This window comes from Cyclopterus lumpus, chromosome 15 (genome assembly GCF_009769545.1).
Source record: "Cyclopterus lumpus isolate fCycLum1 chromosome 15, fCycLum1.pri, whole genome shotgun sequence".
Lineage (NCBI taxonomy): Eukaryota > Metazoa > Chordata > Actinopteri > Perciformes > Cyclopteridae > Cyclopterus > Cyclopterus lumpus.
Window position 1 is genome coordinate 19950102 of NC_046980.1, and position 72089 is coordinate 20022190.

General features: G+C 41.4%; 3 protein-coding genes across 3 annotated transcripts; 2 read left to right on the top strand and 1 right to left on the bottom strand.

Annotated features, from left to right (window-relative positions):
• Window positions 1-8516: 8516 nt before the first annotated feature.
• opn3 (opsin 3) lies at window positions 8517-15155 on the top strand. The gene is made up of 4 exons (XM_034552079.1): window positions 8517-8835; window positions 10766-11085; window positions 13957-14208; window positions 14880-15155. The coding sequence occupies exons 1-4, from the start codon at window positions 8517-8519 to the stop codon at window positions 15153-15155; spliced, it is 1167 nt and encodes a 388-aa protein (XP_034407970.1).
• A 2096-nt stretch (window positions 15156-17251) lies between these two features.
• LOC117744025 (kynurenine 3-monooxygenase) lies at window positions 17252-29978 on the bottom strand. The gene is made up of 15 exons (XM_034552080.1): window positions 29878-29978; window positions 29521-29590; window positions 28922-29019; window positions 28198-28287; window positions 27600-27648; window positions 26298-26385; window positions 24842-25007; window positions 24655-24726; window positions 21770-21891; window positions 21213-21360; window positions 21076-21133; window positions 20822-20904; window positions 20291-20392; window positions 20142-20201; window positions 17252-17398 (listed from the first exon to the last, which is right to left on the bottom strand). Exons 1-15 carry the CDS (start codon window positions 29935-29937, stop codon window positions 17252-17254), a joined length of 1413 nt encoding a protein of 470 aa, XP_034407971.1. The 5' UTR covers window positions 29938-29978.
• A 1608-nt stretch (window positions 29979-31586) lies between these two features.
• ide (insulin-degrading enzyme) lies at window positions 31587-59774 on the top strand. The gene is made up of 25 exons (XM_034551711.1): window positions 31587-31819; window positions 33200-33384; window positions 35016-35223; window positions 36409-36578; window positions 36907-37029; window positions 40089-40201; window positions 40498-40660; window positions 41260-41352; window positions 41548-41639; window positions 42977-43057; window positions 43560-43663; window positions 48025-48127; window positions 48268-48390; window positions 49689-49771; window positions 50560-50704; window positions 51736-51846; window positions 52061-52181; window positions 52305-52396; window positions 54634-54745; window positions 55094-55261; window positions 55470-55742; window positions 56561-56622; window positions 57753-57825; window positions 57911-57978; window positions 58864-59774. Exons 1-25 carry the CDS (start codon window positions 31734-31736, stop codon window positions 58957-58959), a joined length of 3048 nt encoding a protein of 1015 aa, XP_034407602.1. The 5' UTR covers window positions 31587-31733; the 3' UTR covers window positions 58960-59774.
• The last annotated feature ends 12315 nt before the right edge of the window (window positions 59775-72089 follow it).

A 72089-nucleotide genomic window follows, 5' to 3' on the forward strand; every position in this document is an offset into this window, starting at 1 on the left:
AGTGAATGAAACTATTTGGTATTTACTGCAGCACGTAAACACAGGGTTCTCGCTCCGCAATCAAAGACATGCAAAAGTAATCGGACAAAGATAACTATACATTTCATCATGATCGTATTTACTTCAGTTTTGTATTTGTTTGATAAAGTGTATCAAGTCGAGTCTTGTCCTTCTTCTGTAAGTTTAATTCAGCATTTCTATTACATTGCAAAGTATAAATGCAATTGAGGCAAATGCTCGGCCACATAGACTGGGCTTGGGTGGGGATTCAGGTTCATTTAACTTCTTTCTCTTCTTTCATTGTGCACAAATGTGCTTCTATGGCACAGAGCACCCATGGGTGAAATTAAAACCATCATTAATTAAGAAAATAGGAATTGCATTGCTTCTATTTAAAAAAGTATTGCCTCCCCATAAAGAGAGACGCTTTAAAGCATAACTTTACTCTGCTGGGTTGTCTCACAACCAAAAACAGAGCAGAGGCCAAAGCTGGACGAAGAGGCTGTTGAGGAACGGCAGGAAGAAAAATGTGAAAATGTGGAGGCAAAGTTTGACAAAGCTCTTTGATATGGTAGAGTCGTTGCTTTTTATCCACACAGGCAAACAAAAAGTCCAGACGTCGCTGTTTTTATATGTTTCATTCAGTCACTAGCGCTGCCAACCGACAGTCATGTGCAACGATTCATTTATCAAGCTAACTGATCAGCAATAGCTACTGCATCTAAGTTGACTGCCACCGGCCTCCTCATTGACACCATATTTATGGGTGATATATGTTAAAGCCGGCGTCGGCTGATATTGGAGACACTGGCAAGAGTTACTAGATTTTTAAAAACATCCAATTGTAAACGAGCCCAGTGTTGCCAACTGTTTTCCAATGAAAGCAGCCAGCAGCATTAGCTCTAAAATCATCGCTGTCAGGCTGGAAAGAGAATTTCAACACATTTAACAAAGTATGTTTCTAAAATATATTATCCACCCTAGCTTTAATATTTTTATTTTTTTTGGGGACCGACATGTGCCTCAAAATGAACTCCCTCTTAGAGACCTTGGCTAGATGAGTCCAAAAAACACAGGTCTGTCAACCAAGACACCAGTGTTTGACACCACGTTGTGGTTTTGTTGCCTAAACCCACAGTTTTTCTAAACCTAATTATGTGGTTTTTATAAGAATCTGGTTACTTCCTTAGTTCCAGAATGTCGTGAGTGTATATACAGTAGCTGCTGATAATATATCCGGCTAAAACTCCTTGTGTTATTGGAGTAGAGCAACTATAAACCAGCATTTTAAACTTAAGACTTGTACCAAAGCAATTCTAAGCTAATGGACCAATAACTTTTTTTTTATGTATATGTTGCTGTGTCTGTAAATAGAGTAAAGTTCTGTATGTTACCTTGAGCAGGATACTTCAGCCCATCAGGACAGGAAGCAATTCAGAATGACAGTAATTATGCAAATCAATCGTGAAATGGCAATGAATAGATTTTAAATGGCCTCCACCATTTCTCAGGGGGGCCTCTTCCAAACTCCCCCGACACAGTTTACATTTCTGGCCTGTGCTAAAACCACCCCACCTCCAACTCTTTTATTGTAAATGAAGTCTTTAAGAGATGTTAATTATAATAGTGTGCGGACATCGATCCATTTAATGCGATAGGGAGGACCACTGGTCGTTCATGAATCAGCACTTCTCACTGTGACGGCAAAGGACATTCAAGATGACACTGACAGTTGCTTGCAATGCATTTTTCCGACTGAGGTCATCTTGAGGTCATTGTTAGGACATCGTCCACAAAGCTGGCAGTTAGTTAGCCAGAGTTAAATACAAACACTCTGATTCTAATGGCGGATTTAGAAAGCAGCCCGTGACTGGCATGAGATCACCCAGCGGGGAGCTGAGGAGAGAGAAAGCAGACAGTTGAGGGTGTGGCGGATGCTTTTAATGTCCACAGGCCATCTGAAAAGGCCACCAATAGCAAAGATGAGGCTTACTCCACGGCATGCCCCGGTGCAGGAAGAGGTGTGTGTTGGGTTTTTGTATTGATTTCGAACCCGTTTCCTTGTGCAGGGCCAGTGGTCAGAAAAAAAAAGACCACAGCAAAAGCAAGTGCACAGGCATGAGAGCTGCAACCTGTCTGTGAAGAGAGAGGAGTCTGACACTGTGTGTGAAAAAAACATGTAAAATATATTCACTTTGAAGAGGTATCTCAAGGCCAATGAAGACACACAGTGCGAGGCTAGGAAATAGAGCTGGGGACGTGTGCACAGATACTGTCAACAACATAAACATTTGTGAACAAACCAGCAACCAACTAGCATGCAGTACTGCATAGGGAAATGGTACAATTTTACATTATTGATTATGATTTTAAATAATGTACCATGCTTAGGTTATAAATGTGTGTTTTATTCTAAATAAAGGAGAAAAAGTTGTCTGATTGTGCCTAACCCTAACCCTAACTTTAATGGAAGATTTTAATTTTACAGTAGATGGGAGGAGCCTTATTGTTTTTTTCTCTTTTATTTTCTCCATAGATGAGATAAGATAAGAAGATAAGATATTACTTTATTCATCCAACAGGGAGAAGTTTCTTGAAGCAGCAGCAAACATGTTTACATATATACAATACAATTAAATTAAATTAAATAGCAGGGCAGGACATATTTAATTTAAGAATTTAAATAATAAATGAAATGAAAATGTAAAAATAAAAATGAAAGTATACAGTGTATCTAAACTATAAAGTGAAAGCGGTGCAAGGTTTATTGATGTTCAATTTGAGGAGGATCTAGCGAGAGGTGATTTATTCTACAGACTAATAGCAGTTAGATAGAAGGTGGTATAGACAAATAATGTACACTTTTTATAGATGAACTTCTGAATATAGCTTTTTTTGTTTTACAAATGAAAGCTGCATTCATTGATTTTCTGGCAACTTGGGTCGCAGCAGAACAAACAAACACAGCATTGACATGTTACCTGAGTTATTATGGCTAATGTGATTAGACAATTGCCTAGTTATACTTTGAGGAACATTAGAATCAATTAGGATTTCATTTTGTTGGCCTACAGATGAACCAGGTCCAACATGCATTCTCATTTTAGCTCCGCTGTGACAGAAAACAATGTTGATGAGAACAATATTTTTTGGGGGGCTCTGCATCAAAGTTCTCTGTGGGATTAATTTTTACAAGCCTCAAAAAACATCGGGAGCAACAGCAGACAGCAGCCTGGCAACCAAACTTTTTTGGATCCGGACAATAGATCTGAAGCATCCAGGAATACCTTTTAATATTCCTCTGTGGCTCAGTGTTAATGATTAGGGAGTAAATGATGAGGGTAACTATGGCATGTTATTACATGTTCTATTTTATATGTGTTCTCTGTGATGGAAAGCTTATTTTCACACACACACACACACACACACAGGTCCATCTTACTGCCAGAGCAAGATATGGTATATGATCAATTATTCAAAACTCAATAATTCAATTCAATTCAGTTTATTTTGTATGGCCCAAAATCACAAATTACAAGTTTGTCTCAGAGGGCTTTACAATCTGTACAAATACATCCCTGTCCCAGGACTTCACATCAGAAAAACTCCCCAAAAAAACATTTAAAAAACTTTCACAGGGGAAAAAGGGAAGAAACCTTCAATAAAGATACAGCCCAGAGCTTAGCGTTAGTCGAGAGTCTGCCCCTCTGAATCCCTTTGAAAGATTACTTCTTGAGTTCAGGTGACATCATCGCACGTAGTAATTAAGTTGCTTTTGGGCAGAATTAGGCCACCAATCTGTGACTCGCTGTGATTAGAATTTAATTCCGTCTGCCCTTGTAATTGCACATGTAATTTGACTCGGGAAACATTGGAACAGCGTGATTAAGCTCTTTTGGAGGGAAGCTCCCGACATCGTTATTCCAACCATGCACATGCGAGCGTCGTTCGCATGCACCAATATTCATCGCTATTCCTCATTATAGGACATTTTGAAATTAGAGTTTGCATTCCCGTTGAGCTTTTAGCAGATTTAGCTTTTATATATATTTTATCTCACCTTGGAATAACTTCCAAGGTGTCTTTCCCATCCCATGTCCAAGACACACAAAAGAACACTACAAGATCCACACATTCTTTCTTCCTCAGACAGACAGTGGAGCTCCTTTTGCAAATAATCAATGACACTTTTCAATGTCAGTAAGGAGGAAGGATGATATGCAGTGAGATTTCTACATTGCTGAATGCCAAGTGGGATAATGTCAGCGGCAATCACTGTCCAGAGAGAGAAATGTGCTCTTACATTAACTGCTTAGTTCCATCAGAGTAAACAGCTTATGTCCAAAGGAGAGAGTAGGCATGCACAAGCACTTTAGCTGCTAGAAATGGATGAAAACAGATGTGCAGAGCTAAAAGCACACTCTCTGTCTGCACCATCGCCTGTCCTCAACTCCCAAGTTCATATTCTCCTCTCTGATAATCCCTCGGTGGGAGCAGGGGATGATGAGGCACACGGGCTTTTGAGAGAACCTTCGTGCCGCTACAGCAATACATGTGGTTTAAAATATAAGTCAGGACTCTCCTAAGGTGCTTCTTCAGGTGTGACTGCTCGCTGAAATTAGTCAGGACCTGTCAAGGTCTTTTGAAACAACTCATCATGGGTCATCACTGCCAGAAAGTCTGGACCTGAGTCATTATTTGGGATATTTGACAAGTAAAGGACAGCGATGTCGTATGTGTACAGATTGTAGGCAAATTCGTAATTTGTGATATTATAATTATTGAGTTTTGAATAATTGACAGTCGACAGCCAGAGCCAGATAATTAAATGAGCACAAAGAAAATTAAACACATTTAAATACATCTTTAAATACTTTTAAAAAAGTACCCTAAAAACAAGAGATAGGAGTTTGTTTTAAATATTTCTAAATTCTATAAATGAAAGGCAGTTTTGAAGCAATGAGCACTAACAGTTTGATGTTGTGGGAAATATATTATAGAGTTAGATCAATACCAGATCAATATCGCTACCATCAAAGTATGAAGCTGGAGCTCTAGCAGGCAGTAAACTCAGTTCAGCATGAAGAATGTAAACCAGGAGAAACCGCTAGCCTCACTCTGTCCAAAGAAAAAAAGATTCACAAATGACCTTGATCATATCTCATTAATCTGATGTCATGTCCAGGAAAAGTTTTGTGCCTTGTGTCCATGTTTGGCACAGGACAAAGGGAGACGCAGACAATATATACACAGGGTGAGGGCACAGGTGGAAACAATCAGGAGCGAGGCAGACAATCAGACCAGAGGGGAAACACACAGGGGAAGGAACAAGTTGCCTGAAACAAGAAGAGAGTTGACCGTCAAAATAAAAACAGGAAATCACAAGACAACATGGACACAAGACACAAAACTTTTCCTGGACATGACATCTGACGTGTACGAACAGACGGTTGCACTTGTTGTTTCTAGATTTATTTTTATTTTTGGGACAGATGAAGAAGAAATTAGATATATTGTTTTAACTGGTGAACTTTAGAGGTGCAGGTATGCCAATTATGTTCCCTTTGCAGAGGCCACGTCAAGCTAGCCCTGTTTCTAAAGAGCTCATCTGCTATCTCCTGCCAGTTGGCAATCAGCTATGCGAGGTGTTACAAATTGATCACACTGACTGTGGATTTGATGGTGTTGTTTTCAGATTTTTTATTTAAAAATTGGTACAATGGACACATTTCAGTTGAGATTAGTTCATTGAAAATGACATTTGTTGTCTAATTCAGCTTCAGCGGAAGATCGGTCAGGAAGACTCTCTCTACACTCCTTTTCATTCATATTCTCTCAGTCTCTTCTACTTGGATTACTCTGTCCCGATTATCCTACTTCAGTATGGAGTCCAATCGCCAAACATTTTGCACTATTACAAAATGATGCATATGTAATAAATTATTGTTCAATTCTAATGACGTCTCTCCTGATTGAAATAATTACAGTTGCAGTGACCTGTGTCCTCTTCATTATCATCTAAACAGAGCAGGTGAAAGCAGTTTGGCATTTGAGAATTTGAAGGGAAATTCTGTTAATAGGACTGTAATACATTAGTATAGTACAGTAACAGTTATGAATAACTTGGGATTCACTAGAAGTGTCAAAAGTTCAGTTGTGTTATGTGCAGGCACAAACTGTTCAGGCTACAGAAAACTAGCCACCCATGCATCCTCTGTTTCCAGTCATTATGGTAAGCTAAGCTAACTGTTGGCTGTCTGGAGCTTCCTATTTAACATACATAATACATACAGACATGAGAGGGGTATATCCATTTTCTTTTATCCAACTCTGTTTTCACAAATGCCTTTGAACCCCTCTTCACTGATCTCTAGGAGAGCTCGGTAATGATTCACTTCCTTGTTCTGGCTTTTTATGTCTGATGAAGGACTTTTTACTTTCTTCATGTGAGATGAGTATGTTGATTCGTGATTGAGATGATATGTGGGAGTGGTGGGAGAACCAGAAGCCACACATTTTCGTTGTAAACCCCAATTCACAGTACAGTGAGTGTACAGTAATTGCATCTCTATTCAATTCAATTCAGTTTATTTTGTATAGCTCAAAATCACAAATTACAAATTTACAATCTCTACACATATGACATCCCTGTCCCAGGACCTCACATCGGATCAGGAAAAACTCCCAAAAAACCCAGATAGAACCCTTTCACAGGGAAAAAAGTGAAGAAACCTTCAGGAGAGCAACAGAGGAGGATCCCTCTCCCCAGATGGACAGAAGCAATAGACGTCATGTGTACAAAATGAACAGCGTTCAATGAATATGAAGGAAATGTATTAATAATTAGTAGGCATGGACCACAATTGGAGATTATGTCAGCACCAAAGGCTCTATATAGAGAAACGCCGACAGAGAACATACAGTGTAAAGGAGCCCTTTTCAAAATCTCACATTCACAACACCATTTTTGAAGTTGTTATTCCCAATGAAGCCTGAGCGCCGTTTTGAAGTGTGGCTATCATCAACATCACATGTATGGATCACGACTGACACAACTGCTTTGCAATGAAGCTCACGGCAGCCAGCACTTTTACAATGCCCTTGGATGTAGCGGACACATTTCTAAGTGCCAGTCTAAATCCTGCAGCAGCTGTGATTACGTCATGTCAAACGCCTTCAAAGTCTTGTGAATGAATGGGCATGATTACCTGCAGCACAATTCAAACGAGAGAGTTCTGCTGATTCAACCTGTAGGCGCCAAGAAATGAGGTCAGACAAATTATGTCTCTGCAGGAGATCCACATCTCAAATAGTAAACCACTCAAAGAGCTTTAACACTACTTGTCATCATTCACCCATTCAAACACTGATGGGACTAACTAACATTCATACACACATTTATACACCGTAGGCACAGCTACAGGACCAATTTGGGGTAAAATGTCGATATGGGCTATAGTGGAGCCAGGGATCGAACCGCCAATCCTCTGATTGAAGGAAGACCCTGAGCCACAGTCGCCCGCAACAGGGTGACATGTCTGTGTGGACACAAGACAAGACAACTGGAGGAAGAGGAGCACCTCGAAATGTCACAGCAGGTGCAGATGACGCACAGCAAAAAACTAAAAGTCAGCAGAGTTGTTGACTTGCAGGCAATTTGATGACTCTGGTTCGTCGGGGAGTGTCCACTTCCAGGCCTTCCCATAATGATGACATTTTACTTTTGTGGCACTTTGGATTATGTCATATATGGGAAAAAATAGATTCACCCATGGGGTTCCAGTGAACTGCAGGGGGCACACTCTGTCACCTGCAGGAGACTGTGAATAAAAACACTTGCTCAGTGGTTAGTTCAGTGTTTTCTGCAAAGTTGATACTTGTTTGTGTGGTAATCCATCTGCTGATAATGAAATTATAGCCTCTAAGTGTCCATAATAAACCCCTCTCTCTCTCTCTCGCTCTCTCTCGAGGTGTATTTGTATATATGTAATATATATTTATATATATCATTAATAAATAATTAAGAAACAGTCACATTCGACGCCTTTGTCAAATTGAATACCTCATCAATCGGATTTTGGTTTCAAAATAAAGGTTTGAAATATCAAAGTGTATACAATATGAAATGCAGGTAAAATAGGCTACTGCGTCATCTGGACATTAGATTGTGGTTATGTCAGAGGACCCTCTGATATAAAATGGCTTAAATGCTCCTTCTATGTATTTATTTCAAACTCAGTTTAGTAATTTTGTTCCGTGCTCGTCGTCAAACATGTTGGTCAAAAACGAGATGAAACCAGAGCCGGAAGTGCAACGTTTGCTATCTGTCCGGTGTGACAGTCGCACACTGACCCAGATCCAGCGAAACAGCAGTCTCAGGTTGGGTTTTTGAACTGGCGGCGCGGGGAGAGCGTGGAGGAGCGCGGCGTGGACACCAACGGTGTCTCGTGTACAGGACGCGCGTCTCAGCACACCGCGCGCAGCAACATGCTGGGCACCAAGTTCGCCTCCACGCAATGAATCCAGCCAACGAAACCGTAGCGGAGAGAGCTGCGGAACATGATGTATTTGCACTCGGCACCTACAAACTTCTCGCCTTTGCCATCGGGACCATTGGAGTGTTCGGCTTTTGCAACAACGTGGTTGTCATCATACTCTACTGCAAATTCAAGAGGCTGAGGACGCCCACCAATTTGTTACTGGTCAACATAAGTTTGAGTGATCTGCTGGTTTCGGTCATCGGAATAAACTTTACCTTTGCTTCGTGCGTCAACGGCGGCTGGACTTGGAGCCGGGCGACATGCATCTGGGACGGCTTCAGCAACAGCTTATTTGGTGAGAGAGATATGACACACATTCATCAATATTGTCAGATAAACATTTGACTAAAATAGTTCAAATGTATCAAACTGTCTATCCATATCTCGTTCCTTACTCATGGCACATATTAATATTAAATAAATAATATTCTGACACAATTCAGTAAATGAGCAAACGCAGTCTGATATCATGTTATTAGTTGGGAGGCAGAGATGAGCTCATCCACAGTACAGATCAATATGTAAATCATGAAATAATTCTATAAAACGTGTTAATATAAGGAACAGATAAACACCATTTTTAAATGGGAACACCTTTTTTTCTCTCTCAGCTTATGGACGGTTAAAATACAGTTTACTGACCCTTTAGTCAGTGGTGAGCTGCAGTAAAATCAAACGACCCTGAATCCGCTCCAATCAAATACTAAATGTTCTCTGACTGTATGTGATGTTTTTATGTAAAATGAGCACATTGTGCAGCATTGCGCTTTTACAGCTTCCACTTCACTGTGATGTGATTGTCCATTTATTAGCAGCACAGCCGTGTTCAGCAGGGAAGTGAGAAGGGTCACCGTCCAGGTCCCTCCCCTGTAGGGATCCAGGGGAGGATGGCTGTGCGCTAATGAGCTCATTAGAGCGACAAACGCTCAAGCTTTTGCCTGCTCATCAACAAACCGAGCACAGAGATGTGGTGGACGGTCGCCCTCTCCATCAGTTGTCCTGTTGTTCTCTAATTGACATTGGCTTCTTTTTGCACATGTTCTGAAGCACACGTCTGCCCCCCTCTGTCATTCCGCCACAGCAGGCTGGCTTCAGCTTCAGCACCAACTCTGTTGGTTCTGCTTCATGCAAATATGCCACTGGTGATATTTTCACATCAAAAAGTGTGTGAAGTAGGTGTTTACTTCCGCTAAAAGTTGATGTCTGTGTTGAGGACGTGGGGATGTCTCCCTTCATCATGGAAACGACAATGAGCAGAAAGGATGTGGCGTCTTGTGTGCTGCTTTGGCCCAGAAGGTGATGGAGATTTAAATCAGACAGTGACCCCACATCGGTAGAACTCCCCTGCTCCTCCATTCACAGCACAGAAGTTGCCCATATGTACCGAGTGACATTTTTTTACACGTGAAACCCCAAGGTCATGTAGTCAGCCAATGGCGCGAACATCACAAGTTTGGGGAAAAAGACGAATTTGTCAGCAACCTTAGGCATAACACTTCACCCCAAAATTGCTCCCATAGCTGTGCCTACGGTTTGTGTGAATCTGTGTGAATATTAGTAAGTCCTGACGTGCAAGTGGCTCCTCCCATCAGTGTATGAATGGGTGTGAATGGGTGAATGATGTCATGTAGTGTTAAAGCGCTTTGAGTGGTCAGAAGACTATTTACCATTTACACAAAGCTGCGACTGTGGCTCAATCAGAGGATCGGCAGTTCGATCCCCAGCTCTGCCAGCCCATGTCGATGTGTCCTTAGGCATAACACTTAACCCCAAAACACACAGGGGCCACAACAATAAACCCTGGCAGCTCTGTCAATGCTCGTCCGTCCTGCTCTCTGAAACTCTAGCTGGGTAGCTGGGGCTCAAGCTGAGTGCACAATCTGAAACAAGTCACCGAATACAGTGTGTGTTTGTACTTTTTGACATTGATGCTTTCCCTCTGTTCCTCCCATTAATCAGGAGATGACATTACAGACAGAGGCTAAAAAGGACATTGGAGTATGTAATTGTATAGATATCATGGGTGTGAGTTTTCAAGGATTCATAAAAGAACACTTGAATGTGTTGTTCAGCACCAAGATGCTCGGACATCTGTGTGCACAGAGCAATGAAACTCATTCCGTCCAAGGAGACGCTGAGTATCCACTGACCCAGATCCTGCAGCGAGCATTCTGCATTACTCAGCACGGGTGTCTCTCCCACCCCCCCTCTCCTTCTCCTGCCAGGCATCGTCTCCATCATGACTCTGGCGGCCCTGTCCTATGAGCGCTACATCCGGGTGGTCCACGCCCAGGTTGTGGACTTCCCCTGGGCGTGGCGGGCCATTGGCCATATTTGGCTGTACTCCCTGGCCTGGACGGGCGCTCCTCTGCTCGGGTGGAACCGCTACACACTGGAGATCCACCGGCTGGGCTGCTCCCTGGACTGGGCATCAAAGGACCCGAACGACGCCTCCTTCATCCTCCTCTTCCTCCTGGCCTGTTTCTTTGTGCCCGTGGGCATCATGATCTACTGCTATGGGAACATCCTCTACACGGTGCAAATGGTAGGTCATGCTTTTGAGTTGTTTGCATATTTTATAAATAATGTATAAGATAGAATAAACAAAGTGAATTAATTGTAAATGGTGGATCGCTGATCCAAAACCTTCAACCAAAATCTGTGAAGGAAACATTAAAGATTACTGTAGAAAGTGACGATTGTGCTCCTCCTCCACTAATAGTTATGACTAGGGTTGCAAAAGGGCGGAAAGTTTCCGGTAAATTTCCGGAAAGTTTCCATGGGAATTTTGAAGAAAAAAAAAGTTTTTTTGCAAAAACATATAACAGGGAACTTAAATGTAGTTGAGAACAAGACTATGCACGCCTAGCTCAGCTCGACCCTGAATGCAGCTGGTTGGGAACATTGTCTGCCAGAAACATAAACGTAAACATAAAACGTTCTGTTGTTTTTGAACGTCTTTGTCATCAGTGTTGCGTCTGAACGTTTCAGCCCTATGCCTGGCAAGTGTGAGAGCGCCGAGTGGCGTAGAGGCCAAGAGCGGTATTGCAGACAGATAGAGATTTCAATTATAGCTCGCAACATATTGAAAAAAATAACTGAACTAGTTCATTTTTTGGAGCTGTGAACTTAGTTCAACATTTTGAATTATGAATTATGAACTGAACTAGTTCATTTTTAAATTTGTGAACTATGAACTAAACTAGTTCATGTAGAAAGTGAACTTTCCCAACACTGTTTGTCATTACCTAGCATATTGATTACTTGGTAAAACTGAAGCCATGTTCATTTTAATACCAGGTTTATTTGTATACAGTAGACTAACTTTTTACAACAGTGAGGAGGACGCATTTACACCTGAAAGGATTCAGGGAAAAAAATGTTGGGTTGGGGGGTGGTGATCATAGGGAATACACCTTATTTATTCAACGTGTGTTTTTGTTGTTAGATGAAAGAATAAAGTTTTACTCACAAAATGTTTACAATGTCATTTTTAAAAGTTGTATTATAAATGTGTGCATGCATGTCTGCTTATGACAAGGTAAATACAGTTAAATTACCCCCAAATTCCCTGTTAATTCTCGTTTATTCCCATTAATTCCCGTGGAAAGTTTCCAACTTTGAATATTCCCGGAATTTTGCAACCCTAGTTATGACTCCATCTGGGTCCTTTTGAGTTGCTTGTCATTACATATGCAGCCTGTGTTTAAAAGGGTTATATTTATGATCAAATCATTAATGATTGTTATTCTCCAACAACTTTCAGATCCACATGTACTGTCTTCAGAGCCTCCATTTCAGTCGAACTTTCCTTCACCACATAGCTACATGCCAACAGACATTTCACATGCTTTCATCTTTTCTCTTTTACCGACAATTCAACTGCTTTCAGTGGACCACATCAACTGATGTTTCAAATGCCAGAATTATTTTGCTTTTCTGTGGACAGCTGCTTTCATCTCTTCGGCCCTGATCACAGCGAGACGCTATCTAGTTAGCGGTTCAACTGCTCACCACTGAGCCACAGAGCCCTGTAGAAAGTGTGGCCCTGTAGAAATTGTGTGTTCCGTAGAAATTGGGAAGCCCCAAGATTCTCTAATCCGTTCGTGCCCATATCATCTTCAACTGTGAGTACCTTCGATCAGATTGCCACAAACACATTTGAACAGGATAGTAAGTATGGAAACATGTAAATGAAAAAAACATTCTCAATTTGTATCAAATGACCCAGATGTCCTACTGCATCAACGCTTGGTACAGTCGCTATCTTCCCTTCCTTTCATATTCACAACTTTGGAGGTGTGACTCCCTGGACACCTCAGAGGCCTGGCAGGACACATTGCACATCACAGCGTTTTTGGGAGATGCTCTGAAAATCCTCAAAGAGAAGTGATCTGAACCTGACAGAGTATTTTTGGCTTCATATATAGCAGTTGGCCTGCTCTGTCAAAGCCAGAAAATCTCACTCCAGGCATCTGAAAAGCTGGAAAACTGTAGAACAAGAACCATTAACAGGAGGAACATAAATAACTGCAGACCTTTTGAATTCATGAATAGAAATAGACGCTCGCAGTGATTCCATTAGAGGTCTTGAGGGAGTCTAGAAACTGCTCACCACTTTAACTGTATGGTGTCATCAGACACAGGTCTATTTATTGAGGCATTGCAATGTCACCAAGTATGGTAATCATGAGTTATAGAGAAGACGATAAAGCAGTTTTATGCTCTTCAATAGAAACATTCTCCATGCCAGGTGTCTCTGTTTTGCTAAAGCTGCTTTTTATGAAGGATTTAAAGTGACACTATGTATTGTTACTTCCACCCACATGCAAAGAGAGGAGACAGAGTCTCTCTGATTTCTGTTGTGGTTCGATAATGTGCACATTTCAAAGATAACAAGGACATTTGTTCTAGTTCCTGTTCAGTAGTATTGTCTGTTTAGGGTGCTTCACAGAAGTGACAAAAACAAAACTGCACTTCCTCAAATTCAGGCCACCTGAGGATGAGTCCAAAAGCAAGGCAAACCCCAACTTTACTGCAGAAATAAACGTGTTTATAGCCTGCTATGTTTTTTTGTTCCAACTCACAGTGCAAAATTCACAATTTGGCCGCAGTAAAAAAAACTTTTGAAAGAAAAGTAGCATAGGACCCAAATGCATTGAAGGTCATCTAAGTCAGTTGTTCCCAACGGAAGGGGTCACAAGATAAATCGGAGGTGTCACAAGATCATTAACAGGACAGGAAAGAAGATGAGAAAACATCTATCCTACCAAAATAATGTTAGCAATGGAGGGCCTACCTGTCTCCCACCCTTCCTCATTTTCCCAGCAACCATCTGGTCACAAAACCACCTGTCCAATTGTTAGACCAACACCCCCGCTCATGAAAGCATCTTATTCTCCCCCGTTTCTTGTAGCTGTGCTCCATCCAGGACCTCCAGACGGTTCATATCATCAAGATCTTGCGGTACGAGAAGAAGTTGTCCGTCATGTTTTTACTGATGATCTCCTGCTTCTTGTTGTGTTGGACGCCCTACGCCGTGGTGTCCATGTTGGAGGCCTTTGGCAGGAAGAACATGGTCTCTCCCACAGTGGCCATCATCCCCTCGTTCTTTGCCAAGTCCAGCACGGCCTACAACCCCCTCATCTACGTTTTCATGAGCAGAAAGGTTGGTAGTCCTGAATCTCTGTGAATAATATATATTTACAATAACTATTTATATCTATTCAAGGTCAATTTAAAGACCTGCAAACGATGGAACATCCGTAAACTGTGCTCCCATTCTTGCTCTGTGTCGCTTGTGAAGGTGAGGTGAGGGAAAAGGTTCAACCGTCAATGTTTTCCCGGCGTCTGGAATAGAATACGTCTGCTGGAGCGTTTCTGATTGGCCACTTCCTGTGTGTTTAGTCGATCGTTTTCCCCAACAGTGACCACAGCTGGACTCAGTATTATAGGGGAAATCAATGATGGGTGGTTCTTCTCTTGTGATGCTCCAGTTTGCGGTTTGAGTAGAATAAACCAGGATTATATTTGTATATATATATATTTTTAGGAGCATTTATTGGGGTTTTTTAAACAAAATAATTCTGAATATTTCGTTTTTTAGACATAGCAAAAAAAAAAAAAAAGCTTCATTTCAAAATGAGAATAAGATCTGCCTCATAGTATCATAGGTTTCCTCTAAGTGTCCCAAGATTGAATATGTGCTGTGTGAATGAGATGATCTCTTATTCTCTTCTTAGTTTTGCTGGCGTCCTTAGAGGCTAAGTTTGTTTGACCGGGCGTTATTTCATCCTCTTACTCATCCCTGTGCTTCTCTTCCAACTCGCCCTGTCACAGTTCCGGCGCTGTCTGCTGCAGCTGCTCTGCTCACGGCTCTCCTGGCTGCAGTGCAGCCTCAAAGAGCGCCCCCTGGCTCCTGTCCAGTGCCCCATCCGACCGATCGTGGTGTCCAGGGCGACGTGCGGTGGCAGAAACCGGCCCAAGAAGAGGGTGACTTTCAGCTCCTCCTCCATCGTCTTCATCATCACCAGCAATGACTTCCACCACATGGACGTGACCTCCAAGGCCCGAGAGTCCTCAGAGGTCAACGTCTTTCAAGTGAGGCCGTTGTGAGCCACAAGGGGCGGACTTCTCAGCCCCACTGCTCAGTATGCCTTAGGACCTAACATGCCAAACCAAACCAAAATAATCTTGTCTGAAGCTCCCGGGACATTTCTGTGTCTACACACAGTTAACTGGTACAACTAGTTCCAACCATCAGCCCAAGACCTCAGCTAAACCTATTTCCTGAGAGTATTTTATCTCAGCAGATCGTGTGAAAGCACGACATCGTCATCGACATTAGATGTGTTGCGATAAAGATGTAGTCAACAACTAGTTATATGTTAGTTACAGAATTCAATTCAGTTTATTTTGTATAGGGCAAAATCACAAATTACCAATTTCCCTCCGAGGGCTTTACAATCTGTACACATACGACATCCCTGTCCCAGGACCTCACATCGGATCAGGAAAAACTCCCCCAAAAAAACTGACAAAACCCTTTCACACTTATTCGTCAAACATGCCACAACTGCGGAACTGTGTGGAGTTTTTTTAGAAGCCGGTTGTGGACCCAATTTTGGATCGACATGTGTCGATTCAAAATTCATTCATGTGTCGATCCATTGATCGCAGATGTCTTTTTTTCGGTACCAAACTGCAAAAGGTGTAACATGGAAAACAAGCCTTAGCGCCTTAGCCATAAACCATAATACATTGTTGTGTATGGATTCAATAAAGATATCCTATTTTAAGCTACCTAGCTTGTGTACCTTATCTCACTTCAATAGAAAATCTCTAGCGTGACGAGAGCAGTCACCGTGAAATGACGTTTGGTGGATTTATATGTTTCGGGACTACAGGAGTGTAATTAGATAAGAGGAGATGAGAGTGTGACCTCGGTGTGCTGCAGTGACACGCTCCTTTCATAACCACCTCGGCTGTCGGCTATGAATAGACTTGATGAATGGATGTCCGTAGCTGATAAAACCTTTAATCAGTGTGACTGAGGGACTGAGTGGTCTTGGTTTTTAAACTGTTTAGATAAATGGGACATTATGTGATGGGAAAAAAACTCTTGTTCGGTTACTTGCTGTTCTTCAAAGTAAATATAAAAAATGGGAGTTTGTCAGAACCACAGAAATATGCGTTATTAAAGAGATACTGCACAATTAAACAGGTTTTTAGAGCTGTCAACCGAATGCTGTGACCGTAATGAAACGCATCAACGCTGGTGTCCTTATTTCCCTACAAATGTATACAAATCTGGTTTTCATGGGTTAAAAATAGCTTGACGCAACATGTACTGTTTAAAGTCTGCCTCTATTAAATTCAATTCTGTTTATTTTGTATAGCCCAAAATCACAAATTACAAATTTGCCTCAGAGGGCTTTACAATCTACACATACAACATCCCTGACCTTTGACCTCACATCGGACCAGGAAAAACTCCCAAAAAAACATTAAAAAACCTTTCACGGGGAAAAAAGGGAAGAAACCTTCAGGAGAGCAACAGAGGAGGATGCCTTAAACCAAGGCCAATGCTGACAGAGTCGACCTGGCGGGACTTATCTATGAAGTGTATCTAAAAATAGAACGTTAACGCCCACTGAGCCATTCCTGCCTCACACATGTCATGCCAAATTTAGATTATTTTAAAAAACTGGCTTTCAAAATCGATGACAAAGTAATCAATATTCTCTGCTCTGAACTGCTGAATGCTCTGAAACCATGCCCAGTACAGTTACAGTATATACGACATGTTGGCCATCTCACTGCCGGGTTAGCCCCGATGCTAACTTGAATCGGCCTAAGATTATTTAATCGTGCCGGCTCTTCCAGACTTTTTAGAATGTTTTTGGACCGAGTTGATGAAATTCTGAAAGTGATCTGAGCATGTTGGTGATCATGTGTCGCAGACCCAGAGGTGTTAAATAAATGTGCAGAATTTCTTCCATCATCTTTTATTCAACATGTATCTCTATGGTGCACAGTTGAGCCGCAAGAGGGAGTCTGAGTTTCGGTATTGTTTTGATAATTGTAACCAATTTATATTGAAAGGCTAGCGTACATTCTGTTTGTTAAACTGATAGCAGGAATTTTTTGAATGAATAAAAATGTGGATCTTCTCAGTTCTAGCAACGCTTTGCCGCAGTCAGAGCCAGTGCTCAGGGGGTCCGGAGGGCCACAAGCCAGTCCCACATTTTCTCAGCCGGGACGATGAGCTTGCTGATATTGGGAGGGTTTTTGATGAGCAGGTAGGAGCCTCCCAAAAGAGCTCCTGTGGCAGTGAACAGCAGGCCACGGTTTATCACCTGTAAAAATACAAAACAAAACATACATAAAAACAATAATTCTGTGGTATGCATGCAAACCTTTTTTTAAAAATCCTCACACCTTCACATTGTGGATTCATTTTCAAGAACCTCACAACTGCAAAGAAAAGACCATGTCATGCTTTGCTTTAGGTTTATGTTTTATTTCATGGGTCCCATTGTTTTTAGATCATTTGGGTAAAAGGAACCGACTTGTTACTGTATAATCATGAGATTCCCGAAAGGAGGCATTTTAATTTGCTACTAATTGTAGTGAAATTGAGGTGTTATATTTTTACACCTCCAGGTAGTGAATCTTAATTAGATGCTGGTGTAACGTAGACAATGTTTTATCAGTTGAACATGTATGTCTACAAATTATATATTTATACAAGACAATGCATACAAATCAACAAAGGTTGAGAATAAAGTTTCCAAATATGTACTTAGGTTTGATGAGTCTTTTTTTTATTTATTTAAGATTTGAGCAGTTCTTTCAGAACTATTCTCAAATAACTCACGTAACATGAAGTCCGGGTGTGTTTTTTTAAGCTAAATTGCATTGACATAACAACGTGTGGACAATTCACTCAAGATTGACTTTAACTGGCCAGATGGATGAAAAGTGATGACAATTCATCCCCAGGGGAACATGAACATCTCATCCAAATTTCCCGGCAATGCGTCCAGTCGGCTAGTTGTTGAGACATTTTAATCAAAACAACAAAAGTCAACCATATGGTTGCGCTAGGGGGAGTCAAGGGATCGCCACAGTCTCTGAACGTTTGTTCAATATGTCAATGCAGTCTTTCCTGTAGTGGTTGAGATGTGACCATCCATAGACCCACACCAGTAGTGTGGCTAAAAATCTGAACATAAGAAGTTAAATCGCAAATATCTGACTTGTATATATGATATTAAGATAAGATAAGATAAGATAAGATAATCCTTTATTTATTGTGGGGTGATGTCACATATTTACATCTTCTCTTTGTTTATAAATTAGTATAATAAGCTCAGCTGGGACACAAACCATCCTGAAGACTCAATATCTCACTAATTATTTTGCTACCAATCATGTATGCCGCTACTGTTTTCTTCCCCCCAACACAGAGGTTATGTTGTCCTTTTGGCATCCCGACGGGTTTTTAACAAACTACAAAGGAGGCTGTGAAATCCCCACTGTGCTTCTGACCATTAATGCAGAAGCCATCGGGACACATATCAGTTGTGTGACTTTCTACATCATAATAGTTTATTTGAGGAGTTTCAGTCAGGATTTAGAAAACACCACAGCACAGAGACAGCACTGGTGAAAATTACAAATGACCTCCTAATTGCACCAGATAAAGGACTCATCTCTGTACTTGTTTTGTTAGACCTTAGTGCTGCGTTCGACACCATTGACCATGACATCCTATTGATGATACTCAATTATATCTATCGATCAAACCAGAGGAGACCAACCAGCTCGCTAAAATTCAGACATAAAAACTTGGATGACCTGCAACTTCCTGATGTTAAACTCAGACAAAACTGAAGTTATTTTACTGGGCCCTGAACACTTCAGAGATCAATTATCTGGTGATGGCATTGCCCTGGCATCCAACACCACTGTAAAGAATCTCTGCGTTATCTTTGACCGGGACTTGTCCTTTTACTCTCATGTGAAGCAAATCTCAAGGACTGCATTTTTTCATCTACGTAACATTTAAAAAATCAGGCACATCTTGTCTCAAAAAGATGCAGATTACTGCAGCTCCTTATTATCAGGCTGCTCTAATAAGTCTCTTAAGTCCCTCCAGTTAATCCAGAATGCTGCAGCTCGTGTACTCACAAAAACTAAGAAAAGAGATCACATTACTCCTGTATTAGCTGCTCTGCACTGGCTCCCTGTAGAATCACATTTAAAATTATTCTCCTCACAAAGCCTTGACTGGATGCACCATCATATCTTAAGGAGCTTGTAGTACCATATTGCCCCACTAGAGAGCTACACTCACTAAATGTGGGGCTACTTGTTGTTCCTAGAGTCTTCAAAATTAGGATGAGAGCCAGAGCATAGGGTCTCATAGGGTCCAATGGACCTGGCTATGTCTGATGCCTCCTGCCTGTGAGCCGGCCTCCTGCATGCCCCTGCTGATGCGCCCCACCCCCCCTTCTCTCTACCTCCTTCTGTTTAATGGATTGTGGAGGTCTGGATCATGGTCCATGCCTACTACGAATTATTCATACATTCTGTCATATACATTGAATGTGTTTATGTAACTCTGTGATGCTGTTCATTCTGTACACATGACATCTATTGCTTCTGTCCATCTGGGGAGAGGGATCCTCCTCTGTTGATCTCCGGAAGGTTTCTTCCCTTTTTTCCCTATGAAAGGTTTTTTTCTATTTCTTGGGAGTTTTTCCTGGGATAGGGATGTCGTATGTGAGCAGATTGTAAAGCCCTCTGAGGGAAATTCAGAATTTGTGATATTGGGCTTTATAAAATAAACTGAATTGAATTGAATTGAACACATCATTACAGCCAAACGTGAGGCACAGGAAGGAAACAGTTCTTTGTGCAACAAAGCCATGAAAGCCAACACATTTCATGCCTGGTGCTGCTAAAGGAAGGAGACACGAATTACAAAATTAAAATGTAAGGTTTGAAATGTCCCCTCAAAAAGTGAATTGTACACAGAGAAGATGAAATGAAAGAGTCCAAAAATAAGACGCATTTTCCTCAAAAGGGTCTTACTTTGTCTTGCCAATGCCAGCGGTCCATGGCCTCATGGTACCTTGTCCTGGTGAAGGTGACCTGGAGACGGTGACAGGCAGCAGGTGATAAAGACTTTGCGGTAGAACCAGCAGTGTGACCGTGCTCATTTACGTTCTAGGGACTCTTACCATTGTGTAAAGTGGAACAATTGTCTTTGGCATGAGGAAGTGGAGGAGGTTATCAACATGTTTTCGGAAAAGGAACCATTTGGAGTTGACATGGGCTCGCATCTACAAACAAAGAAAAGTGAAAAAACAAAGTACTGCAATTTTAAGATCTGTCAGAATAGCGAAGGTGTGGGGACCGACTACTGTCTTTTTGAGTGCATGCATTTTAATGGACAGATGGTTAGGGAGCTGTCTACTCATCAGCTGGTATGGAGAGCAGGATTTCTACTTGATTTATTGCGTGAGTACACTCAGAACCCAAGCGGCCTTTCTTCTGATTGTGAAAGTCACTTAATGACAGACTTCTGACAGACAATGCGCAATGAAGGGGATATGACGCCATTGACAGGCGATCAAATAAAAACGCACTGCCATCTTGATTATACTGACGGATTTCTCTTTAAAATGATTTGAATGTATCCAGTCATATGCTCACTATGCATTGACCTTACAATTTACAACACTTCCACAGTAGTAGAAAGGACACATTACTTCAATGTAATTGTACATGGCCAGGTCTGCAATCGCGTGGACGTCTGGAACTCGCACTCTGCTATACTCTGGCAGCACGGCACCTGGGCGGATAATGAGGGAGAATCAGACTGAATAAAATAAAGCTAATATACGAGCACAAGTGGGATGGAATTAATAATACACACTGCAAGAGAGAGAGAGAGTACACAATGACTACTGGTCTTATTCGCTCTCCGTCTCATTTAATCTTTGTTCCCTTAAAAAGTACTCACTGAAATCCTCATTGAGCTGATCCATTATTTCTCCGAAGACAATGCAGTCCTCAAAGCCCTGCGAAGCATGAAAGGATGAATGAGCCTCCTTTCAACTACAATGTGCTTTTCCTTCCCCTCCGTTGAGTGCTACTCACAGCGTTCATCCCCTGCCCGTAGAAAGGCACCACTGCGTGGGCTGCGTCGCCCATAAGGACGCATTTGTCCCCAATGTGGTACGGAGAGCACTTGATGGACACCATGGCCTGCCCGGGCAATCGGAAGTAATCATTCTTGAGAGCATCGCTGTGAGGAACGAGCAGAAATAAAACAATTACAAACTCTTGTCAGGGTTCTTCTTTTGTTTTTACAACAACCGACTCTGGTTTCGCCTTGCTAACAAAAGCATCTGGCACATCTGAATAAAACTAAAACAACAAGGCCCCGTCTGCCAGGACAAAGTTAACAGCTAAACAGATGTTTATGCCAAATAAAGTCAACCAGGTGAGGAGGTGAGTGGACAACAGCATCGGGCTGCAGCTGATGCCTCCCGTATTGCCGCCGATAACCCGCAGCATTCGGTTCATCTCAAATTAAAACAAAACGACGGAACTGTGCGGCTGCAATTTCGCTGTGGAGGTTTGCTGATGTTGTCCACGGGGTGTTTTTTTACGTCAGCTTGGCAGAGAGGGTTGGAGGCAATGAAGTCACTCACACTCCTATTAGTGGTATGGCGTCGGGGAAGTATTTCTGGAAAAAGTCGATGACTTCATCGCCTGTGGTGATCTTCTCGAAATCCTCAAAGGGCATGAAGAGGGTACAGGTAAATGTCTTGTCCTAAAAAGTAGAAAACAAACAAGACTCTATTGTGACACACTTCTTGTCAAGTTAAAAAAGGTTCAGTTTGTAGCGCTTAAGAGATCTATTGGCAGAAAATGGAATTTAACATTATTAAGTATGTTTTAATTGCCTAAAAATAAGAATTGTGTTTTAGGTACTGTATATTGAGCCAGCTGCTACAGTAGCCCAGACTGGACAAACCAAACTGGTTCTGATGGACAGTCAGTAAGTACCTACCAACTGTAAGATGACTTCCTGTGTGTGGATGCACAGAGTTTAGAGCTGTTAAAAGCCATCATTTTAACGAAGCGTGCTGAGTATTGAAAGTAAATTAACGAGTAATGCAACGCTTTGCTTTTAACTAGTAACTAATTATAGTTTACTTTCAAGTAACATGCCAAGCACTGTTCCAACGTGAGCATGATGAAATTCCCAAAGCACCCCGGTTGTATCTACTGAGGACGGCCATGAGAAGTGGGCAAGGGTTATGCCAATAGCTAAGTAAGTGAGTGATTTATCCCAAAAGGAGGCCTTGCTTGACGGCTTCCCTTGTGAGGGTCTACCCCAGGCTGTTCTCAGCAGGGGGGGGGAACTGCTGACCTGGACTAGGGACATCGTCGGGCGGTGGAAAGAGCACTTTGAGGAACTCCTAAACCCGGCCAACATGTCCCCCGGAGAGGGGGCAGCGCCGGAAGACTTTGGGGTGGATTCACCCATATCCCTGGCAGAGGTCGCTAAGGTAGTCAAAAAGCTCCTTGGTGGCAAGGCGCCAGGGGTGGATGAGATCCGCCCTGAGATGCTGAAAGCGCTGGACATTGTTGGGCTGTCTTGGTTGACACGCCTTTTCAGTGTCGCATGGGGGTCGGGAACAGTGCCCATGGACTGGCAGACCGGGGTTGTGGTTCCCATCTTCAAGAAGGGGGACCGGAGAGTATGCTCGAACTATCGTGGTATCACACTGCTCAGCCTCCCGGGAAAAGCTTATGCCAGGGTGCTGGAGAGGAGGCTGCGACCGCTTGTCGAACCTCAGATTCAAGACGAACAGTGCGGATTCCGTCCCGGTCGTGGAACAGTGGACCAGCTCTTTACCCTCGCAAGATTACTGTAGGGGTCCTGGGAGTTTGCCCAACCAGATTACATGTGCTTTGTAGACCTGGAGAAGGCTTTCGACCGGGTCCCTCTGGGGTTTTTGTGGGGGGTGCTGCGGGAGTATGGGGTGCCGGACCCGTTGGCACGGGCCATCCGGTCTCTGTACGCCTGCAGTAGGAGCTGTGTTAGTCTCCTCGGTAGTAAGTCAGACACGTTCCCAGTGGGTGTTGGCCTCCGCCAGGGCTGCCCTTTATCACCGGTCCTGTTCGTGACCTTCATGGACAGGATATCTAGGCGCAGCCAAGGGGCGGAGAGGATTCGGTTTGGGAGTATCGGGATCGCCTCTCTGCTGTTTGCGGATGATGTGGTCCTGTTTGCCTCCTCGGACCGTGACCTCCAGCATTCACTGGGGCGTTTTGCAGCCGAGTGCGAAGCGGCAGGGATGAGAGTTAGCACCTCCAAATCTGAGGCCATGGTGCTCTGCCGGAAACCGGCGGATTGCTCCCTCCAGGTGGGGGCAAACTGCCTACCCCAAGCAAAGGAGTTCAAGTATCTCGGGGTCTTGTTCACGAGTGAGGGTAAGGTGGAGCGGGAGATCGACAGGCGGATCGGTGCGGCTGCAGCAGTAAAACAGGCGCTGTACCGGTCCGTCTTGGTGAAGAGGGAGCTGAGCCGGAAGGCAAAGCTCTCCATTTACTGGTCGGTCTACGTTCCAACCCTCACCTATGGTCACGAACTCTGGGTCGTGACCGAAAGAACGAGATCTCGGATACAAGCGGCCGAAATGAGCTTTCTCCGTAGGGTGGCCGGGCTCAGCCTTAGAGATAGGGTAAGGAGCTCGGACATCAGGGGGGAGCTTGGAGTCGAGTCGCTGCTCCTTCGTGTCGAAAGGAGTCAGCTGAGGTGGTTCGGGCATCTAGTCAGGATGCCTCCTGGACGCCTCCCATTAGAGGTTTTCCGGGCACGTCCAACTGGTAGGAGGCCCCGGGGAAGACCGAGGACACGCTGGAGGGATTATATCTCCCGGCTGGCCTTGGAACGCCTCGGGATCCCCCAGAATGAGCTGGAAAGTGTTGCGGGTGAAAGGGAGGCCTGGGTCGGCCTGCTGAACCTGCTGCCACCGCGACCCGACCCCGGATAAGCGGGTGATAATGGATGGATGGATGGAAGGAGGCCTTGCACTCATAGATGCTGTGTTATATATGTACCCTGTTGTATATTGTAGACATGGGACATTTCACATGTATGTTCAGCACAGATTCCCTGTACTTCCATGGGTCTTAAAACTCATCATAGAATCCCCCACCAGAGCAAGTGATGGATGAAAGTGCAGTGTGGGCAGCCCATTATCTGCTCAACTTAGCAGGGTCTATCTGTCAACATCCCAACAACCCCAAGGACCTTTTAGCACCGTCTCCGTTTCCATGGTATCCACACGAGCAAGGATGAGTTAGTCTCTCCACCCCCTTCTTCTCAACCCCAATGCACTCCTGGGAACTAGGAAGAAGTGTCTCACTGAATGGAGCGAAGCGGTTGTGCTGAGTGAGAGAGAGAAGTCTGACCAAAATGGACATCCACAGAGACAGAGGGCTCACATTGTTCATTTTATAACCCTATATCTTGAGAATCGGTGCAGCTTTAACACGCGGGGGAAATAAAATGCACACTCACCAAGTTTGGCAGGGCGATCATCATGAATGTGTTCCGTGGCCAGATGTGCAGATGATTAGGCTTCATGGCGAACTGAGGACAAAACGAACAAGAGGACTTCTGCAATGGTGCCCAACACTTGTGAGGCTAACATCAGCAGCATCTCAGGTCCCTTCAACAAAAGGACGATGCTGCGCAGGGGACTGACCTCTCCATTGATTGGTGGGATCGTGAGCTCCATGTAGCCGTGGGGAATGTAGGTCTGGCTATAGTTGAAGAGGCTGCGGCGGAGGAATTGCTTGCGGAGGGCAGAGAACGCTCCGTCGCAGCCCACAATCAGGTCTGCCTTGATCTGCTCTGTGGACCCATCTGACCTGAGAAGCACACCAGTAACATGAGAAAATCGCTCCAATACACGCATACTAACACCATAAGCTAAATAAAGTAGATTCTAATTCGATATTATTATTATTATATATATATATCTATATATAGATATAGATATATATCTATATCTATATATATATAGATATATAGATATATCTATATATATATATACTCTGAGAGTCTTTGGTTTTTATTCCGTAAAATTGGAAATCTTAAGATTCATTTTAATGTAAATTTGAACGATGGTTATGACGATATCTGGCTTTTTCTGATTCAAAGTAATTTCACTTAAATTCTCACATGGAATTTACAACTGTGTGAAAAGACTAAAATGTGACCAATAAATTTGTAAATTACAGAGTAAATGCATGCTTTCCTAAATTGCAATGTTGATTCACAGTTTCAAGGTAGTCTCACCGCCAGGCTTAAAAAAAATTCAATAATAAACAGCAATTATAATATTCACAACAAACAGATTTAGATAAGGCTGAATTCAATTACAATTACAATGTATTAATTCTGTTGGAAGTAACACTGTTTTTAGGGTCTTGGTTTAAGTTGAGGGTATGGTTATGGTTTAGGTTTAGGTTTACGTTAGGATAAGGTTAAGTTTAGGTTAGGGTAACGTTAGGTTTTGGTTAGGTTTTGGTTAGGTTTAAGTTAGGTTGGTCTTCAAACATAACACTAATCGAATGCTACAAGTGACACGCGCACACAGGGACCTGACATTTTAAGAAATCTTGAACGTCCCTTATTAAAACCATTATGGATGGATAAAACCCTATACATAAGTTGTTTTTTTTAAACAGCTGCAGGTTGCGCAGCAGGTGCATGCTTTTTAGTGAATAAAATTAGTTATGTTAAAATCCCTGTCAATGACTTAAATAACACAAAATAAAACATCAAACTAAATCAGGATAAGTAGCACAAATATATATACATATATGTTAGGGTTGGGTTATGTTTAGGTTTCAGTTTAGGTTTAGGTAAGGGTAAGGTTATGTTAAGGCTTGGGTTTAGATTTAGGTAAGTTTATGTTAGTTGGTTTGGGTTTAGATTTAGATTTAGGTAAGGGGGTTAGCTTAGGTTATGGTTAAGGTTTGGGTAAAGTTAGGTTTGGTTTTTATATTTAGGTTTAGGTCTAGGTTAAGCAAGTAACTGTTGGGGTAACGATTGGGGAAAGTCTCCAGGAAAGAAATGTATGAATGTGAGGGAGGGAGAAAGAGCGTGTGCTGTGAATACAGAGGTGCACGTGTGTAACATGTGTAACTATTTACCTGGCAAAGGTCATTTGCCCCGTTTCAGCACTCCAATCCTGCAGTTTGTGGTCAAAGTTCAAGTTTGTGTTTGGGTACGTCTCTGCCTCTGTGGGAGTAACATGTTACAAAAGGAGCTTATAGCACAGATGCAAGCACATTGTCAACAGCAGCAGGTTAATGTGAAAGCTAACCGCTTGTTAAAATGCACATGGAGCCTTTCACAATTCCAATAAAATGCTGCAACGACACAGGCTGCAGCATTTAAATCAATCCCCCGCTAAAGGGGAACGACCTTATGCTGATTAGCATGACTCTCGTGAACAACACAACACAGCAGTCAGTCTGTTTCGGGGTTGTGGGGGGGGGGGGGGGTTCACACTCCCCAAAATCTCTTTATCTCAATGTTCTCCCCGGGAGTCTGGATCGGCCCTGATAAGCGACGGCTTTGCAATCGGCCCCCTTTTTTTCAGCAAACACGATTAAAGACAGACCCATGCTGTCACACATTATCTACAAGTCTGCACTGAGGCACTTCATTAAATATTAGGCAAAATCCTGAAAATCACCAGACGTCCCCTGGCGTACACATGCGGTTCCATGACGCTAACGCGCAGTATTGAGGGTAACTTGATTGGCTTTAAATAGAATTCAACACCATGTATTAATATACTGCATTAAATGCCGTTTGTAAAAGTGGATCTGTGATCCTTTAAAGTGATACTATACAGTTATGACGAAAAATGAACACAATATTACAATATTACTAATAGAGTGCGAGTTCTGCTGCCTCTTCTAGAAGATCAGAGAGGTTGGTGCTATATATAGGTTTCTAAAACATTTTGATAATATATAATTAATCCACAATATTTGGAGAGACTGTCGATGATGTTATAACTGTGGGTGTATGTTTTTTTGTTTCTTAAATCTCTTTTGTTGTGCTCACACAGGAGAGGAAAATGTATTTTACAAACAGATCTCAAACGAGAAGAATCTGCACAATATTGCAGAGTTGTAAGAAAGTTGTAAGAAAGAATCAGCAAGAACAAAAGGCATTTCATTTCTTTAATTTCTTTCTTTTCTCTTTCTTTCCCTCCTTCTTTGTAGGCCACCTCCTTTCACCTTGTGCTGCTGCTGCCTTTATGTAAAACTGATGGCGTTCAATTCAGGCTGAATTCTTGTAAGGGTCATAACTTTTACGTAAAATGCAAACATGTTAAATAGCAGTCGGATTAATGTAACAGGCTAAACTATAACCCATTTATTTGCATCATCTGATTGTGAAATCATCCCTTCAACGATGTTGACCAGCAATGTGCTCACCTGTGAGCAGCTCTTTGTTCAGATTGGCCCGGTCTACTGACAGGATGAACTGAAAGTAAAATAATCAGTATTAAAGTGCAATCTGTATTAAAGTGCAATTCTACAATAATCACCTGCAGCTTCACAAACAGAACTGTGACGCTGTTCGTTTAAAACGGGCGCCAGAAGCCTCAGGTGTCAGTCCTCTTCATGCCTGTCTTTCATGTATTTTTTGGTTTTACTTCACCGTCCCCGTGGGATTGAGCACCAAGCTGCCATCGGTGTAATTAAAAGCCATTTTCAGACTCACTATACACGCTCTGTTGCTTTGGGAAATTGTTTCAGTCAGACTGCAACAGTTGTCACTTGTACTGTTCAACATTTGACACAATCTCGAGTCATTACAGTAAACACACAACTGCATGTGCACGCATGTTGTTTTATTGTCTTATGTCTTATGTGGCTATGATTAGCATAGTTATTGCATCAAAGAAATCAAAGGAAAAAAAGTGCAGTTCTTTTGTGAATAACTGTAGTCCTTTACTTGGGCAATGGGATCATATTTTGGTTTATTCATGATAGAATATATATGTTCACATTATAATAACGGTCTGCTTACCTGGCCTTTCTTGCCGTAAGGAATCTGTGACTGTGTTCCACTCAAAGAATGGATCATTCTTGAATTCATAGGGATCCCCTTGGAGACAATCTGAGGGGGAATTATTAATACAGGAAGGGGGGGGGGGTACATTTATTCACTTTACGATGAATAATTCTGCATAATGTTACACTTTACATTGGCAAAATTTATGTTTTCAGTCGTAGTGGTCAAAATTGAAACAGGGTGTCGTGCCTTGGACTGTCCCAACATATGGTCACCCAGTGGCCTGACCTTGAGAGTTTCACGTGAAAGCCTCGTAAACGCAGGGTTCACTTTTGTTGTGCTTAAAGGCCCTGCAGGTGTAAAAGGAACCCATGCAGGCTTCTCATGCGGGCAAAACATGCTCGGTGCAGCAAATGTGGGCCAACAAAAGACGACCGACCAAACATCAGATGCCAGAATAAAACATCTTGAGTTAGTAAAGCAGGAAAGAATTTTCCGGGGGCCCGGCCACATGTGTATTCATTATTAGAAACCCAGCTAAACTAGGATGCCTCCACTTCGTATAGGGTTTAGTGTCGTTTCGGAGGAATTGCACAGTAACGAGTCAATAGTGGATGACCCAAACATGTTGGTGCAATTATTGTGTTATCTTTTAGACCAATAAACAAGCAGACAAGGGCCAGCCTTGTCCCCATTTTCACTTTACTAGTCAAACATTGAATCTATTTGATCAGCGTACCTTGTCCTCAATCCCAACCTTGTTCAGTGCTTGCCGGCCCCTGTGAGACAAAGCCAGGTTGATGCTTCTTCCCTTCACGACTTCGGCTTGCCGGATATCTAGCCAAAATCAGACGTAACATGTTAATTGGACCTTTGTAAAACTTTGTTGTTATCTACAGTTGTGTGTTTTTAACCTGTGCTTATGCACTGTTTGGAATTATTGTACAATTATTGTACAATTCAATTCAATTCAATTCAGTTTATTTTGTATAGCCCAATATCACAAATTACAAATTTGCCTCAGTAGGTCTTTACAATCTGTACACATACAACATCCCTGTCCCAGGACCTCACATCGGATCAGGAAAAACTCCCCAAAAATAACCTTTCACAGGGAAAAAAGGGAAGAAACCTTCAGGAGAGCAACAGAGGAGGATTCCTCTCCCCGGATGGACAGATGCAATAGATGTCATGTGTACAGAATGAACAGCATTTACAAAGTTACATAAACACATTACATGAATATGACAATGTATACCCTATGTCAAGGGGTCTGTTCCTCAGAGAGGGGCATGATGTAACAATGTTCATTTCTTAAAAGAGGGCTTTGGATACTACCTTCCCGGGTTTCAAAGACTTCCACCTTGAAGCCTCTTTTGGCAAAGAAGCAGGCATTCAGTGCCCCAACCTGAATGGTGAAGGGGAGTTTCACATTTCTTTGAACATCACAAAAAAATTATTATCTCTCAATAAACAATATTAACACTAAACTTATTTCCACACTGCTAAATTCAAATACACGTTTGACTGCAATATGCAATAAAAAATGATGTCTTCTTTCCAATCCACCCCCTAAAAAAAGCCTGCAGTCCCACTTTAGAAGAAGACACCCACCTTGTTAAGGGTGAGTATAACAGATCGAAAGATAAGACATATAATGAATGATCATAGTTCACTTTAATTTTCTTTTCTTACCAAACCACCGCCCACCACTGCTACTGTTTTCTTGGTCGGCCTGCCTGTCGAGTCCTCCATTGTGCTTCGGCTTCTCTGGTGGTCTGAACCCTCTCACGGTCCAGTTCAGAGCGATTGACAGAAGTGGTGGGTAATGATTTATAAGAGGAGGAGCCCAACTAAAAGCATTATTATGATTTACTGCAGCTGACTTGTCGTAACAACAATGGGTGTTCCCAGGAAATGTAGACCCACCCCACTCAGCTTGGCAGCTTCTTCTTTTTTTAATTGTTTTAGTCTTTATTTACAACAACCTGCTGAGGTGTATATTATTTGTGATTTTGTCAACTAGGCTGAACTGTACAGGCCCACACTCGGGGTTTCTTAAAAGCTCATAAAGTGATCACCTGTGTGTAGTCATAGTAACAAATAATAGACCAGCCCATTCCAGCAGTGAGGTAACTGGTGTGATTACTATCCAGTGGATGTCATTGAACAATTCAATTCAATTCAGTTTATTTTGTATAGCCCAATATCACAAATTTGCCTCAGAGGGCTTTACAATATGTACATATACGACATCCATGTCCCAGGAAGGTCGCCATCTAGTGGCTGTGTGATGACAGAGCAAGTTCAGTGGCTGTAACTATACAACTCATAGATACGGACGTACATTAAAAGAGCGCGTGTGCAGTACGTCTTCATTTTATATTATCATCGAGTGTTAATTTTCAAGTCAAATTAGGCTGCATACAGCTTGCATATAATTATATGAAATCAAAATGGCCTGCACTTTATTTGTCAAATGTAGTCGTCTCATTTATTTATTTTTCATTACATATTTAAATGTGGTGCGATGTTCAAATGGTCTTGGCTTAGATGTCCAAAAATGATACATTTAATTTTAATGCATGTGTAATTTACCCATTGACACAGTAGCCTACAAAGAAAGCAACATATTTTTCCATCTGTCCATTTTAGTGCAATGTAGTATTATTTGCTCAGTATTCCCTTGACCAGCATGTTTGGAGGTTTTGCACTGCATACATTTAGTCTATGATATGCAGTGAGACAACAAATATAATAGATTTGACAACAAGTCTATCTGTAATCATTATAGCTCACAACAATATCCAGCCTCTCCAGATCCCGTTTTCTATCGGGAGAGAATTAAAGAAGAACCATCCATTACTTCACTTTTTAAGTATAGCAACATGCGAGTACAATCAAGCCTTTACATTACATTCTTTGAACAAAAAAACATGAGCAAAACATAAACGTGTAACAATAACACGAAGGACATGCATAACATAAAGAATACAGAATATAACAAAGTCAAAGTTAAATAAATTAAATGACGACAATTTTAACATAAAAATATGTCAAGTAGTGTTTTCTAGTGGTGTAATTGGCAGAGGTTTGCGGATGTTACAGTCTCTTTGAAGATTTCAAGTGACTATACATCACAACAAAGAGAGGCGATGAATTATGTGCAATATTTGAATCTATTTATATCAGAATGTTCCATTAGTTGTGTTAATTCTCAATGCCTTACAGCTACAGTTGAATGCGTAGGACCGGGCTCCTGAACCGATATGATACGCTGAACAAAAATCCCCACGCAGGGCTCCAAATCGATCTCCGAATCAATGACACAACATTATTTCAGAAATAAGCTAACTATTTTGCCGCATGCCAGTCATTTCAACTTTGACTGTCAAATAGCTATTGTCGCTATAACATGGATCAGTTGCTGATATCATCAAAGAATCGATAGCATTCCATCTTGAATTACACTCGTTTATGTGTTCGACTGCTTTTGTCTATTCAAATATGGCGCTGTAAAAGCCAAGGTTTGTTTTTTATGGGTGCAAAGTATGTTTAAGTGCATTAACCGAACGGCCCAGTTTACGAGAGCTCTCCAGTCAGCAGGCAACAGTTTCCGTATTAACCAAGATCTTAGGTAAGTGTTGTCAAGTCAAATGTCTTAACTTGTTGTTAAATAATAATGGAGTTATTTTCACACTAAATAGAGGCTAGCTAGCTGCCGAACTAAAGCCGGTTTGAGGACCTATTTAAGTTAAGAGCCCAAGCTAACGGTAGACCGAAGCCGTTAGCTATGTTGCTACTTAGGGTGGCCCTGTTGGCTAGCTAAACACGGATTTGTGTACGGAGCTCCAGTATAATGTACACTTATAATACATTTTATAGCAGCGGGGAATGAACAATAACCTCAGAATTAGACAAACGAACACGACTGCCGCTTGTATCCGTGCTCATATTCCTGGTGCTAATCTAGCAAGCTAACGTTAAAGCTAGTTTGCCTTCTGTTAAAGGGGATTATTTTATGCCCTCTAGCGAGTAATGCTAGCTAACTAAGCTTGCCAGCGAGCATTTTTTCTGTTAAGGCGTTCAAAAGTGAACGTTATTTGAAGACGTTTATTGAACGTTTAGACTATATTTCAATATAATTTGTAATACAGTCATTTTGTCATGCTCTACATTGTGAAAACAATAGTATATCGACATTTTAGAGGCTTACTAAGAAACCACATCCACGTTTCTCTGCTGAAAGCCAATATTGAAAATCCCGGTGAAATCTGGCGTGAACGTTTAGCATTAATCAGCGTATGTTGTCTTTCCGACAGTTGTTTTAATAGAACGAGCACACGTAACGCTCACTGTCCTCGTCCATGCCACATTGTTGATGTTTTCAATACAGTGTCAAACAATTCTCATATACAGTCTCTCTGGTCAAAACATTCCGGATTCTACGTTGTATAGTCTTTTGAGGAAAAGAGTCAAACTCTAATATGAAAAGTTGCTTGTGGTTTGGGTTGAATCAAAGGGAGCAACTTGCTCTTCCTTTTTGAAATAAAGTTGGTCAAAATACAAAACTCAAGAATTTAACCAGACAAGAACACAGATGTCCCAACAGTTGAGTTAATTTGAGTTTAATTAGGGAAAGACTTCATCAAATTCAATTTGTCTCGCATAGCATCACAATATGTCATACATGGTGGGCCCACTCAAATGGAATGATTATCATTTGATAGAAAGAGTTCAGCAAAGTTTAACATGGATTAGTTTTGTAGATGCATGTTCCATTGATTTTATCATTATTTGATATAATATTGATCAGGCTTGTCATACACAGAATTACAAGTATGATGTTTGTCCCCAAAACCCTCTGTGCCTAACCAAAAAAGAGATATTGGAATAATGGCGTCACCCTTGATAGAAGGAGAATCTCCCAAGGACATCATGTTGGTTTCTATCAGAATATGAAAGTAAGACAGAGTCCTTGGCTAACCGCACAAAAATGTGATTCCCTCCACTTCAGGCTTGTGTCATCCTTGCCACTCAGAATGAACGACCCGGCTCTGAATAGGGTGGTTGGTGACATCATTCGCTCTCCTGAGGACAAACGGGTTTACAGGGGTTTGGAATTCACCAACGGCCTGAAGGCAATGCTCATCTGTGACCCAACAACAGACAAATCCTCAGCTGCTTTGGATGTCCAAATAGGTAAAGGTCTTTCATCACTATTGTCTAGCCAGGAAGTCATATTTGCCTGTGGCATTAAACCTTAAAGGGACCCTTTTGAAAGCAGGAGGGCAAATATATGCACACTGTCTAACAATTATTTTACCCTGTCAGGCTATGAAAATAGTCCACATTTTAGTAAATGGGGGGGAAAAAAAAAAAAAAAAAAAAAATATATATATATATATATATATATATATATATATATATATTTTTTTTTTTTTTTTTTTTTTTTTCAGATGACCATAATTGCATCCAAAGAGTAGCCTCCATACTGGCCATATACTTAACGTTTTGCATTGTTGCGGCCTGGCCAGCAGCCACTGGGTTATAGAGATTTATTTATTTTTGCCAGAAGTGCATCACAAATGTTCACTTTTACTGTAAACGGCTACTGCTAATTCTTGTGTAATAAATCCATCCATTGTCTTCTGCTTTACCCGGGGTTGGTTCGCGGGTCTGACCCAGACTTCCCGCAATCCTGTTCATTCATCCTGATTTGATGTCTGAACTACCTCAGCTGACTCCTTTCAACTCGAAGGACTAGCGCCTCAACTCCAAGTTTCGTCCTGATGCCTGAGCTCCTTACCCTATCTCTAAGACTGAGCCTGGCCACCCTACGGAGGAAACTCATTTTGTAGCCGCAACCTCGTTCTTTCGGTCACGACCCAGAGTTCGTGACTATAGGTGAGGGTTGGAAAATAGACCGCCTGGTAAATTCAGAGTTTTTCCTTCCGGCTCAGTCCCTGTTTCACTGCTGCAGCCGCACCGATCCGCCTGTCAAATTCCCGCTCCATTTTACGCTCACTTGTGTACAAGACCCCAAGATACTTTAACTTCTTCGCTTGAGGTAGGCCCTCCGTCCCCACCTGGGGTGAGCAATCCACTAGTTTCCTCTAGAGCACCATGACCTCAGATTTTGGACGCACTAACTCTCACTCCCGCTGCTTCACACTTTGCTGCTGGATGTTGGAGGTCCCGGCCCGTGGAGGTCAACAGGACCAAATCATCTGCGAATAGCAGAGGCAATCCCAAAACCCAACATTCTCCACCCCCTGGCTTCCCTTAGATATCCTGTCTGTGAAAGTCACAAACTGGACCGGTGACAAAGGGCAGCCTTGGCAGAGGCCAACACCCACCAGGAGCGTCTCCGACTTATTGCAGAGAATCCGAACACATAGTGCAGTCGTACAGAGACCGGATGGCCCGTTGCCACGGGTCCGCCACCCCATACTCCTACAGCACTCTATGCGTTTTCATAAAAATAATTTATTAAATAATAAGTTAACAATGTAATTTATCAGGGGGTTGGCGGTTCAATCCCTGCCCTAGTCGATGTGTCCTTGAGCAAGACACTTAACCCTGAATTGCTCCCTGTAGCTGTGTCTACAGTGTATGAATGTAACATGATTGTAAGTCGCTTTGGATAAAAGCGTCAGCTATATGACATGTAATGTACACACATCTGGGGTTATTTCCACTCTCCTCTCCCACCTGGCCGACCAATCTGGCAGACAATGAAAAGTGAAGATGTTGTATCTGTAAACTCTAATGAACTGAGAACTACAGCTCGGTCCACTGATTTTCTGCGGTGGTTCTTCTTAAATTCCCAGGTTCATTATCAGACCCAGCGAACATCTCGGGCCTGGCGCACTTCTGTGAGCACATGCTGTTCCTGGGGACAAAAAAGTACCCCAAGGAGAACGAATACAGCCAGTTCCTCAGTGAGCATGCTGGCAGCTCCAATGCCTTTACCAGTGGGGAGCACACCAACTATTACTTCGACGTGTCCCATGAGCACCTGGAAGGAGCTCTAGACAGGTACGTGCCCGTTCATTTGTTGAGATTCTTTTTGCCATGTCCAAAAAGTAATTTGTCTTGTTTATTTTGATTTGTTCATCTTTTGTGTTGACTTTGACACCCTAGTATGACTTTGGTTTCTGCAAATGTCTTGATCGGGTAACCTAACATGAACTACTTTTATAGCCAGTCCCAAATTCCAGTAAAACATTTTTTTAATAAAAATTTTAATACGTGAGTTAAAATCTTGTCTTTTAAGGCTGCATATACCCAATTAAGACATATCTGCCTAAGTGCATGTATATTTATCACTGTAGAGCGCTTTCCTTGGGAGTCCAGGTGTTAACCCAATTGAGCTGCCAGGTCTGTTCGTCTCTGGTTACCAGACCCGTCTTCGTTGTGCTCTCTTTTGTAACCATCCGCATAGTTCCTACCCCCTACTCAGGCTAGAAAACCTTGGGTACAGGGGGGAAACTGATGTCCGCAGCCTTGCAGGGGTCTCTGCTCACGTGTCTGCAGAGGGCAATCAGGTGGTGTCAGAATTTAACCTATTGGGATAAGCTTACCTACTTATAAATGAATGATGGTTTCGCAGGATTCTGGGTATGTGTGCTCGGCTAATTGTTCCCCTGTGCCAGTGAAAGCCATCTGGACTGTATTGGTAGGAAAGGACAATGCAGAGTATATTGAAATATTAATGATGTGGCCTCTTTGAAAATAGAAGAGCAGTGTCTGAAATCCATCATTAACATTATTTTAACAATACCCTTGTATTTATATACTTTCTGGACACAAATTTATTTAATTTTTCTAAGCCCACCATTTTTTGGTGGATTGAAGACCTACTATAAACATGTCAGTACTAAGGGTTATGGTGTGAATTTTATATGAATGTTTGTCAGATGACATAACTTTGTACAATATTCCATTTGTTGTATACATCTTTAAATATTTAGCAAAATCTCACCATTCAAATGTTATGTGTGCGTGTGCGCTTATCTTTACTAATTTGCTTGGCAGTTGCCCTCACTTTGCACTCATGCAAATGTTTTTTTGTCACGTTCTTTCAAATCTTTTCATGTTGAAATGTTTTGGAGCCCTAAGAAATGTCATTATGCATCTTAAAGTGAATTACTACAATACTAACATTAGTTTTGAACCATGTCGTTTAATGTTCCCTTTACTGTCATTTTGCAACCCTTGTAGGTTTGCCCAGTTCTTCCTTTGCCCTCTGTTTGATGAGAGTTGTAAGGACCGGGAGGTAAATGCTGTGGACTCGGAGCACGAGAAGAACCTGATGAATGATGCCTGGAGGCTGTTCCAGTTAGAGAAGGCCACTGGCAACCCTGACCACCCCTTCAGTAAATTTGGAACAGGTAGATGCATAATCAGAGTTATCATTATTTTACACGCATGCTCCAGCTTTGAGCTGTGACATTAATAACCCTTTTTATGAAGGGTTTTACTCTCTGGGCCAGGGATATATGAGTGATGTGAACTTTGGAGCAGCTCTAAATTCATTGCTCATATTTGTAAAATGTGTCTATTCAAACTAAATTGATAGGTGCAGTATCAAAGTGAAAATGAATTAATTTTAACTAGTAAATATTTAGTATCCCAATTGTACTCATTGTCATTGAGAAGCTGTGACATGATTTTGACAAAACAAATATTCAGTCTTCGTGTTTTATTTCTCTCTTTTAGGTAACAAATTGACCCTTGAGACTCGGCCATGTAAAGATGGGATTGACATTCGTCAGGAGCTCCTGAAGTTTCATTCCACATATTACTCCTCCAACCTCATGGGACTGTGTGTGTTGGGAAGAGGTAAGAGTCAACCTCTCACAACGAATTGGTTGAATGTTCAAAAAACTAAATCGGCCTTATGTGAATTGTCAACCCATTCTGCTGTCGGTCTTGACAACAGAGAGGAACAAACAATGCAAATCATGCATTACTTGGCGTAAAACCAGAATATTTTCAGATTCATTCGTATTAGTTAAAGGTTAGTCCGTACACCATCTACCCTACATCTCCTCTTTTTTAGTTTGTTTGTATTCTCTTAAGATGTGCAAACATGACATTAGTGATTTATTTGTTTTCTAAAAAAAATAGCTGTTACTAGTGTCAGCCTTTGTGATCCTCTGTAATTGTGAGAAACTTTGAAAACCTCTGCTTCCTCTGTGGTAACCAAATTCCTGTTTAGACTTCTTTACATTTTCTAGTAAACTAAAGCTGATATTGCAGTAAAGAAATGCGTATTCAAAAATAAAAGCAACAAGGGTTTCTCACAGATTAGCTTAAGTTTTGTATTAAATTCTCTTGTATACAGTGTTCATTTTAAAAAGAGCCAGCTCTGATCTTGAAGGCAGAAACTGTATCACCAGTATGTTTCTCACCAGATGACATTTTGCAAAGTGTTCTCATCTGAATTAAGCCTATCCCAGCTGACATAGGGCGAAGGCAGGGGACACCCTGGACAGGCCGCCAGTCCATCGAGGGCACATGTAGGGACATACAACCATTCACTCTCACATTCACACCTATGGGCAATTTTAGAGATCAATTAACCTGCAGCATGTCTTTGGACTGTGGGAGGAAGCCGGAGAGCCCGGAGAGAACCCACGCTGCCACGGGGAGAACATGCAAACTCCACACAGAAGGACCGCTCCGACCGGGAATCGAACCCGCGGCCCTCTTACTGTGAGGCGACAGTACTAGCCACTACACCACCGTGCAGCCCGATTTTTAAACATGCAATCGTACAACCTCTTTTAAAGAAACCTAAGCTTGATCCTTCAGTTTCCAATTTTAGGCCAATTTCAAAACTTCAATTTTTATCAAAAGTTTTAGAAAAAGTGGTTTCAACACAACTCCTAGCTTTTATGAATCATAATAATATATTTGAGAAATTTCAGTCAGGTTTTAGAGCACTTCATAGCACAGAAACTGCCCTCAAGGTAACTAATGACCTCCTTTTAGCAGCAGACAGGGGGGAAGAGCGCCATTTTAATTCTTTTAGACCTTAGTGCAGCTTTTGATACTGTAGATCACGCCATTTTAATCGATCGTCTCAACCTGGGTTAGCATCAAGGACACTGCACTTTATTCTTACCTTTTTTAGAAAGATCGTACTCGGTCACCATAGGTAATCACTCGTCTTCCACGACTCACATTACCTGTGGTGTACCACAAGGTTCAATTTTAGGTCCACTTTTATTTTCTATCTACATGCTTTCACTCGGCCAAATCCTCCAGCGACACAACATATCTTTTCATTGCCATGCAGACGACACACAGATATACCTTCCGCTGAGACCTGGTGACTCAGAGAGCCTGGCTGCTGTCTTAGATTGTCTCTCTGACGTTAACTGCTGGATGGCTCAACATTTTCTTCAGCTCAATAACTCCAAATCAGAAGTCATATTATTCAGTTCCCCAAACAATAACACCAGTCTCAAGAGTCAACTTGGTCCCCTGGCTGATTTATTTAAAACCTGTTGCCAGAAACTCTCAATTAAATTTTGAATCACAGATCAAAACAATTGTCCAGTCCTGCTTCTTTCAATTAAGAATAATCTCAAAAATCTAACCCATGTTGTCACGGTCAGATCTGGAAAAAGTCATTCATGCACTCATCTTCTCCCGACTCGACTACAGCAACTCCCTCCTTTCCGGCATAAATCAAAAATCCATTTCCCGCCTCCAACTAATCCAGAATGCAGCAGCTCGGCTTCTGACTGGTTCTAACAGACGGCATCACATTACTCCAGTCCTGGCCTCTCTCCACTGGCTCCCTGTTAGTTTTAGAATTGATTTTAAGATTTTGCTGATCACTTTTAAAGCGCACCTGGGTCTGGCCCCAACCTACATCATTGAAATGTTAGCCCCATATGAGCCAGCTCGAAGCCTTAGATCCTCCGGTGGGGCCCTTCTGGCCGTTCCAAAGTCGAGGCTTAAATCAAAGGGTGACCGTGCTTTTGCCATCAGAGACCCTCGACTTTGGAACGACATACCTGAGGGGATAAGGCTTGCAGAATCAGTAGCTTCTTTTAAATCACTTCTTAAAACCCATTTTTATAGAAGTGATGTCGTCCTTTTATGCAGTTTCCCCTTTGTTTCCCCTATTTTAATTATTTTGTATTCTTTATTTTGTAATGTTCTATTCCTCTATTGTGTCCATTGCCTATATGGCATTGTCTCCTTTGCCTCATGTATTTTCTGAAATGTTTACTTGTATTGATATGTTTTTACCTTGCTTCTATGTAGAGCACTTTGTAAACTCTGTTTTTAAAGGTGCTATATAAATATTATTATTATTATTATTATTATTATTATTATTATGCATCTCATATCGGATCAGGAAAAACTCCCCAAAAATAACCTTGCACATGGAAAAAAGGGAAGAAACCTTCAGGGAGGATCCCTCTCCCAGGATGGACAGAAGCAATAGATGTCATGTATACAGAATGAACAGCATTACAGAGTTGCATAAATACATTACATGAATATGACAATGTATGAATGGACCTCCACAATCCATGAAACAGAAGGAGGTAGAGAGGTGCAGTTTGACAGAAGTGCTGACAAGAACGTTTCTCCACTGCTGTAGGTCTCATGCTCTTCCTTGTGTGGTTGTTGGTCAATAATATCATTGGCGTTGAACCGTTTTATGCATTCTGGAAATACTTTTTTCATGGTCAAAGTCCAATAGTTGATTTATGTTTTACTGGAAGAGTGCGGTCAAAAATCCATCCTCCTATTATACATTAAACACCACGAATATGTTTCTCTGGGTATTATTTGCACTCATGAGCTACCTGTTGCCTATTGACTTTGAAATAATTTTAAGTGAAACTATAAATATTTTTTCTCTCTACCAACAGAATCATTAGATGACTTGACCGCCATGGTGGTCAAGCTCTTTGGAGAAGTGGAGAACAAGAACGTACCAATCCCAGAATTCCCTGAGCACCCCTTCCAGGAAGAACACCTCAAGGTGAGTTGGTTACTTATCTCACCAATGTTTCTCACACTTTACTGTAATCTCTTTACACTTTTACTGGGTCATACCCAGTATTTAATGTGATATCATATAATTATTTGACCTACTACATTGTGATAACTGGCTCGTTTGCTATATGAAAATACATTGTCAATGTTTTGTGGGAAAAAATGTATTGAGGCACAGGATGACATTTTACAGTTAACATCAACATCAGTTTTCTAAAATATCATAAGTTTACAATGAGTAACAATGTGTGTTTTTTGTTTGTTCTTTGTCTAATCTTGCAGCAATTCTACAAAGTGGTGCCTATTAAAGACATCAGGAACCTGTATGTGACTTTCCCCATCCCGGACCTCCAGAAGTACTACAAATCTAACCCAGGACATTATCTGGGACATTTGATTGGTCACGAAGGACCCGGAAGTTTGTTATCCGAGCTAAAATCTAAAGGTAAGACATAATTTACAGCTCCAACAAGACTAGTCGAGCAGATGATATTGTATATGGAAGGTATTGTGTATTTTAGGGCAAGTTGATTTCAGACACACAGCAGAAGTTGTCAAAGTCGGCAAGCTATAGCTACTTTTACAGCTGGAAATAAAGTCTCATATTTGGGAGGGTCAGGAACTGGCCAATGTCAAATGCAATGCTGAAACAAAACTGTAGAGTATTAAATGATGAAAACGTCATGCTTCAGTCATAAAATGCACAATAGGTTTAACTATTTTCTCCACTGTCATGACAAATTTGTTTGGAGAATGTAGGGATTGTGACTGAAGGTGTTATACACATGTTGAAAACTAGCTCAAACTGTTGTGTATGGTTTGCATCCTCATTTCCCACCTCAAAGGGTGTTGAATTAAACAAGAAATATAACATTGTATGACCTATATAAATATACTAAAAAGTACAATAATCTGAATATGTATGTTTTTCTTATTTGACTATACAATCAGAGTACAGGTTTATAGTATTAAAGATGTACTATTAAACTTATTAAGAGGTTACATTCTAAATGTACTAACTTAAAATGTATTCATATTTTTAAGGCTGGGTGAACACACTTGTTGGAGGGCAAAAAGAAGGAGCCAGGGGATTCATGTTCTTTATCATCAATGTGGACTTGACTGAGGAGGGCCTCTGTAAGTAGCACAGTTGCTTGTACAGGCACCATAGTTCATTCATCGTTTGCTGATGTGCTTTGCATGTAGTTATAATTATTCCCTGTTGTGGTCTTATTTGCTTGTTAGTAAATCAAATGTAGATACTGTTTATTTAGGCATGTCCTCTACTGTGTGTGTGTGTATAACTACAGTATATATTATGTGTCACTGCAGTGCACGTTGAGGACATCATCTTCCACATGTTCCAGTACATCCAGAAACTGCGTACTGAGGGACCTCAGGAGTGGGTGTTTGAGGAGTGCAAGGTAATTAATGTTTATATATTCAGACAAAATTAGGACGAAAGTAGTCAGTCTGCCTATTTTAAAGGGTGAAAAGGTTTCACTGTGCTGTTTCGTATCATGGTGTGTACCACACTGAACATGGACCACACAAAACTAAGAGTTGTCTCAGGAGATTAGAAAGAACATTATAGACAAGCATGTTAAAGGTAAAGGCTATCATTGCCAAGCAGCTGATGTTCCTGTGACTACAGTTGCACATATTCAGAAGTTTAAGGTTCAAGGGACTGTAGCCAACCTCCTGGATGTGGCCACAAGAACATTTGTGACAAATTGAAGAGACGGATAATACGAATGGTAACTAAAGAGCCCAGAACAAGTTCCAAAGAGATTAGAGGTGAACGCCAAAGTCAAGGGACATCAGTGTCAGATCGCACCACCCATCACTGTTTTAGCCAACGTGGACTTCATGGAAGACCAAGGAGGACACCACTGTTGAAAGCGTGACTGGAGTTTGCCAAAATGCATATTGACAAGCCACAAAGCTTCTGGGAGAATGTCCTTTGGACAGATGAGACAAAGCTGTGAAACATGGAGGAGGCTGTTATATTCTCGGGCTCCTTTGCTGCATCTGGCTCAATGTGTACAATGAAATCTCAAGACTATCAAGGTATTCTTGAGCGAAATATGCTGCCATTTTCAGAAAGCTTGGTCTCAGTCGCAGGCATGGGTCCTCCAACAGGATAATGACTAAAAACACAACTTAAAACACCTGAAAACATGGGCCATTCTGAAATGGCCTTCTGATCTAAATCCTATTTAACATCTGTGGAATGACCTGAAGCATTCTGTCTGGAGAAGGCACTCTTCAAACCTGAGACAACTGGAGCAGTTTGCTCACGAGGAGTGGGCCAAAATACCTGTTGACGGGTGCAGAAGTCTCATTGAGAGTTACAGAAATCGCTTTATTGCAGTGATTGTCTCAAAAGGTTGTGCAACAAAATATTAAGTTACGGGTACCATCATTTTTGTCCATGCCACGGTCATTCGTTTTTTTAAATTTATGATTTATTTCGAACCACAATTCAAAAGCAATGTCTGATTTTCATTAGTTAATTTTTTTCAGTGACCATTGTGGGTTTTTCTTTTAATGGAAGGGTAACAACAATTCTGTCCACGTGTGTATTTCTGTTTAGTGGGGAAACTAATAGAGCAGCACAGACTTTTGACAGCAGAGACTGATGGTGGAAATAACTGGCAGGTTTGAATCAACTGAAGCTGGATAGTATTAATTTACTGTGTATACTGTTGTAATTATTGTGATTTCACTTGTTACATTCTCTCTTTGTCTCTCTGTGTAGGATTTAAACAAAGTGGCCTTCAGGTTCAAGGACAAGGAGCGACCCCGTGGCTACACTTCCAAAGTGTCTGGTCTAGTGCACGTAGGTCCCCTCTCCATCTGCAAAGGTTGTTTCCAGGGAGACACAATGCAGCTCATTGCGTCTCTTTAACTGCTGTCGTCATTGGGCAGCCTGGTGCTGCTGTTGAGATTTTGCAGAGTCAGTCAGTTAGGCTTGGCTTTCTTATCTACCACAATACCTGTATGACTGTCGCAGCGTGGCTCTTTGACTTAAGTACTTAATCGTCACTGCTGCACCAGTTACTGTGCGTCTTCGCGCCAGGTTTGGCAGTGCAATAAAACAATTCTCCTTGCAAGGTTTGATTTAGTCTAACGCGCCATCAAGGAAAGCTCTTTAACAACAGATCTTTTTTACTGTCATTCCACTCCGGTGGCAGTTGAAGACTTCTAATTATTTGGAATGAAAGAAAAAATGGAGCAAGAAATTGCATTTTAAGCCCTTTCCACATATGTTTTTTTACGGTTGAATCGCCCCATCTCAAGAGGTACAATGCCAACAGCTGTCTGCTGTCTCTGTGTTTCAGTACTACCCTCTTGAAGACATTCTAGCAGCAGAGTACCTTTTGGAGGAATTCAGGCCAGATCTGATTGAGATGGTGCTGGATAAGCTGAGACCAGAATATGTCAGGTTAGTGCGAGATTGTCTGGGGGTGTCCATGCACTCGCTGTTACAATCTCTTTGTTTATTTTTAAGTTTAACAGTTCTAATATGTGGGGGTGGATGTGGTTATTATCCCAGCAGACTCCCAACTACAGCATAAATGTCATTTTTCAGTTACCACAAAGCCAATCTTAGTAGTGGGGTCCATCAACAAAGTTGTTTCCCACAGTTACATTAGGATAACATCACTGTGGAGCTTCAGACTGCAACTGAAGCATTCAATAAGTGATCAGTGTGAATCAGAACCTTTTATTGCCAAGTATGTTTTCACATACAAGGAATTTGTCATGGCGGGTGGTGCAACATTGGACAATAACATTAAACAATCAACACAGTGCAAGAATTGAAACATATTAAATGTACAGAAGAATGTAAAATAAAGTGCACAGACAAACAGGTAACAGTACTTTAAACAGTGAAATGTAAGTTTAAATTGATGAATTAAGTGATGTGCAGGGGAGTGACCGGGTGGGAAATTGTCCTGGGAATGACAGACAAACAGTCAGTCAGTAGGGGACCCGGGCTCTGTTAATGAGCCGACTGCCGACGGGAAGAAACTGTTATATGAATAATGGTATATGTAGCCCAGACAATAACTGCTCCCTTATAGTAGAGTAGATGGACTGCATGCTTTATATACGTGTAATTAGGGTTGCAAAGGGGCGGAAAGTTTCCGGTTAATTTCCGGAAAGTTTGCTCGGGACCCTGAATGCAGCTGGTTGGGAACATTGTCTGCCAGAAACATAAACGTAAACATAAAACGTTCTGTTGTTTTTGAACGTCTTTGTCATCAGTGTTGCGTCTGAACGTTTCAGCCCTATGCCTGGCAAGTGTGAGAGCGCCGAGTGGCGTAGAGGCCAAGAGCGGTATTGCAGACAGATAGAGATTTCAACTAGAAAATCAGAGAGGAAAGACTGAGCCGAACGCGCAGATATATCGGATATCTCGGCGGAGTAAATATAACCGGAGTTACCGTGAACCTCATTCTCCACTGATCGCTGTATAAAAGAAGTTTGACACGCACGTGACGTTTGGCGCGCACGTGGCGTTTTAGTGAGGGGGGGGGGGGAGAGAGGGAGGGAGGGAGGGAGAGAGAGAGAGAGAGAGATCTACCAAACAATTTAAAACATTGTAAAGAAAAACACGATCAAATCACCAAAATAGTATTATCATTAGAGAGGAAAGACTGAGCCGAACGCGCCGATATATTGGATATCTCGGTGGAGTAAATATAACCGGAGTTTGTGTGTGTGTGTGTGTGTCGAGCATGAGACATGCCCACTATTCTCTCCCCCTCCCTGACTAAGCTGTGTATTTCCTTGAAAAAGAGCCTGTGGAATTGAAAAGAAAACTATAACTGTGAGCCCACAAATGTGGACATTGTGAGCGGCTCAAGGCTTTTGCGAACGTGTATATGCCCTTAGACGTGTTTTGGGGTTTAGATATGATGCCTTAATCACAGTTTACAAAATGCTCCCACTTGTCTGAAGAAAGAAAATCTGCCTCTGTTTTATAATGGGGGCGGATGGGCTTGCTCGCTCGTTGAGGGTTCTCCTGACAAATGTGGAAAACTTTGTGGATTCTATCGACACATGTGAGCACCGGCACAATATTCCCTACATTTTGATGCATAAATGGTGTAAATAGATTCCTGACTGAGACTTGTGGCAAATTACGTTTTATTTTTTCTGACTTTGGCTGGCTCCCCTCACCCTCTGATTCTGGGCTGCTCCACTCTGTAGCTCAGCATGCTACCCACATACACACCCATGGTAAAAGTCTGAAACAGCCCAGAAATCTTCGAAACTCAAACAAAGATTCCGTCTAAACTGTACTAGTTATGAAAAAATGTCCAATTAGGCAAATAAGCTCCATCCTTTTGTTAACATTTTAAAATTAAAATCATTTCTCTACCTTAATGTATGGCGACACAGTGTGGGCACAAAATTAATGTAGCTTAGCGGCTACCTTTCCCGTAGCCCCATTCAAGTGGATGGGACAATTCTCGCAGTTTTTTGGCGTTTTGGGGGCTAAGCGCCGGTTCGATCTCTTAGTCTTATAATAGCGCTCGATTCCCGATCAGGCCGCACGTTTTGATGTATTATTTATGCATCTGCGAGCTACGCTTTGGGAACCTTAGTGGTCCAATCTTTTTTTCCCATAGGGTTGGGTTTTTTTGGTTGTTTTTCACAGTTGTCCGAGAAACGGCCGGGTCGATCTTTCCGCCTCTTAAATCCACACGATACCCGATCAAGCCGCACGGTTTGATGTATTTTTTATGCAGATCCGTCCAACGGTTCGAGCTGTACGCTCGACCAAAGTTCTGGCGGAAGAGGGAGATTTGGAAGAATAATAATAATAATACGGAATAATAATAATAAGCCCGCCGAATAACATACGTTGTGGCTCTTGCTTCGCAAAGCCACACCGAATAATAAGCCTGCCGAATAACATACGTTGTGGCTCTTGCTTCGCAAAGCAACATATTGAAAAAAATAACTGAACTAGTTCATTTTTTGGAGCTGGGAACTTAGTTCAACATTTTGAATTATGAACTGAACTAGTTCATTTTAAAATTTGTGAACTATGAACTGAACTAGTTCATGTAGAAAATGAACTTTCCCAACACTGTTTGTCATTACCTAGCATATTGATTACTTGGTAAACTGAAGCCATGTTCATTTTAATACCAAGTTTATTTGTATACAGTAGACTAACTTTTTACAGCAGTGAGGAGGACGCATTTAGACCTGAAAGGATTAAGGGAAAAACACCCACAAAAAAATTTGGGTTGGGGGGTCGTGATCATAGGGAATACACCTTTTTTTATTCAACGTTCATGTTTTTGTTGTTCGATGAAAGAATAAAGTTCTACTCACAAAATGTCAACAATGTCATTTTTAAAAGTTGTATTATAAATGTCTGCTTATGACAAGGTAAATACAGTTAAATTGTTGTTAATTCCCGTGGAAAGTTTCCAACTTTATATATTCCTGGAATTTTGCAACCCTACGTGTAATACTATTGTGTGTATTTGTGCAGATGAAGATTAATGTTTGTGGCCTGCCAGCTGTGACAAGCTGTGTATGTTCAATTTACTGCCTTGAAAACCTCACAGGTTTGATTATCGCTGCATCCTCAAATGGTCAGTTTGATATATCACGTGGTGGGATATGTCTGCTCAGGAATACATTATCAAGTTTACGCTCTCTGAATCGGAAATGCTGGTATCTTCTTGGGATTTTACTTAAACAATTTGGCCAATATCAAATCTTTTCCAACTAACTGCCCCACCTTTTTACTTAAGGTTTTATTCTATCAAAAAGTATTTAGTTTTAAGGCAGAGCTCGCTCGCTTGATGCTGGTCGACTTGGTGGGAGCCAAGGTTAACTGTTTTGGACATTAACACAGATAATCCTAGTTTTTGTCAAACTGATGAAGAGGATATGTGAAGTGTACCTTTCTAACTTCTGTTTGACCGGAATATATTTGTTGTGTAGGCAGTATACATTATAACTCAAATCATACCCAATTCCTATGGTAGAAAAAACACAATCTATTCAATTTAAATTCAATTTATTTTGTATAGCCCAAAACCACTGTTTACAAATTTGCCTCAGAAGGTTTTTTACATTTTGATTCTGGATTTTACAGGGAGCTAGTCCAGAGAAGCTAATATAGGAGTAATGTGATCTAATTTCTTAGTTTTTGTAAGCACACAACCTCCAGAATAACCCTAACCCTAACGACAAGTCCTTTTATCTGATTCACATTCATTAGTATCAGTGCTGTCTCTGGTGATTTCCAAATCCTGACTGAAAATCCTTTAGACTTGTGTAGAATGTCGAACAACTGACTTGTGACTATTTTCTCAACAATCTTAGAGAGGAAGGGAAGGTTAGAGATCAGTCTATATTGTTGGCCAACATCTCTGGATCAAGAGTGGGCTTCTTGAGAAGAGGTTTAATTACAGCTACTTTGAAAGACTGTGGTACATGGCCTGTTAGTGAACACAGATTGATAATATCTATTGGTGAGGTACTAACTAAAGGTAATACTTTTTTAATCGGTCTCATTCTAGCAGCTGTGAGTAAAGTTATAGCAAATCAACTAGCATCATTACAGTACTAGAAATTATAATCCCACTTAGCTTCATTTGTGAATGACTCTCTACCACCCCAGCCATGATCCAAATACAATACTTTATAGAAAACCTCTCGCGTCTCATCCGCTGCTGTAGTTACAGATGGAGAGTATCCAATCAGCTCTGACAGAGAGGTTGTTGTGTTTGTGTAAAGTGGTTCTCTGCTTCTTTTTTTTTCTCACAGAGTTGCAGTGGTGTCAAAGTCGTTTGAAGGGCAAACAAACAAGACAGAAGAGTGGTATGGCACGCAGTACAAACAGGAGGCCATCTCTGAGGAGTCCCTTGAGGTGAATCTGCAGTGATAGTTAAAGTTGTTGGAATACCGATACTGGTATCGGAAATGCCTCCGATGCAGCCCAAGATGCAAGATCGGGTATCTCATTATATATCAGCTCATAACTCTGCTTGTTATACTCCTGTGTTTCAGAAATGGGCAAGTGCAGACCTCAACAACAAGTTCAAATTGCCCATGAAAAACGAGTTCATTCCAACCAACTTCGAGATCTACCCTCTTGAGAAAGACTCTCCACCCGTCCCCACTTTAATCAAGGCAAGTGTTTGGCTGCATAGCTCCATCACTCACTCAATGTGTTGTCGCTTTTAACTGCATATTGTTAAACACCTCGGTTATGCTTTCATATGCTAATAAGGTATTTTGATTGAGAACTAAAGCATTTAGTACTGTTGTTGCCGTCATGTTGAGATCAGAGGAGCTAAGATATTCACACCAGCGTACTTATTCCACTCTCTGAGGAAACTCACTAAGACCCTTTTTTCTTTTATTGCTCGACGACTCTTGTGTACCGTATTTTCCGCACTATAAGGCGCACTTAAAAGCCTTTAATTTTCTCAAAAAACGACAGTGCGCCTTATAATCCGGAGCACCTTTTTTATGAATTCATTCTGGTTGTGCTTACTGACCTCGAAGCGATTTTGTGTGGTACACGGCGCTCTGTCAAAATGTTTTAGTACGACTTTAGTAAACTACAAAGCCGCACCGCTTGCAGCATTATGGTGCGTTCACACCAAACGGCTTTATAACTCGCGTCAGTTTATTCGCCAGTCAAGTTGTGTTCATTTGTGTCTTTCGCAACCAGTCGCAACGTCCGGCGAATTTCAACGTTTGGTGTGAACGCCCCTTTACGGCTACCGTAGTCAGGAGCGTCGTGGAGTAATGCATACTGTGCTTCGCCATAATATTACAGTGTGTGTGTATAAGGACCCCAAAATGGCACCTGTCAAGAGACACACTTACGACGCGGACTTCAAACTCAAGGCTGTCAGTCACGCAGTAGAACATGGGAATAGAGCAGCTGCGAGAGAATTCAACATTAATGAATCAATGGTACGGAAGTGGAGGAAGCAAGAAGATGACCTGCGCCAAGTAAAGAAGACCACACAGAGTTACGCTAACGTTTGATTTAGCGGTATCAGACTGTTTTTTTTACGTGTTACAACTGAACAAGGTTGGGAGTTATTGTGAATACACTCATTAACATTTGAACAATGTTGAGAGTTATTGTGAACACGTTTAATAAAGTTTGACTGACTGTTTTGTTTTGCTTAATGCGCCTTATAGTCGGGTGCGCTTTATATATGAAAAAAGATCGAAAATAGACCATTCATTGACAGTGCGCCTTATAATCCAGTGCGCCCTATAGTGCGGAAAATACGGTAATCTGTTCATATCAAAGTAACTTTGTTGAATTTATGATTAAGCAACTGCTCCCATTCTACGTGTAGCTGACTTTTCATTTCCAGGGACCGCTAACAATTATCTTTCCACAGAATGGACTTGAATATGAAAATAAGAATTATCTGTGTGTGTGTGGTGTTGCTTTCTTCCAGGACACTGCAATGAGCAAGGTGTGGTTCAAGCAGGATGACAAGTTCTTCCTGCCCAAGGCTTGCCTGAACTTTGAGTTCTTCAGGTGCGTAACTAACGGAACATTTTTGTAGTTCAGCTGGAACTTAAGGGACAAGGTCCTCACCAGCATATCAACTTTTTACTTGGTAATACTAAAGGGTTTCCTCATAAGTTCTAGTCATTACAATAATAACAAAACAAATACTGTTACTAATGTTCTGCACATTAAACACGAGTAGTGACATTTTAAAACTACTCTGTCACAAATGAAACAAAAGTGCAGAAATGTGTCTAGAAAACATATATTTTTTTATCAATTGTTAGTGGTAGTGTCAAGCTGCATTACAATGAAAACACATTTGAATCTATTAAAGGAGCTAAAGGAAGTTACACTGACGCTATAAATCATGTTCTGTTTTAAAATGGTGATTTCTCAATAGTTTTTTATGACTTATGTTAACAGATCTCTGGTCAGTCACAGAGTGTCCCAAGCCACCTTGTTAAGAGGAACAGAAATGCAAATAAGGAAGCGCTACACAAATCTCAAATTGAATGCCATTTTACTGAACTGCTTTTATGTAGCTGCTCCTTAAGGCGGGTTTGGGGCCAATGTCGTTACAGAATCTTTGTATTTCTTTAGAGTAATATTTTTGCTGTGGAAAACGGATCAAGAGTAATTAAAAAAGGAAAACTTGCACCTTCCAGGTCCAGTGTTGCTATAATTAAGTCGGAGTCTACTTCCAAACACTCTCAGACTTTTTTCATTTCACACATAAGGTACCATAAAGTGTGATAGGCTCCTACTGTGATAAAATGTAGGACTTTGTTTGACTCCTCCTGTTTTGTCCACAGCCCTTTTGCGTATGTGGACCCATTGCATTGTAACATGGCATATTTATACCTTGAGCTCCTCAAGGACTCCCTCAACGAGTATGCATATGCAGCCGAGCTAGCCGGGTTGAACTATGACCTCCAAAATACCGTCTATGGGATGTATGTAAGTATTCAAAATCCCTCGGTTGACCTTGTGCTCTAACATCAGTCATTCTCAGACTGGGCTACTGGGGCTCAGCCAGGCTTGGTTTTGACAGGTAGCTTTAAGACGTCTGTACTGCCAGATTGAAAGATTTCAACACAGGATGATACAATGATGAGTTTAGACATTTCTGGTATGACCATTGTCAAACTACCTGAAAATGTGAGACAACTCGTGGTATACATCCATGCAGTTAAAAAGAAAATGATTTGCAAAACACCTTAAAACCCAGACCTGGCTGGTCTAGCTTCTGTTCTGTCTGCATCTTCCTCTTACTCAATCCCTTTCTTTTAATTTCTGTTCATCCACCTCTCGTGTAACCCTTCCGACTGCTTTTATTAATTATTTTCTCACGTTTTCAGGCATACAGAATTATTTTCATTTTTCTCCATAAGAAAGAAGAAGAAATTTACACTTTTAGTTATCCCCATGGGGAAATTCTTCTCCTTAGTTATTAAGGAGCAGTGGGCTGCAGTGAAGCGCCCGGGGAGCAACTGGGGGTTCAGTGTCTTACTCAAGGACACTTTGACATGCAACTATGGGGAGAGCGGGGAATCGAACCGGGTACCTTGTGGCTGGCCGGGCGTTTGGCAACGTCAATGATGTCAGGGGAGATTACTTTTAATAGTTGTCACTTTAGGGATCCCTGGGACATCAAGTGGGGAGGAATGGGATGCGACTGAGCATAGCCATGTAGCTGGAGGTTTTGCTGAATCATGAAGGGCCACGAGGCTCAGATGATATTTCAAAGTTGAGGCTTTAAAAAACTAACTTTGTATTTTTAAACCAGTGCAATGCCTGTTCGAAATGTGCCTTTATTTTTGGGATGTCTTTTGTAAATTGGGAGGTTTGGGCTTTTCATCTGGTCCGCCACTAATTCCACACCTAATAAATAACACCTTCAAGTCAACAAATGAAGATATAGTTTCAGGCTGACCTCATCTTTCTGTCTGGTGATAATGTAACATCCGTCCTCTCACTGTCGGCTGCAGCTGTCCGTTAAAGGTTACAGTGACAAGCAGCACATCCTGCTGAAGAAGATCGTGGAGAAGATGGCCAACTTTGAGATAGATGAGAAGCGCTTTGACATCATCAAAGAAGCGGTAAGCTCTGACTGCAACTCCATCTGTACAATGTTGTGATGAGTCGTGATCGATCAAACGGATGACTTGCAATATGGTGAACCTACACAAGATGCATATGTAGTAGTCATTTTGATTTTCTACGGTAGTTCTGATGTGCTTTTTTAATCTATGTTAAATCCCGTTTATAAAATGTCGATGTTGAACTGAACTTGCCTTCTCCATTTCCCCACAGTACATGAGGTCTTTGAATAACTTCAGAGCCGAGCAGCCTCACCAGCACGCCATGTACTATCTCCGTCTACTCATGACTGAGGTTGCTTGGACTAAAGATGAGCTCAGAGAGGCTCTGGATGGTGAGGTCTTTGTGTGTGTGTGTGTCTGTAATGTTTGACTGCTTTTTGTCTTGTTCGTGAGAGGAATGTTGTGCAATGAAACTTGACAGCAGTTTGTTAAATTGCTGTTTTCCCTTATTCCAGATGTGACTCTCCCACGCCTCAAGGCCTTCATACCGCAGCTATTGTCACGGTTACATATCGAAGCCCTTCTCCATGGCAACATCACCAAGGAGGTTTGTCACTGTATTTTACTTAGTTTTTGTAAAATATGCATATGCCTTTTTCTCAGACAAATATTGAATACTTTTTTATTCTCAAACATTTCACACATTGAGCCTTTCTTGCCTTCCTATGATATCAGAGGATTATAGTAAAAGAAAAACCTCATAAGATCCTGCGATCAAGTTTTACTTTTTATGAGGTCCCAGCTGTCATGGCACCCGCCTTATTTACTTGTAATAACAGCGCGTCGTCTATTGGAGAGAGTATTAGTCTCACGAGTGGGAGGAATGATCCCTTTTTTTAATGTGGGGTTCTTCCTACAATAATGTTAATGGTAATAATAATATTTTTACTTAGCAGCTTTCCATAACATAAATTGCAGCTCAAAGACTCTTCACAAGAGAAATAACACAAACAATTATAAAATCCTTAAGAGATACAACGTATAATTAAAGCTGCAGGCAGCGATGTGCGGGTCCTCGTTCCTCCTCGGACGTCGTCGAGGGTACTGGCTGGACGCCGGCTCAAGCGGCCCAGGAATGTCTGCGTCTATGAGTTAGACGTTTTTTCCTGCATGGAGCGATGCTGGAAATTATACTATACTGCAAACAGTCCACCACTTGCTGTATCCACTGTATGGCACGAGACAACATGCATCAACATAATACATTTTAAATGGATCTGTTAAATTCCCTTCATCAGGAGTTCAGTAACGTATAGTGGCATGAAATGCACACAAATTAACGGAACAATCACACAGAAATCAAAATGGCTGACTTCCGGGACCATTTAGAGCATGGTTCCAAGAGACTTTCTTTTCAGTTGACATGTTTTACCTTTTTTACCTTTTTTATGTTTTAACATTTACCATGTTATGCCTACCAAGTTTCATAAATATAGGTGAAACGTAGCGCTGGGGCTGCTTAAATTTATATTTGTAGGGGGCACTATCGAGCCATATTGCCATTCTGAAGCATTAAAATCGTATCAGGTAACTACATCTTTGACTTTAAATGTGTGTTCTAAGTTAAGTTACGTTTCTAGCATGTTACATTTTTTATTTATTTTTTTTATTAAAAATGGCGGAAAATCTTAGGCGCATTTTATGGCCACCAGGCTTTTTGCCTCAAGGGGGTGCTATAGAGACATTTTTTTTTTAGACCCAAATGCGAGACTTCCAAAATGTTTCACCAGTCCTGATATGCATGTCAAATTTAAGAACGTTTGGGATATGATAAAGGTCTCAAAAACACTTTCATTGCTAGAGAAGAAAAAAAAGAAAACACATACTGTACTCGTACAGAGACCAGATGGCCCGTTGTCTGCAACCCCCCCCACACCCCACACAAAAACCCCAGAGGGACCCAGTTGAAAGCCTTCTCCAAGTCCACAAAGCACATGTAGACTGGTTGGCAAAACTCCCAGGACACCTCTAGGGCAAAGAGCTGGTCCACAGTTCAACGGCCAGGATGGAATCCGCACCGCTCCTCTTATGCAGATTCCGTGCTGCTCAATGTCCCCAACCTCACTCAGGATGTGTGAAGTTCTTAAGGGTGGAAGACCTCCCGGACAGGATCCTCCGCCAGACATTCCCAGTTCGCCCTCATTACACATTTGGGCTTGCCAGGTCTTTCCAGCTGGCTCCCCCGCCATCTGATCCAACTCACCACCAGATGGTGATCAGTTGACAGCTCTGCGCCTCTTCACCCGAGTGTCCAAGGTATACGGCTGCAGATCAGATGATACGATTACAAAGTAGATCATCGATCTCTGTCCTAGGGTGTTCTGGTACCAGGTAGACTTATGAGCCACTTTATGTTCAAACATGGTGTTCGTTATGGACAAACCGTGCCTAGCACAGAAGTCCAATAGCAAGACACCACTCAGGTGAAGAGAGGAGCAAGCCGTTCCTCTCAATCACCCTCTCGCCAGGTTTTTCTGTCATTGACCACGTGAGTGTTGACATCTCGTAGGAGAACTATGGAGTATCCTCTCCAGGAGTTTTGTTCCAGAGCCAGTGCTGTGTGTGGAAAAGCCCAACTGTAACTAGCTGGTACTGCTCCAACTCCTGCTCTGGCTCTTTCCCTAGAGCTAGTCTATGTTGCCAATGATTGGCTCGCCCAGGCCGCCTGTCCGGCCTATATTGATTAATTTAGAAAATGAACTAATATGATCATGAGATTCAAATTTTTCCAAATTTTCGAGGACTAAAACGTTCTATTTTCCCTCCCTTGTTTTTTGTCTCTAGTCTGCTTTTGGCATGTTGCAAATGTTGGAGGACGCGCTCATCGAGCATGTTCACACCAAGCCCCTCCTCCCGAGCCAGCTGATTCGCTACAGAGAGGTGCAGGTTCCAGACGGTAGGTCCTGTACAGCCCGGTCACACGCCGGTTGAGCACTCTTAGTCATCACTTACAAGCAGTCGTGCCTGTTTCCACGGCGGCCATGTGGAGGAGTCTTATTGCAGAATTTTCTTCTTTTGAGTAAACCTAAACATATAACATATACCAAAGTCTTGCCCCATTGCCTAGATATTCTTCATTCATGTGCAGATATCTATTCCGTTTATAGAGACTGAATTACAAAAATATTTTGTCTGACATACAGATTTGTCAGACAAAATTATTGTAATTATTTTTTGGGCTCAGCTGGAGAGCCCTCTTTTTGACCACAGGGAAGAGAAATAAACATTGTTCTGTTCTTCTCAGGTGGCTGGTATGTTTACCAGCAGAAAAATGAGGTGCACAACAATAGCGGCATCGAGATCTACTATCAGACAGACATGCAGACCACCCACGACAACATGCTGCTGGAGCTGTTCTGCCAGATCATCTCTGAGCCCTGCTTCAACACACTGAGAACCAAAGAACAGCTGGGTGAGTCCACAGAAGGTTTAGCACAACAGTTTGCAGAGCATTGTACTTAAAGACAAGAAACTGTCAGGTGTGCTTGAATGTAGCTGCCTGCTGTGTTTTGAATGTTTTATTCAGGCATTTTTCTTTGAGAGTTATGCAGCTTTAATCTGCATATGGCAGTTAGATTCTAGAGCTGTAAACCATGATGACGTTTAATATCCCCTCCCAGGCTACATTGTGTTCAGTGGGCCTCGGCGGGCTAACGGGGTGCAAGGCCTTCGTTTCATCATCCAGTCGGAGAAGCCGCCCCACTACCTGGAGAGCCGCGTGGAGGCTTTCCTCTGCACCATGGAGAAGGCTGTGGAGGAGATGAGCGAGGAAGCCTTCCAGAAACACATCCAGGCCCTGGCCATCCGCCGCCTGGATAAGCCGAAGAAGCTCTCTGCCGAGTGTGCCAAGTACTGGGGAGAGATCATCTCTCAACAGTATCATTTTGACCGAGGTGAGGCCTCCGAGCAGTCCTTGTTGCCTCAGTGTTAACTTTTATCGTGTTTAGGTTTCAATCAAAATGCACCTTTTTAAGTATATTGAAATATATATTCAAAATGCTTTCTGATCTACCAGATGTTTGTGTATATAAGGAGCTCATGTGTTACGTAGAAAGTCCAATACAACTTTGAAGAATTGACTTGTCAATGTGTTGGACAGTCCAAGAGGAGAGCAGGATGTTGCTTAGAGCTGCACACATTGGGATTGATTAAAACCTGAGATAATCTCCTGAGGGCCTTAATGGATTGTAATGGGCCCGATTCTCTGGTTTTCCTAAAGCCCTGAGTGATGGCAACACTGAAAAGGCCCAGAAAACCATACTACCCACGGCATTAGTCAGAGCATACACACACACACACACACACACACACACACACACACACACACACACACACACAGCTGTTGTTAGTTCATAGTTTCATTTTGCTTGATTCAGTAATACATTTCATTTGATTTGTGTACAAAGATGCTTTAACATTCTGTTCAACAGAATGCTTGGTTTTACCATCAACCCGTTCATGGCAAGTGACTGATTGGAAAAGTCTCATCTCACAAACAATTAGCAGAAATGAAAATGATACTCGTGGCTCAAGTCTCACATAGTATCAATAACAAATGATCCCACTAATATGTACCAGATTTCTGGTGCTTTCTGCAGGATAATTATGCAGGAGGAATAGCTTTGACCAACAATGCAGTTGAGTGATGGATTACTAGTGTCAAGGAACTTTAAAGCTCCTTTTAAAACTGTTTTCCCCGTCTGTGTTGCAGATAACGCTGAAGTGTCCTACCTGAAGACTTTGACAAAGGAAAACATAATGCACTTCTACAGAGTAAGTACAACAACTGTATGTCACACAATGTCGCTTTCCATGACTACATTTAAGGAACAGCGAGCATTGGGAGACTCGTGTCCCGTGCCTGAGTTGGTTTTAAATCCTTATTGTCTTTTAAGGTGAAGGGTTTTTGGGGGGAGAGTTGTTCCTGATCCGATGCGAGGGTCCTGGGACAGAGGGTGTCGTGTGCTGTCCAGGTTGTGAAGCCCCCTGAGGAAAATTGAGTTGTAGATTAATTTACTCCAGTGACATTTCAGAAAATCCTTATATTAGGAGTTGTGGAACCAAGCCAACCAGATTGTATGATGGACTACAATATTTGGAAATATTTGGAAAAAGTTCCAATGGTACAAGACTTTAAACCTAATTATTTTAATAGTGAAGGAACTACTGAGCCCATAAAGTACTGCAAATGGCACTTCTTCTTCTTCTTTTTTTTAATTTGTAACGGCTCAAATGTTTTCAGGAAAACATTTCTGTGAACTATTTTCATAATATCCACATTGATCATTGACATGAAAACAATGAGATTAGTGAAATGGCCAATACAAAACATGAATGCTATATCTGTGATGGACCAAAAATTATCCGTCTATTTTTTACAATATATATTTCCCCCAAATTCTCTCAAACATGATTCATCATAGGGTGATGAAGGTGTTAGTTAATGGCTTCCTATTAAATAAGGAAGTCAGATATTCGAATGTTGGCTTTAATAGATATTTAAACCATAAGCGCCAAACAACTCTGAGCATTGAGAATTTTCGCTCATTCACTGTTGAAACACAAGCGAGTGATCGAAAGCACCGGAATGCATTTGAATTGACGCAAAATGAGCACCTCTGGGAAAAACGCAGCACCTGGGAAAGGGCACTGGTTTCAGATATTTATCATCATCCTTCAACGCTAGACATCATTTAAATGGTTCAAAATACACAGTCCGGTCTGTTGGCTCAGGGCCAATATAAGTCATTGCACCCAATTTTGATCCTCTAAATCCAAAATGTTCTCTATGTTCTGGACCCCTAGAAAGTTTTTCTTGCAAAGACATATTTTTAATAAATTATTTCTCATGGTTGTCATTTAAAATACTTTTTTGTTTTGTTTTTTCTTCTGTGTCCCTGCAGGAACGACTGACTGTCGAAGCCCCAAAGAGACACAAGGTGTCCGTGCACGTCCTGTCCAGAGAGATGGACTCCTGTGAGTATCTGTGGTCACAAGTTGGTTTGCGTGGGCTTCGTTTAGACGTGTTGGGTTGAGCCGAGTGTCACTGTGTGTTTACCAGGTCCAATCGTGGGAGAGTTCCCCGCTCAGAATGACGTCAACCTGGCCCCTGCTCCCTCCCTGCCACAGGTAATGGTCACGCTCTGTTTATGCTTCTATGTTTATGTTTATGCTTCTGAGTTTGTTAACGCTTTCCCAACTACTGAGGCATATTCCTATTCAGTTCATTCTGATTCATTTTAGTATTAGATTTGCTCCTTAAGTCCTAAACGCTCAAATCATAAAATTCTTGTTACAGCTGAATATCATACAAATGTTTAGTTGCATAAAATTATGACATGATGATAATTTTGAGTAATGAAATTTTAGATGCACATGGCTCAGACATAATCGCGTGTCAGTAATTCTAGTTCAAACACATATTTAACCCTTTAGAATAAGTGGTTAATGAGTGAGAACTACGGAAGCCCTGTCAGGCCAGTGAGAAAACAAATTATGGTGATCATTTTCAAAGTTCGATCTACTTTTCTTTTTTTTTAATACAATTTTGTTCATATGTGAAACGGGTACGTTTTGACAGGTGGAAAGAGAAATTTGTTGTTTTAGTCCTTATAATGGCCACAAGAGGCTGTGGTCAATTCAGACACACCTGGCAGAGATCTGCCCTGAGCTAAGTGCACCTTTCTCCATGCAGTCTAAACAAAAGGCACATATTCTGTGTGTTAACAAGTTATGTTAAATAAAATGTGCCTGTTTTCAAAGATGGAAAAAGAGGTAACTGACAAATTACTTTAAAAAAAACATTTCCACCTGTTTGACAGATGATAAAAAAAAGATTATCTTGACATAACCGGTTACTGCCATTGCAGGCGCTCCTGTCTAGTTGGAGCACTAACGGTGTAGGTTTCTTTACCATAACTGGAGTTTCAGGAGGGGCTCTGCCCTCAAAAGGGACAGACGTTGTGATGTGAAGATGTCATAATGTTTTGACGTGTTTTGTTTTTTTCTGCGTAGCCCACACTGGTTCAGGACATGACTGAGTTCAAGAGGAGCCTGTCTCTCTTCCCCTTGGTCAAGCCTCACATCAACTTCATGGCTGCCAAACTGTGAGGGAGGTCGGCAGGTCAACATGCAGCAGCAAGGAGGCGCTGGGGAGGGCAACCGCTAGGGGCCACACTCTGTTTCCCCACCTACACCCCTCTCCGCTTCCCATCAGGAAGCCTTTAATCTGATCCTGCGTGCTTGTGTGTCTGTCTGTGTGTGTGTGTGCGTGTGCGCGTGTGCACGGGTACGGGTAGCAGGCAGGAGGGGAAAATAAAGAAAAGTGTGTACTTGAATCATAAAGTTAGCCGTGGTTGTCGACATAGCTGTGGTGACGATAGAGGTCACTTCAGACTCACCTCCATGTTGTAAGTCTCTGAAACACTCACACGCATCATAATACTGTTGTAGAGGAAATAGAAACAACCGTTTAACAAAAAAAAAAGATGAGGGCCAGATCCCTTTTTAATCAAATTCAAGTGTCCTGCAGAAGCTTCACAGTAGGAGGCGTTTTTATTTGAATTATTCAGACATGCTGCTTTGAGAATGATAGCTGGGTTATTGTGAAGAACTGTGGGCTGTAGAAGTCAAAGATATGGACTCCATGAGGGTCCTCTTTTATTTGTTGGACATACAGTTCGCCATGTGATTCTCTGAGGCGCCACAGCTCTCCTGGAGATGCAAAAGACGCACGGTCACATGGACCATTTAAATTTAAATCGTTGCATTTCTGAAGAATATCTCTGTTCCGTACTTCTGGTTTTAATCCTCGTGGGTTTTGAATTATTGCTTGTAAACTGGTAAAATGTTGGGACCTTTTTGAGGAGCTGTTTGAAAAACTGCTCAACACAAAATCGTGATGAATAAAAAAAAATATATTTTCATTTTATTGCATTTTTACAGTAGTATGTAATTCATACGCCTCAGGGGTACCACTATGCTGTTTTTTAGCATTCAATTTTACTAGTGAGACTCAAATTAATAATACAAACTCTTTTATCAGTCTGTCAGTAGGCCACTTTGTTCACATCACTAGTTGTGATCAAATCCGTGTCAGCGTTCTCCAAGTTATTTTTGTAAAACTGAAGAAATAACTAAATAACAGTGTTTGTTTGTTTTCATTTTGTGAGCTCCAGGGAGATTGTCATTATTCTTTCACTCTGTGTCTGCATGTGAGACTTTCTGCAGCTTTTGCCTTTCTGGGATTCAAATGTTGTTGTTTTTTAGTTTCTAGCTGCACTGGACTGCTCCTGGTCCACTCCGGGTCAAGATCCTGAAGAGTCTAACCCTAAATGGCTTCACTGTGCTCTGACTCTTACAGCAGAAATGTGTTTATCTTTTTTTTTAATGTCTAAAAGGGGTGAAGAAAAAAATAATTCCAGGCTGGATTTATTTATTGAATTTTTCTGAATATATGCACTTCTCTCACTAAGCAATAAATGTAATGATGTGGATGGGGATGTGTGTGAGGCAGCTGGAGCCGCACTGATCCCAGGCTCCGCCCTTAAACCATGTCGAGGACCGAGTGTCTGCTTCAAGTACCCCACCCCCACCGACCGGAGTTCTATTTATTACTTGGATTGTTTCCCTCCACCGTACCTGCTCTCAGGCCGAGTTCAATTGCTCGCACAAAGGACAGGACAACTTGTATGATTATTCTGCATCAAAGGCTTCTACAAATGTCCAGCATTTTTCTGTTTTCAACCAGATCAAAACTATTTAAATTCCTTTAAGTAACAAAAAAAAACATTGACTTCTGTGGTCTAAAACCTAAAGACAACCAGCAGCAGCAGCAGCAGCAGGCTTAAAGTAAACTCTAAACCCCGCAGGCCGGAGCTCGTCAGCACCTGGGGGGCAGTGACGAAGCCTGTTTCCATGCAGTGTTCAGGCTTTGGGTGGGCCATGCACTGGTTACCTTGTGAAGTACCTACTTGGTTTCTATTTAGAAAGAAGCATCTTTTAAGTTCCGAGTGTCTTTGGCAACTCTAGAAACTGATTGTCCGGTGATACGAGAGCGCTGGCATTTTGAGTTCATTATTTTTATTGTCACCTGTGTGTTTCTAATTAATAAACTACTGAATGGATCTGTGTCTTTTTTTTTTTTTTAATGCAATGCTCCCACAGGAGAATAAGCGCTATTACCTTAGATTTCCGTTCATTTAATAACAGACATTTGGGTTGTGATATTAAACAAACTATCCGTCAACATGGAAATAAATCTCTAGTGTTCCAGCTATGTGTTAATTGACAACTTAGACCTCTCGAAAGACTAGAAAACAAGGACAAAGACGTCACACCTACTCGTCTCCAATAAGCTCTTCGACCACTTAAGGGACAACGTCATGACTGATTATTTATCAAGTGATGGCAGATTGATTTGGTTTATCCCACCGCTGCTTCTGGCAGGAACATAGTTTGAAACGAGTGGTGTCTTTTTTTCTGGAGCAGTTCATACTGTCAAAAGAAACGCCTTTTTAAATTAGAAAACATGTTTGAAAAGATGCAATAATGACCTCTGCAGGTACAAATACTAGATGCTATACTAATTAGGAAAATAATAATAGTCAAGCGTTTTAACTTTAAGATCTCCCTTTAAGATTTGAACTTGTGTGGAGTTATTTACAATCTTCCCTGGAGCTTCATAAATGCTCAACTGCTGAACAGTGCAGAGTTTTTGAACTACATTTAACTGACATTTATTTGAAGAACATTAATCTCTATCAGTCACTGATGCTACCTGGTCACATGTAATTGTTTACTATTTATTTGTTCAACTTTTATTCACTTTATTAAATGTATTCCTCATTTATTCATTCATATTCTGTCTAGTATATTTATTGAAATTCTGTCATTCAAACTAAGTGTGGCTTTGACAAACTTGAAAGCTGAAGCCAAGGTCATCTCGTGTGAGCAACTGCGCATGCTCAGTCTAGAAAGACTGCATGCTTTAGTGTTAGCTAAGCTAGCTGTACTGGAGACATTCTTTACTGGCAATAAAACACGTACAAAACGAATAGTTAACTTAATGAAAACATGGCGAATATAATATAAGACCATTTATATCCAAACAAATAAAGCCAGCTCAACTTTTATGTACTTTCCCAATTAGTTAACACTATATTGTCCACATACATTCACAGACAAGTTACCTAGTCTTTTGCGTCTATTATTCATCGCAGATACACATTTACAACAGCAGGTGGCGTAGTTTCCCCATTTAGCTTGATTTAACTTGAACCTTTTTCAACGATGTTGCTCATGCAGTAAGGGAGGAAGTCAAGGAGTTATGTTTGGACATGACAAATGACAGAAGAGTAGAACGTTTCACAACATTTCAAGACACAACTGTTAGCAAGTACTACGTTAGCATGCTATACGTTAGCATGCAACACGTTAGCAAGTACTACGTTAGCATGCTATACGTTAGCATGCAACACATTAGCATGCTATATGTTAGCATGCTATATGTTAGCATGCTATACGTTAGCATGCTATACGTTAGCATGCAACACATTAGCATGCAACACATTAGCATGCTATACGTTAGCATGCAACACGTTAGCATGCAACACATTAGCATGCTATATGTTAGCATGCTATACGTTAGCATGCTATACGTTAGCATGCAACACATTAGCATGCAACACATTAGCATGCTATACGTTAGCATGCAACACGTTAGCATGCAACACATTAGCATGCTATATGTTAGCATGCAACACATTAGCATGCTATATGTTAGCATGCAACACATTAGCATGCTATACGTTAGCATGCTATACGTTAGCATGCAACACATTAGCATGCAACACATTAGCATGCTATACGTTAGCATGCAACACGTTAGCATGCAACACATTAGCATGCTATATGTTAGCATGCAACACATTAGCATGCTATATGTTAGCATGCAACACATTAGCATGCAACACGTTAGCATGCTATACGTTAGCATGCTATATGTTAGCATGCAACACATTAGCATGCAACACATTAGCATGCTATACGTTAGCATGCAACACGTTAGCATGCAACACATTAGCATGCTATATGTTAGCATGCTATACGTTAGCATGCTATACGTTAGCATGCAACACATAAGCATGCAACACATTAGCATGCTATACGTTAGCATGCAACACGTTAGCATGCAACACATTAGCATGCTATATGTTAGCATGCAACACATTAGCATGCTATATGTTAGCATGCAACACATTAGCATGCAACACGTTAGCATGCTATACGTTAGCATGCAACACGTTAGCATGCAACACGTTAGCATGCGATACGTTAGCATGCTATATGTTAGCATGCTATATGTTAGCATTATATACGTTAGCATGCTATACGTTAGCATGCTATATGTTAGCATGCTATATGTTAGCATGCTATACGTTAGCAAGTACTACGTTAGCATGCTATACGTAAGCTTGCAACACGTTAGCATGCAACACATTAGCATGCTATACGTTAGCATGCAACACGTTAGCATGCAACACATTAGCATGCTATATGTTAGCATGCAACACATTAGCATGCAACACGTTAGCATGCTATACGTTAGCATGCTATACGTTAGCATGCAACACGTTAGCATGCAACACGTTAGCATGCGATACGTTAGCATGCTATATGTTAGCATGCTATATGTTAGCATGCTATACGTTAGCATGCTATATGTTAGCATGCTATATGTTAGCATGCTATACGTTAGCAAGTACTACGTTAGCATGCTATACGTAAGCTTGCAACACGTTAGCATGTAACACATTAGCATGCTATACGTTAGCATGCTATACGTTAGCATGCAACACGTTAGCATGCTATACGTTAGCATGCAACACATTAGCATGCTATATGTTAGCATGCTATATGTTATTATGTAACACGTTAGAAAGTACTATGTGTGCATGCTATACGTAAGCATGCTATACGTTAGCAAGTACTACGTTAGCATGCAACACATTAGCATGCAACCCGTTAGCATGCAATACGTTAGCATGCTATACGTTAGCATGCTATACGTTAGCATGCTATACGTTAGCATGCAACACATTAGCATGCTATATGTTAGCATGCTAGACGTTAGCATGCTATACGTTAGCATGCAACCCGTTAGCATGCAATACGTTAGCATGCAACACATTAGCATGCTATACGTTAGCATGCAACACGTTAGCATGCAACACATTAGCATGCTATACGTTAGCATGCTATACGTTAGCATGCAACACGTTAGCATGCTATACGTTAGCATGCAACACATTAGCATGCTATATGTTAGCATGCTATACGTTAGCATGCTATACGTTAGCATGCAACACGTTAGCATGCTATATGTTAGCATGCTATACGTTAGCATGCTATACGTTAGCATGCAACACATTAGCATGTTATACGTTAGCATGCTATACGTTAGCATGCAACACATTAGCATGCTATATGTTAGCATACTAGACGTTAGCATGCTAGACGTTAGCATGCTATACGTTAGCATGCTATACGTTAGCATGCTATACGTTAGCATGCTATACGTTAGCATGCTATACGTTAGCAAGTACTACGTTAGCATGCTATACGTTAGCAAGTACTACGTTTGCATGCTATGCGTAAAGCATGTAACACGTTAGAAAGTACTACGTTTGCATGCTATACGTAAGCATGCAACACGTTAGCAAGTACTACGTTAGCATGCAACACATTAGCATGCAACACGTTAGCATGCAACACATTAGCATGCTATACGTTAGCATGCTATACGTTAGCATGCAACACATTAGCATGCTATATGTTAGCATGCTATACGTTAGCATGCTATACGTTAGCATGCTATACGTTAGCATGCAACACGTTAGCATGCAACACGTTAGCATGCAACACATTAGCATGCTATATGTTAGCATGCTATACGTTAGCATGCTATACGTTAGCATGCAACACGTTAGCATGCAACACGTTAGCATGCAACACATTAAAATGCTATACGTTAGCATGCTATACGTTAGCATGCAACACGTTAGCATGCAACACGTTAGCATGCTATACGTTAGCATGCTATACGTTAGCATGCTATACGTTAGCATGCTATACGTTAGCATGCAACACATTAGCATGCTATATGTTAGCATGCTATATGTTAGCATGCTAGACGTTAGCATGCTATACGTTAGCATGCTATACGTTAGCATGCTATACGTTAGCATGCAACACGTTAGCATGCAATACGTTAGCATTTAACACGTTAGCAATGCATGCTAATGCATGCAATACGTTAAATACGTTAGCATGCAATATGTTACCATGCAACACGTTCAGTTTATTTTGTATAGCCCAATATCACAAATTACAAATTTGCCTCAGAGGGCTTTACAATCTGTACACATACGACATCCCTGTCCCAGGACCTCACATCGAATCAGGAAAAACTCCAAAAATAACCTTTGACAGTGAAAAAAGGGAAGAAACCTTCAGGAGAGCAATAGAGGAGGATCCCTCTCCCCGGATGGACAGAAGCAATAGATGTCATGTGTATGTTAGCATGCAATATGTTAGCAATACATTAGCATGCAATACATTAGCATGCAATATGTTAGCAAGTACTACGTTAGCATGCAATACGTTAAATACGTTAGCATGCAATATGTTACCATGCAATACATTAGCATGCAATACGTTAGCATGCAATATGTTAGCATGCAATACATTAGCATGCAATATGTTAGCAAGTACTATGTTAGCATGCAATACGTTAAATATGTTAGCATGCAATATGTTACCATGCAACACGTTAGCATTCAACACGTAAGCTTGAAACATGTTAGCATGCAATACATTAGCATGCAATACGTTAGCATGCTATACGTTAGCATGCAACACGTTAGCATGCAACACGTTAGCAAGTACTACGTTAGCATGCTATACGTTAGCATGCAACACGTTAGCATGCAACACATTAGCATGCTATATGTTAGCATGCTATATGTTAGCATGCTAGACGTTAGCATGCTATACGTTAGCATGCTATATGTTAGCATGCTATACGTTAGCAAGTACTACGTTTGCATGCTATGCGTAAAGCATGTAACACGTTAGAAAGTACTACGTTTGCATGCTATACGTAAGCATGCAACACGTTAGCAAGTACTACGTTAGCATGCTATATGTTAGCATGCAACACGTTAGCATGCTATATGTTAGCATGCTATACGTTAGCATGCTATACGTTAGCATGCAACACATTAGCATGCTATACGTTAGCATGCTATACGTTAGCATGCTATATGTTAGCATGCTAGACGTTAGCATGCTAGACGTTAGCATGCTAGACGTTAGCATGCTATACGTTAGCATGCTATACGTTAGCATGCTATATGTTAGCATGCTATACGTTAGCAAGTACTACGTTTGCATGCTATGCGTAAAGCATGTAACACGTTAGAAAGTACTACGTTTGCATGCTATACGTAAGCATGCAACACGTTAGCAAGTACTACGTTAGCATGCAACACGTTAGCATGCAACACATTAGCATGCTATACGTTAGCATGCTATACGTTAGCATGCAACACATTAGCATGCTATATGTTAGCATGCTATACGTTAGCATGCTATACGTTAGCATGCAACACGTTAGCATGCAACACATTAGCATGCTATATGTTAGCATGCTATACGTTAGCATGCTATATGTTAGCATGCTATACGTTAGCATGCTATACGTTAGCATGCAACACGTTAGCATGCAACACGTTAGCATGCAACACATTAGCATGCTATACGTTAGCATGCTATACGTTAGCATGCAACACGTTAGCATGCTATACGTTAGCATGCTATACGTTAGCATGCTATACGTTAGCATGCTATACGTTAGCATGCTATACGTTAGCATGCAACACATTAGCATGCTATATGTTAGCATGCTATATGTTAGCATGCTAGACGTTAGCATGCTAGACGTTAGCATGCTATACGTTAGCATGCTATACGTTAGCATGCAACACGTTAGCATGCAATACGTTAGCATTTAACACGTTAGCATGCAATACATTAGCATGCAATACGTTAAATACGTTAGCATGCAATATGTTACCATGCAACACGTTCAGTTTATTTTGTATAGCCCAATATCACAAATTACAAATTTGCCTCAGAGGGCTTTACAATCTGTACACATACGACATCCCTGTCCCAGGACCTCACATCGAATCAGGAAAAACTCCAAAAATAACCTTTGACAGTGAAAAAAGGGAAGAAACCTTCAGGAGAGCAATAGAGGAGGATCCCTCTCCCCGGATGGACAGAAGCAATAGATGTCATGTGTATGTTAGCATGCAATATGTTAGCATGCAATACATTAGCATGCAATACATTAGCATGCAATATGTTAGCAAGTACTACGTTAGCATGCAATACGTTAAATACGTTAGCATGCAATATGTTACCATGCAATACATTAGCATGCAATACGTTAGCATGCAATATGTTAGCATGCAATACATTAGCATGCAATATGTTAGCAAGTACTATGTTAGCATGCAATACGTTAAATATGTTAGCATGCAATATGTTACCATGCAACACGTTAGCATTCAACACGTAAGCTTGAAACATGTTAGCATGCAATACATTAGCATGCAATACGTTAGCATGCTATACGTTAGCATGCAACACGTTAGCATGCAACACGTTAGCAAGTACTACGTTAGCATGCTATACGTTAGCATGCAACACGTTAGCAAGTACTACGTTAGCTTCTTCATGTGATTCTATGATGGAATCTTCAGGTTAACTGTCAATCAAACACAACTTCATGAGGAATATCCATATCAGCAGGGCTGTGTCTCCTGTCATGTGACCTGCCCAGGGGTCCACCACAAATTAATTACAAAACCGGTCTTAGATAAAGTAAAACATTAATTAATATTACAATTACATTAAATTAATTACAAAACCTCTTACAAAACACGGTCTTAGATAAAGTAAAACATATTTTGAGGAGCTTTGAGGTGTCTGGTTGGAGTTGGAGGGATTGCGTAATCTGAGATGAAGCAGGACATGCTCGAATTCAGCCATTTTTATTATAAAAATGCTTGAAATCTGGCAGAAATTACATTTACAGCCAAGATAAGTAGAGAAATATTAATTTGATCTTTTGTCTTTTACTTTTTATGATGACAGGTGATGCTCTGCTGAAAAAATATGTAGTATTTAGTGTGTTTTTACATCTGGTGCCATATGTTTATTATAAATTGTCCCTGTATTTAAATAGCCAAACAAATAAATTAAATTAAATGTGCATTCCAGGTATGCTTGTGACATCCGTGTCATTCGGCTGCTTCGGGACCGGACTCTCAGCAACAGTCCAGCACGGCTGGCAAAGCAGCTCAAGGAGAACCATGGGGAGGAATGGCTGAACCGGTTGGCATACTATGCTGGGGAGTGTGCTGACTTTGTGGACCGCCCCAGTCTCCTCCCAGTAGTCTGCCAGGAGCCCCCAGAGCCCAAAGACATCCCCACCAGTCGCTGGCTGCTGTCCGTGTACGGCAGGGACATCCTCTGCCACATCGACTACAGTATTTTCCGCACTTAAAAGCCTTTAATTTTCTCAAAAAACTAGAGTGCGCCTTATAATCCGGAGCGACCTTATATATGAATTCATTCTGGTTGTGCTTACTGACCACGAAGCGATTTTGTGTGGTACACGGCGCTCTGTCAAAATGTTTTAGTACGACTTTGGTAAACTACAAAGCCGCACCGCTTGCAGCATTATGGTGCGTTCACACCAAGCGCGCTTTATAACTCGCGTCAGTTTATTCGCCAGTCAAGTTTTGTTCATCTGTGTCTTTCGCAACCAGTTGCAAAAAGGGGGCGTGGCTTATCTCTGTGGCTTGTCTCGGTAAAAACAGTTATAATTTCCTCCATCCACCACGGTCGAAATAACCACTAGTTCTGCTTTATACTTGTTGTGGACATCCCATAAACATCGGAACATCTAACGCCCTCATGTCTGGGTTCATAACATCACCCGTAGGCTCACACAGCTCGGGGAGTTTCATCGACTCCGCCTCGATAACTTCCGCTTCCAGCGCTACCAGAGCAGCAGCCCAACGGGCGGAGCATCTCAACGCTGATTGGCTGCTACCAGAGCAGCAGCAGCCCAACGGGCGGAGCATCTCAACGCTGATTGGCTGGCGAGTTGCGAAACTTTTGCAACTCGCGTTGGAAGTTGAAACGCGTCTATCCGGCGAATTTGAACCAAACGCGTCTGTGCGTTGACTTTACATGGGATCCAGACGCGCAAAAAATGTAGCCCCTTTACGGCTACCGTAGTCAGGAGCGTCGTGGAGTAATGCATACTGTGCTTCGCCATAATATTACAGTGTGTGTGTATAAGGACCCCAAAATGGCACCTGTCAAGAGACACGCTTACGACGCGGACTTCAAACTCAAGGCTGTCAGTCACGCAGTAGAACATGGGAATAGAGCAGCTGCGAGAGAATTCAACATTAATGAATCAATGGTACGAAAGTGGAGGAAGCAAGAAGATGACCTGCGCCAAGTAAAGAAGACCACACAGAGTTACGCTAACGTTTGATTTAGCGGTATCAGACTGTTTTTTTTACGTGTTACAACTGAACAAGGTTGGGAGTTATTGTGAATACACTCATTAACATTTGAACAATGTTGAGAGTTATTGTGAACACGTTTAATAAAGTTTGACTGACTGACTGTTTTGTTTTGCTTAATGCGCCTTATAGTCGGGTGCGCTTTATATATGAAAAAAGATCGAAAATAGACCATTCATTGACAGTGCGCCTTATAATCCATCTAGAAGATGGACTCAACCAAAAAGGTAATAAATAATATAACTGTGTAATAGATAGCCATGCACATTTAATTGGCTGAAGAAACACCGTGAATCGTAACTTGCAGAAAGAGAGCTGGCCACTAAATACGACAGGAAATGATAAAGGCTTATATTAGTATTTCGTTTGGTCTCAGCATTGATATGTTGATCCTGTTGTGCTTTGTAGATAGGAAAATGCCACCAAAAATGAAAAGAGATATCCAAAGTGTGTTCACCACGCAGAGGGTAAGTAGCTACCAAGAAGCCTAACCTAGGTCGTTGGTTAACGTTAGCTAGTAGCAGGCTAACTACCCACACAGTGCAAACCTGCATCCCCTTGAAAGGCATTCAGGAAACTCAGAAATCCAGTGCAGATGTAGTGCAGGTTGAGGAAGCAGCAGCTGGACCATCAGGGCTCCAGGTGAGGTCTTACTCATGGCATTGTGTTAAGAATTACCATTTTATCATGCATTAGCAATTGAAATTAACTTGTGGTGGACCCCTGAGCAGGTCACATGACAGAAGGCAGCGCATGTATTCCTCACGAAGTTGTATTTGATTGACAGTTAATCGGAAGATTCCGAGGTTGCCATGGTAACGTGTCATGGTGCATATGATTCTATGAAGTTCTTCTGTTCTCAGAATCGTCCAACGTCCACTGGATCAGTCAGAAAAGTATTTATTTCTCCTTTCACTCGACGACATCTCGGAAAAAAACCTTCAAACAGCGATTTTTTCAATGTGGACCCTCAACTTGTGACCACCAGTCAAACCGATGACTTGTTCCAAGAAAAGGTGAGTTTTTTACACTTTCTAGTTCTAGTTCAATGTATTTTACCGGAGACTCTGAACCTCCAAAATACACGATTGTTATGCTAACATTGCTAATATTTTTAGTTATTAGTGTATATTAATCCACTAGGACTGCCTTTTTGACTGTCGTGACCAAGTTTAAACATGTTTATCTCAACCAAAGCTGCTTTCTGGTCGGTTTTATAGAACCGACCGTCCGGCATTAGTATATACTGAGAACTACTAATAAAACATGACGTTTGTTTTTATTAAATATGACATCTAGGTGATACAGATCATAATCGAAGCACACATGACAATATATGTAATCCTTATTGTTTAAACATTTTCATAATTCACCCAATACCAACAATCTTGTGATGTTTTTCATATTTGAGGAGGCTATTTTACACATTCATAAGTGCGTCACTTTTATGTCACCTTGTCCCAAACATTAACACGATGAGCAGCGCAAAAATATATTCTTTCATTAAAAAAAGCGACGATATGAGTACGGTCATCTCGTGTGGGCAACTGCGCATGCTCAGTCTAGAAAGACTGCATGCTTTAGTGTTAGCTAAGCTAGCTGTACTGGAGACATTCTTTACTGGCAATAAAACACGTACAAAACGAATAGTTAACTTAATGAAAACATGGCGAATATAATATAAGACCATTTATATCCAAACAAATAAAGCCAGCTCAACTTTTATGTACTTTCCCAATTAGTTAACACTATATTGTCCACATACATTCACAGACAAGTTACCTAGTCTTTTGCGTCTATTATTCACCGCAGATACACATTTACAACAGCAGGTGGCGTAGTTTCCCCATTTAGCTTGATTTAACTTGAACCTTTTTCAACTATGTTGCTCATGCAGTAAGGGAGGAAGTCAAGGAGTTATGTTTGGAGATGACAAATGACAGAAGAGTAGAACGTTTCACAACATTTCAAGACACAACTGTTCTGGATAACGGGAGAGTAACAGAGACCACTAACAAAAACAAGCACCAGATGAAATGGTAGTGCACAAGAGAATGGTGCATAAAGGACTGGTGTATACCGGCAAAAGCTATACCCTCAGTAAGAGATGCAGAGACTGTTTTGCAAAGCTCAGCGATGGTGTTTATGGGGAAATTCAGAATATCATATCCCTTCCTTCAGAAGAAGGTACAGAACTTGTTATATTGTTCAAAAAGCTTCATACACATACCTCCTTTCCTTTATCACAAGGTTATGGGTTTGTGTCACATATCCGACTCGTTAGTGGAGCACTTTTTTCTCCAGTGTGTCCGATTCCAGTTGACAGGTTAGAGCAGAAATGCATGATTTTAAAAACAAGTAATCAGATGTACATTTGTGACTTTCCAAATTCACATGAGAGAAACTAGTCTGACTAGACTGAATCAAAGATGCTCATTCTAGCTTGCATTCATTTTTAGTTGGCTGATTAGTTTTGGCTTAACTATGCTGGGATGTACAGATGTGGAGAAATGTGCTTGTACCTGTTGGGTTCTAATAAAATGTAATAATATAATATAATATACCTTT

Coding starts and splice junctions, on each gene's coding strand:
- ide (XM_034551711.1), top strand. CDS start 31,734: ATGTTTAAGTGCATTAACCGAACGGCCCAGTTTACGAGAGCTCTCCAG. Junction 43,664..48,024: donor CTGAGACCAGAATATGTCAG/GTTAGTGCGAGA, acceptor TTTTTCTCACAG/AGTTGCAGTGGTGTCAAAGT. Junction 48,391..49,688: donor CCGTCCCCACTTTAATCAAG/GCAAGTGTTTGG, acceptor GCTTTCTTCCAG/GACACTGCAATGAGCAAGGT.
- opn3 (XM_034552079.1), top strand. CDS start 8,517: ATGAATCCAGCCAACGAAACCGTAGCGGAGAGAGCTGCGGAACATGAT. Junction 8,836..10,765: donor CTTCAGCAACAGCTTATTTG/GTGAGAGAGATA, acceptor TTCTCCTGCCAG/GCATCGTCTCCATCATGACT. Junction 14,209..14,879: donor ACGTTTTCATGAGCAGAAAG/GTTGGTAGTCCT, acceptor GCCCTGTCACAG/TTCCGGCGCTGTCTGCTGCA.
- LOC117744025 (XM_034552080.1), bottom strand. CDS start 29,937: ATGGAGGACTCGACAGGCAGGCCGACCAAGAAAACAGTAGCAGTGGTG. Junction 29,591..29,877: donor CAGTGGTGGGCGGTGGTTTG/GTAAGAAAAGAA, acceptor TTCACCATTCAG/GTTGGGGCACTGAATGCCTG. Junction 20,202..20,290: donor TTGTTCCACTTTACACAATG/GTAAGAGTCCCT, acceptor CACCGTCTCCAG/GTCACCTTCACCAGGACAAG.